This window comes from Myiozetetes cayanensis, unplaced genomic scaffold, assembly GCF_022539395.1.
Source record: "Myiozetetes cayanensis isolate MyiCay16 unplaced genomic scaffold, myiCay2020 scf1, whole genome shotgun sequence".
NCBI lineage: Eukaryota > Metazoa > Chordata > Aves > Passeriformes > Tyrannidae > Myiozetetes > Myiozetetes cayanensis.
The window spans coordinates 119,744,969-119,817,057 of record NW_026086604.1 but is presented as its reverse complement, the minus strand read 5'-3'; the positions used below and the strand labels follow the sequence as shown (position 1 = coordinate 119,817,057).

General features: G+C 39.1%; 1 protein-coding gene across 1 annotated transcript; it reads left to right on the top strand.

Annotated features, from left to right (window-relative positions):
- The first annotated feature begins 42,357 nt into the window (after positions 1-42,357).
- SP4 (Sp4 transcription factor) lies at positions 42,358-69,298 on the top strand. Its single transcript, XM_050329349.1, has 6 exons — positions 42,358-42,779; positions 43,453-43,553; positions 44,047-45,592; positions 63,918-64,146; positions 64,382-64,581; positions 65,668-69,298. The coding sequence occupies exons 1-6, from the start codon at positions 42,773-42,775 to the stop codon at positions 65,913-65,915; spliced, it is 2,331 nt and encodes a 776-aa protein (XP_050185306.1). The 5' UTR covers positions 42,358-42,772; the 3' UTR covers positions 65,916-69,298.
- Positions 69,299-72,089: the final 2,791 nt, after the last annotated feature.

The following is a 72,089-nucleotide window of genomic DNA, read 5'->3' as shown; positions in this document are numbered from 1 at the left end:
AGAATGATATTGGAGACCTCAAATGTTCATAGCTTATTAAAATATGACACTTTCACAGCTCCCACAGGGGTTGTACAGTTCATTGCACAAATGGAATAAAAGGTGTTAAGAAGTTGGAGATAATATAGTAATATCATAGTATGATACCTGTAATCAACCCAGTCATAAGAGATAAAGAACTAAAATCCTAGTGATGCAAACTGGAATGTAAAGAGATAGATTGTATTGCACTGATTCTTCTTCCCTCTGCTTAATAGCTGCAGTTTCTTGAAGTAAGTGAGACATAATCAAAGCAACAAGATATGCTTAATATAGCCCAGCTCAGAAACAGGTATGTTTTTCTGCATGGCTTGGACAGATGCCACTTTATTACCTCCATCCCCTGATCCTACTGCAAGTCTTTGCATCAGGCCACTATTGTGTAAAGCAGTTAGATGTTGATCACGTAATTGGCAAAATAAACTGTGGCATTCTTATCCCTCTGGATGGGGAGGAGAAAATGGATTACAGGTTTGGTTTGGTTTGAGGATGATTTAGAGGGGTAAACCTCTTTATAACATCATAGCTGCTAGAAAGTCAAATCATGTCAGGGGCTGCTGGATGCGACTAGATTCATCCAGGTGTTCCTCTCTATTTTGCTGTAATTATTTGTGGTCATACTCTACCCAGGAAATCAGCCATGACAGCAGATGACATCAGTCCAACGCCTCCATTGGCAGTAGCTGCAGAGATGAGGCCCTCCACCCTCTGTGCAAGTCAGCAACTGTGTGTTAGATTGACAGCTTTTCTTCAACCAGCTGCAGTCCTGGCCTGGTATATGTCTTCCTCTCATTTTCAAAACTGACTCTACTCTGAGTCACAGACAAAAAGAGCAACCTTCTTATGTATATTGAAATAGGAGGAGCTGCAGAAATAAACAGTACCAGTGCTTGGAGAGGAAATAGGGGATAATCTAATCTGTCAAATGGCCATATTCAAGCTTCAGTCTTCTTTCCTTCACCCCAACCATAGAAGATACAACTAGAAGTTTGATTTCCTTCATTGCAATGCTCATCACCAGCACTCTTTGAACAGAGCGGAATTTCCCCTGCTCTACTAGCACTTCATGTTTTTCTAGAATTGTGTATTGTTTGATAACAAAATTATCAGGAAAGGGTACACTTTCAGCAGCAGCCACTGCAGTGGTGGCAACTGCTGGAAGTATGCTGAATTAAATGGGCTGATCCGTTACTCTGGCAGATAAATCTTCTTTCTTGTTTGAAACTAGAAAACACACAGTCGAAAATTGCTCCTGGCTCTAAGTGATGAAAACACAATATATTCCCTTCATCCTGAATCCTGAGTATATTAAGACTCAAGTCAAATGACTTCCCAATTAGCCAGTCAGGTTTGTATCCATGAAAAATGCAAATTACAGATGAGTGATAAGATCTTGTATGTGTTACTATTTTGCAGTCTCAGACTTTTTAGCTGGAACAGTAGTAATAAATAATGTTTCTGAGTGTTCATGCTGTGAAATTGCTTGCTGTTGTGAATACATCTCTTCACTACCTGCAGGTGCAGCAGTGAAAGTACAAGCACTGTTAATCACCCTTAAAGCAATGAAAGGGAAAAAAAGGAAAGATCCTTCCTGGTAATGTCTTTCATGTAAACCCAATAAATCTAGACATTATGTTATGTTCAGGAACTCATCAGTGCACCTGAGGTGTCAGATATTCTTTCTACTGCTCTGATCTCCTGACTCGCCTCCTGCCTCTTAGAAAGGTCCTTATTTCACACGGGAAACAGCTCTGACCATTTTTAGAGTGAGAAAGTAGACACATTAAAACATAGCTGCCAATGATGGGACTAGCCCTGCCAGTTCTGGGTAATCCTTCCCAGCAACCAGCTGTTGCTACGTGGCTGAACAGTAACTCCTCTCCTCAAGGGTGCTAAAATGGCAACCTCGAAACGTAAGTTTGGCTCCGATCTACACACATCACTTCTAAGGGTAAAAAATTTGTTTTAGTTCTTGTATCCACTTAATACTTTGATCTCACCCTAACACTCACCCAGAGGTTCATCTAGTGCCAGCAGAACTCATACTCTGTAACATATATTTGTGTTCTTTTAAATTCCAGACAGCTCAAGGATGGTCACTGCCCACATTACTGCATGCTGAATGCATGTGAGCCACCGATTATATAATTGCATTTTAACACCATTGCTGGCAAATCTCTTAGTAAACCCTCCAGACAATATCAACATCTCTTGCTATTCTGTTTACTCTACCCTTGAGCATGAGGGTATCATGCAGAAGTTAGAGTCAGTATAATTTATGATGCAGGTATTTCTTGTGTGACACATAAAATAATGCAAATAGATCTAATGTGTTATGGAAAACAGTTTTACATAAAAAATTTCTGTCTTTAATCCCTTCAGTTGATGATCTGTCTCTGATTCTCCAACCAATTTCATACCATTGTCTAACCTATATCCTCTTACCTTGTGCCTGTTCTTACAGGTGTCAAAGGCAACATTGTACTTATGTCAGAATAATAAGGGCAAAAATGTTTGACAAAAAAAGTATGACACTTTTGTAAAGGGACAATACAATTTTAAAAACATCTGTGAGTGGCAACCTGATCATTTCCCTCCGTATTTTTCCAGTTTTGCAAGGAAAAGTTGTATATTCTTTGCACAACTGAGAAGACTGCCTGAAAAACAAAGGAGAGTTGGTAAAATGCACAAGGAAGTTGAAAGAAATTATGATTCTTCTGACTGTCATGGGTTCAACTCAGTAGCTTTATTCTATAGTTTCTCTAGCTGTAATATGGGAGTGACAATATTCCGAGCTTAACAGATTCTTCTGATGAGTTTTATTTCACTCAGAATTGCAAAGTGCTTTGAGAACCTTGCTAATGTCAGTGAAATACAAGAGGCTTTTTTTTCCTCTCTTTTATTTTAATTGCACCTGGAAATCATGTTTTTTAAAAAAAAATTATATTCATGTTTTCTTTGAAAATAAAGTAATGGAATATTTTGCAATTAAGATTGCTTTCCATTTGCAAAATTTGTCATCATTCATTCCTAATGCATAGAAAAAAAATCATGTGATATATCTGTAATAGTTACACAATAAAAAAAGTATTTAATTTATCTTGCCCACAGTTACTGTTCTTAATTTAAAACATTTCTGTCAGCTGTATGTGATAACATCTCATGTCTATGTATATATTTGATAGAAGAAAAACCAAACTAGAGCATCTACATTTCTATTACCTCAAGACCTGTTTGTTTCAGCTGTTCCATTACACAGAACAGGTCTCTTCTAGCTATGGGATTATAACACTTGTTGCTGCAGTAGCAAATGTTCTGTAGTACACTACATGCTCTTTCACCACTTACCGGTTTCAATTGCCTCTAGATGCAGTTTTCAGCTTTATGTCTGAGGAAATCTATGTGTGGACAGATTATTTCTGATCCATCCAGAAAAGCCAAATAACAAAAGCAAAGTCATTGTCATGAAATTAGTATTCGTTTTGCAGACATCTGCCTCTTCAGAGGAAAACACGGGTGTAAAGTGAAAAGAGTTGAAAATGGTTGCAACAGATGGATCTAATTTAACTAAGTATTGGATCCAATCTAACTCACACCTTTTACAGAACATCTTTACTACTTTCAGAGGTAAACAATGGAATGTGAGAGTACATCAGAAAAAAGTCCTGTAGGTCCACCTGATTAAACAATCACCATAATCAACACATGGCAATTGCACTTCAAAAATATCCCCATTTATTTAAGTGAGGATCATGCAAGCCTAGATCACAGCTTTCAAGATTAAGGTGCCATTTACAGCAAGAGTGTAATTTTACCACCTAACAATATTAAAATGGGATTTGGTCTTAATCTTTATATGTTAATTCTACTTATGAAACTGTATCGTCTATGTTGTTTGAAGTGAAGCTTGGTCATATCTGCTGGGAATTATAGAATCACAGAATAGCTTGATTTGGAAGAGACTTTAAGCATTATTCAGTTTCAACTGCCTGCCATGGGCAGGAACATCTCATCGGGTTGTTCAATGACCCATCCAACTTGACCTTGAACACTGCCAGCAATGGGGCATCCACAGCTTCTCTGGGCAACCTTAACCAGTGCCTCATCACCCTTACAAAAAAATTGTTTTCACACTTACAAAAAGGGTTTTGGAACAAGAGGAATATAGTACAGAAATCAGTAGATACTGTAAAAAAATCTTTTCTAAAGATAAGAAGAAATGAATAAGAAATAGTGATGTCTCCTGTCAGACCAGATTCTTTTTAATATTAATTAAAAATTTCACCAGCTGAAGAAGGTGGTGTAGCTGATTACCTACGTTTCAAAGGTAGCAGAAGTCTTAGGAGGACATGCAAATTGTAAGGGAGATGTGGAGGTTGAAAAGATATGTGTTGCAGGTGTGATTCTGCTCTTTTTGATACAAGAATCAAAGATATGTCTTTTACTCAGAGCTTTCCGAATTTCTTTTGTGGGTAAGGATATATTCATAGGAGAAACAGCAGGGGAAGGAGGAATGCTAGTGAAGACTGGTAATTATCAGCTGAAATCGCTCTTTTCTCATAGACTGTGTATAGGGCACATGGGTGTATTACTAGGGGAAAAGCAAATCCCTACAAAGTGTTGTCCCCATGAAAGGAGAACAACCTTACCTTTCCACTACCATATATGTAGCTGTATGAACACAAACAGATGGTGGGAAACACCTGACAGTAGGGTTTATACTTCTTCAGATGGCTGTCTTCTGGATCTCACCTGGTGTCTCACTACAAGTGCTAAGAAAATAAGTCTCAATCACCATTTGAATAAATTTTCTTAAAAAAAAATAATTAATCTTGCTTAAGACCTACCTACATAGCAAAGCTAAAAAGAAATATACATGGCTTTGTATTTGAACTGGAAGATATAGCCTACTTAGAGCAGCTCTCATTTGACTTTGATATTGTCTTTTTCACAGCATTAAAAAGTATATTTATTGGAATTAGGTCATGCTGAACTTTAAAAAATCAGTGAGGCTATATTAAAATTCTATCAAATGCAAGACACAAACCCTCACTGCTCACTCTAAACTGACCAAAAATAAGTTGCGACAAAGCAATGTCAGCTCAAAACAAATATAACCTCTTGCTCAGCTCCAAGCGGGGGTAAAATAGTAGGATTTTACAGTTAGACTCTGTATGATGTGAATGGAGTCAGTCAGTCTCATTATTTGAAGGCTCTTTGAAGGTTGTGAGTGGCTGTTGGACTAGATGATCATTGTAGGTCCCTCCCAACTGAAATATGCATTCTATTCTAGTCTAGTCTATCGTATTCTAGTCTATTCTATTCTGTTCTTTGGTGTCAGTAGGTAGATTACCTACAATGTACACCACACAGGATATTCCTCCTTATCTTTGGATCACTCATTTCTAAGATAGCAAACTTCTTTAGAATAACTGTTAAGTCTTTAAATATATAAAGCCATGAAAAAGCATTATTTTTTCAGAAACTGATGATACAAATTCAGGTGTACAGCAGAACCAATGGTGAATTTTTTGCATTTTAGGATTTCTCTCAGTGTGTTAAATAACTAAATGAACTGCAGTTATTAACAAGGAATTTTCATTTCACTGAAATACCTGTCAACATTTTCTACATGATTTAAAACACATGTTCAGTACCTTTCATGAAAGGTTAAGCATGATGAATTATTATGTCTTCTAAGTTCTTGCTTTCTGAAAAGAAATAAATTCAAAATATCTGGAGGTGAGAAACATGCAGCGAGCATAACATGTGGACCAATCTTGATTAATCTTGATAAAGAGCAAAGTTTGCCATCCAGATGTTGAAAAAAAAAAAAAAAGAAATATCCTTTTGTATTCTGAAAATTGAAACGTTAACTCATTAATCACTCATTGGAAAATCAAATAGTTGAGTCTTAATTTTCACCTGTCTTGCACCAATGTCTTCAGTTCATACTTTTCCCACTTAAGTCTAGGCCATGCACATCAACCTGAATAAATGGATTCTTTTAAAATCCACTTACACTACCAGTATTGCTCATGATATTAACTGTCAAAAACATGAAAAACTCCTGCTTAAACAGCCTGATCTTTTATGACAAGGTGACCCACTTAGTGGACAAATGAAAGGTTGTAGGTGTTTCTACCTGGACTTTAGTAACACCTTTGCCACCATTTCCCACATTATTCTCCTGGAGAAACTGGCTGCTCATGGCTTGGATGACAATATGCTTCACAGTAAAAAACTGGCTGGATGTCCAAGTCCAGAGAGTGGTGGTTAATGGAGTTATATTCAGCTGGTGTCCAGTCACAAAAAGGTGTTCCCCAAGGTTTGATACTGGGGCTGGCCCTGTTCAGTATCTTTATCAATGATCTGGATGAAGGGAACAAGTGAACCCTTAGTCCACTGGCAAATGGCACTGGGCCAGGTGGGAGTGTTGATATGCTGGAGGGTAGGAAGGCTCTGCAGAGGAATCTGGACAAGCTGGATCAATGGGCTGAGAACAATTATATGAGCTTTAAGCAAGCCAAGGGCTGAGCCCTGCAGTTGAGTCACAACAGCTCCAAGTAATGTTGGGGAAAGAGTGACTGGAAAGCTGCCTGGTGGAAAAGGACCTGGGAGTGCCCACAGACAGCAGCTGAACACGAGCCAGCAGTGTGCCCAGGTCAAGAAGACCAGTGGCATTCTATCTTGTATCAGCTACAGTGTGGCCAGCAGGACCAGGGCAGTGATTGTCCCCCCATACTTGGTACTGGTGAGGACACCTTGAATCTTGTTTTGGGCCCTTCACTACAAGAAAGACACTGAGGTGCTGGAGTGAGTCCAGAGAAGGGCAAATGGAGCTGGTGAAGGGTCTGGAGCACAAGTCTTATGGGGGACAGCTGAGGAAGCTGGGATTGTTTAGCCTGGAGAAAAGGAGGCTCAGGGGAAACCTTCTTGGTCTCTGTCTGATAGGAAGGTGTAGCCAGGTCAGGGTTGCTCTCTTCTCTCAAGTCACAAGTGATAGGATAATTGAAAGCATCCTCATGTTGTGCCAGGGGATGTTTAGATTGGATATTAGAAAAATGTCTTCACCAAAAGGGTCAACAAGCACTGGAACAGGCTGCCCAGGGAAGCGGTTGAGTCACCATCCCTGGAAGTGTTTAAAAGACATGTGGAAGTGGCACTAAGGAACACAGTTTAGTAGTGGACTTGGCAGTGCTGGATTAATGGTTGGACTATACAGCCTTAAAAGTATTTTTCAATCTTAACAATTTTATCATCCTATGAATAGTCAACAAAATTTCAACTTGTTTCCCTTACAGAACGTGTTTTTTGGTAGACAGTGATATCAGATACTGTATATACATTAATATTTATTAAAATTATCATAAATATAACATTTTAATTCATATTCTTAATTTTTTTTATTTTTGCCTCTTTACAGAATAAAGAATAACATAAATTTTAATACATCTTGGACCAACTATGCTTGAATGAAAATTAGGTTCCATTTAAAAATGACCCCAAATAGTTAGGGGTTATGAGATATTTAACTGAAGGCAGGCAGTATGCAAGAGGAGAGGAGAAAAAGTTCAGTACAACCCAGCATATTACTCTCTGATCAAATCAAGCGTCATGTAATTGAAAAGTCCCTTTTCCAGCATGTCCTTTGGGATTTCAAAATTAGTAAATTCTTTTTTTACTTTCTGTAGGTAAAAAGAGATCAATTGCTTTATCACTACTCACTCTGTCAGATTTTCAGTTTTGCGCAAACCAGCCATTAAATCGACCCAGTAGAATATTCCCTCTGTTTTCCTGGGAGAGTCCTATGGCTGTCCAAAGCTAGCTTGGTGTCTCAGCAAAGATGTAGGTCCATGTACTCACCCAGGGTTGTTACCAGTTCTGCACTTCGGATGATTTAGAAACTTTGGCACCAAATGCTCACTGCTGTCAGCTACTCAACAGCAGTTGAGAAGGACTCCAGCCAGACTTCAGACATGAGGTTTTCTAAGCTTGGTCACAGCACAGCCGGCACACTGCTCCCGTGGTCTGCTCCAGTATGGCACACTGGGTGCTGGCAGCTCTGCTGGACCAAGAGACTGAGCCCCTCCACCTGCATCCAACACCAGAGCCAGCCCAAACGCTTCAACACAGGAGCCTGGCTGAAGGCACATGCATTGAACACAGCACTGCAAGCACACGCATGGAGCCACTGCTCACCCTTAACAAACATTCCAGCAGAATGCACAGGCACCCACCAGCAGCTGTGTCAGGTCTGGACAAGTCTATGGCTTTGTCTTGCCATCGTCCTGCTGGATCTGAGCTGCCATAAGTAGCCTCATCACCACTACCTGACATATCCTAACCTCCATGGATCTCTCAGAGATTGTAAATCTTTGAAGTTTAATTTAGAACACTTCTATAGACAGTACCAAAAAAGTCATCCTGATTTGGAATTTAAACAACTGCATAAGTTTTTATTTTATATATTTTTTTATGTCATCACTTGTTAGGAATGGTTATTTAGTAAAAGGTTACTCCAACTATTCAAGTTTCTACATCTTTCTCCTCATTCTGACTACTGTATGCATCATTAAGATACAGAAGAGAAAGCCTCTGTGAGAAGCTCTTGTCATATAACTCTGGACTTCTACTGTCAGCCATGAAATGAATGACCTGAGAGACAAATGGAGTCATCACATACCTACACTTTCCCATTAGGAAATATTTTCTAGGAGCACAAATGTACATTGTCTTTAAACTGTTTCTGCAATACTCCCTGGAAGTGACTCACAGTCAGATCTTCCAGTAAATCGTAAAAGGATCCCAAAGATCATTTTCAGGCTGGGAATAGACTAAACACAAAGGATTCTAGGGGACCCAAATGAGATTTTATGATTTTAAAATCTCCCATACCCGTAGTTCTAGAGTCAAATATTTGATTTGTGATCTATACAAGACATAAAATACTTAATACATGCTCTGTTCTTTTTTTTTTTTTTTAAGCAGTTCATAAATTTATTGCAGTCTTATGGCATACCATTCAGATTGATTTATGGGGCACAGCTCAGACTTCTTATAGCTGAATTACCAAGTACAAACCAGGTACACCATCCCATTAAAAATGAATTTACTACAGGAACTGCACATTGAAATTTAAATAATGGCTTTATTTTCAAGCCGAAACTGAAATATTTGCTTTTCTGCCAACTAATCCAAAACAGTCTATGAATAATTGCATTACCTTTGCTTTCAAAATGTTGTTTATTTTCACTGAAGGTCATAGTCTTTGGGGAAAAATTTCAGAATAATGAGCGCTACTTTACATACTCTGACCTGTAGGATCACAACTGTCACACCTTTGCACTGAAGGGTATGTTTATTTTGGCAAAAGAACTTAGTTATGTTGTAGGGGTTTTTTTACAGATATGTTTATTTTATTTTAAGGGAAATTTTACACATGAATACATACACACGAATAGCTGAAATTCATTAGAACTAAAGTCATAAGTGAGTTCCAGGTCAACAAAATCTAGAACAAGATAGTTCTTAATCATAGAGAATATATCATCACAAGTTATGCTTAGCTCACATTTCATAGGAAGTACTATTTAAGCAAATGTCCTAAAGAATAAGGAAAAAAAAAAAAAGCAGTGTAAGGGGTTTTTTTTCATATTTTTTCTCCCATCAGTCTGATCATGACAGAGTGTACAATGTTATGAAAATGACCCAGTGTAGGTATTTCCCAATGTTTCCATTCTGCACTCTGCAAGAATAAAAGTAAGTTCTCCAGAACAGTGAAAATACAGGGTCCCAGCCTAATCTGCAGCCACAGTCCTCATTTTTATTTCTAAAATTTTCTGAATGTTAACTTTATTGTGTGCTTAGGATTGAAGAGGAGCCCCTGGTGGTCTAGGGGTAAAGGCGCCGCGCTATCACCGCGGAGACCCGGGTTCGATTCCCGGTCAGGGCCACTCCCGGGCAGGTGGGGCTCGTTAGCCCTTAAAGGCAACCCACCTACGTCCTAAGGACCTCGCTGCCACCGTCCAAGCTCGCTTGGCCCCGGCAGATGAACCTTAGGATTAAAGGGTGGGCTCAGTTCCGCGCACACTGTGTCTCACCAAAAAAAAAAAAAATCTAATGCGCAGGCTGGAAGGTGGAAAGACCTTCCCCGGATCTTCGCTCGCGAAGACTGGCCATTATTATAGGATTGAAGAGAAGAATCCCTCTGATTCTATAGAATCTTTCATCCGATGGTTTGGAAACCTTGCCTAACATACCAGAAAGGATGAAATAAGAAACCATCAGATTTTTTCATATAATGGCTCCCAAAATAAAATAGAATTTAAAAAAAAAAGATAATGAACTGAAAAGGTATCCCCAGTCTCCATCTAGAACTTCCTTTGTTCATGGTCACGAAGTCTTGGGATACCAGAGGAAGTCATTATGTGGTTATACATAAATGCATAGGTAGTACATATTTAGTCCATATTTGCCTTCCCAGTCAAGTGCAATAGAGCTGAACTAAAACTGTGCAGCACCCATAACCAGAGCAAGTGACATCTTTACTCTTGCTTGGAGCAAGTGCTTGCATGTCACAGTACTTGTTTGATCCCACTTTTTCCCTATCTGACATACATTCATACAAATCCCAAGTCAACTGTCTGGGTTAAAGGTATGATTTGTGTAGAGAATAACCAACATTTTATATGCAGAAAGAAAAATTAGTTTATGTGGGGTTTGCCTCACTTGTAAGAATCATAATGAAAAACTGTAGAGTCAGCATTGCCTGATCAAGATTTTCTTTCATCCAGGTTTTCCTTGCTTTAGTGTGTGGAGTGGTCCTGCTCAGCTGTGCATTTGGAAAGCATTCTGGATTACCCCATGCCTATGGTCAACGCTCTGCAGTCCCACTGCCAGGCACTGTATTGCCAGAAAGGAGTTCAGTCCAAACTTCCTAATGCAGGGCATGGAATATAATTTGTGTTAGGCAACCTGCATATTATACCGAAAGGAGATCATAAGAACAAGGGCAAAAAGCTGAAAGATTTTTGTGATAAAAGACTAGGGCCAAAGGAGCTACTAGAAAATGAACTGCATGAAGAGGCACATCTGTATTTATTTACAAATGCTACAGTGTACAAAAAACACTAATAAAAAGTGTGATGTGCATGCAGAGTACTGGGTGCTTCTAACACATTGATTTATTATACCTTTTGACAATAGTTTCCCAGTAATGGATCATAGCTGCTAATGATGATTTTAAAGTGCAATTGGAATGAAAACATGACTTCCTCTCTTTAATCTCTTCTGTGTGACACACTATGGTAGAAGTGATCCACCACTTGTGTTATGGTATACTATGATTGGCCAGTGGGACAATATGTGCTATACAAAGATGGCACAGAGCAAAGTTATTTCATACTTTCCTTTCCAGCTTTCCATCTGTCTTAACAAGTCTTACATTTATTTTTACATATTCTTTCCAGAGGTACTAATTGCTTGATTTTTATTTCCTGGGCAACTGATAACGTTAAATAAATGCAAAAAAACCCGCTTTACACAACGCAGAATATGTCAACGTTTATAATTTGTGTTAGTTTAGGCTTTAAAAATATTGCCTCACATTTTCATCTAGTTACAAAACACTTCACATAGACAGAAATTGTAAATGACTCTTTTATAATGCTTAAAAATAGACATCTGAATCATCTATTTAGTGAACGTGATGCAATTCTTGGGAAATTTGGCACTCTCAGAATCATGTGTACTGAAGAGACTGTCAGTCATTGGGCTCAAGCATGTGATGTCAGATAATCAGTGAGAAATATTGGGGACCACACCAACTGCCAAGCAAACAGAGGGTTAGTTCATACTTTATTTTCTCAATCTCCATCTCCAAGTCTTACACAAATGCTGAGAAGGAAATCACAGAATCCTAGACTCATTAGGAAAAAATCTTTAAGGTCATCAAGTCCAGCTGTTAACCCCCTTAACTGCGAAACCTACCACTAAATTACACCCCTACGCACCACATCCACACACATTTTTTAAATACCTTCAGGGATGGTGACTCCACCACTTCCCTGGGCAGCTTGTGCCAGTGCTTGACAGTCTTTCAGTCAAGAAGTTATTCCTAATATCCAATCTAAACCTCCTCCAGTGCAACTCCTCTCATCCTGTCTCTTGTTACTTGACAGAAGAGGCTGATCCCCACCTGGCTACAACCTCCTTTCAGGTAGTTGTAGAGAGTGATAAGGTCTCCCTTGAGCCTCCTTTTCTCCAGGCTGAACACTCCCAGCTACCTTATAAGACTTTTGCTCCAGACCCTTCACCAGCTCTCTTGCCCTAAACGTCTTTCCTATTAGTCAAGGGCCCAAACTGAACACAGGATTCCAGGTACAACCTTGAACATGCCTAGTACAGGACAACCAATTCCCTGCTCCTGCTGGCCACATTATTGCTGATGCAGGATGCCATTGACCTTCTTGCCCACATGGGCACACCTGGGACCTCATATTACTCAAAGGACCGCTGGTGGGAGAGAATAGAGGATAATGTCTTTAAGAAAACTGGATGTCATGTTTGAATTTCATCGGAATAACATTTTTTTGTATGTCCAAAGCTAGAAAGGGCTTTCAGGTGTTTCGTTTTGTCTTTCTACCATTGTTCTTACAAACACTAGCCTAGAAGAAGCTGTAGAACTCACCTTGTATAGTCAAAAAAGGTAGTAATGTCATTTCAGAATTATATGTATAAATATTCACCCCAAAACTCAGTCTCACATTCTATCTTCCATCACAAATCTATTACATTCATAATTTTTAAATTTTCCTTACCATGAAAACAAAAGGTCAGCCTAAGCAAAGTTGATGGCAGTAGAGATCAGTAGAAGCTGAGATGGAACACAGTATAAGAGACACAGAATTTTTATTTTGAGACTCCCTTTTGAGAACTAACATTGCAAACAATGAAATTGCATAAGAAGGAGAGTATTTCATCCTCTCGCTTCCTTTCCTGGTGTGATTTTGGTAGCTATTTTCCTAACTGGCTCTGACTTTCCTCTTATTTTTTTTTTTTAGATTTCAGCTAATTTTCAGAGAAGTAGCCAATTATTTCTCCAAAACTTAATTTTATGTGCACAGTCACCAGTCACATGAGAAAGAGCTCATCTGCCTTGAGATATGCGAAGTATTGGTTCTTCTAGTCATATTATTTTGTTGAATAAAGAAGAAATGCAGTGACAGTCTCCCATATGGTGGGCAGGGGAGAACATTAGTACCTTACTGCCCAAATCTCTGCTCACTTTCTCAGTCAGAGAGGGTGACTTTGTTTCACTTGCAAGGTTGTCCAATTGTAGTTTGAACTCCCATTTATGTATTTGCAGAGCAGGTCCACTATTTTATTTATTCTCATTTCTTACAGTCTAGTTTTTCGTTCTGCACAATTCATATCTCACAAAGCATTTTTTGTGGGGAGAGAACCTGTTTACAAGTGCTAATGTTCAACTGATTTGAAATTAGCCATATGTTCCCCTAAATTACTAATTCTTCTTACTCATGAGAAGAGCAGAAACCGTGTTGAGAACACTTAGGGTGAAAGCCTCTTACTTTCTGGTTTATTTAGAAGTCAGAGAGTGATCTTGTCACACTGTCCTGGCCCGGCCAGCAGCGCGGCTCGTGCCTTCTGTCCAGGACCCTGGAGAGTGCCTTTCCAGCTCCGCGAGGCCGCCCGCTGCTCCCAGCTCTTGGTGAGATAGATTTCAAGAAAAGATGTATTTTCGGAGCGGAAAAAAAATGTGTATGGTTATAGCTACCCATTCTGTCAAGTGGGAGACAAGGTGGATATGTGTGCTGGTGATTTATGTGAGAAATTTCCCTCAGGGCATGTTTTCTTTGTTCGCTATAAATTCCACACTTCCTGCCTGTTATTCCTTGCCTGCAATGAGAAAAATAGTCTGTTTAATGAAATTTTGATAGACAGTACTTTTTTTTTTTCCAAGTAGTATCCTGAAATAGGACTTTTAAATCTTTTGATAGCATAGAAAAGCTTCTGAGTCTTCCCTTCCTCCCACTGAGAACTGCATAGAGACACTTTACCTATCATCTACCTTTGCTGGCATTGCTTACATCCCTTGGTCACAGTAATATAACCTTCTTGTGGCAACAATAGCAACTGCACACATGGGCAGAGTTTTACAGAAGGGACGATGTGATTTTACCTAGCAGCTACATTGGAGAACCCTCCTCTCTGAGGATTGTTTGAAACACTCTGTAAATCACAGGGTGAAAAATTTTAAGTAGCAGTGAATATAATTGTCTCTGAAGATGGACTCTAGATTCTCTTCTGATTTTGGAGTTTCTTCCCACAAGCAGTTTTCCTGGTAAAAATCTCAGTATTGGAATGACTGGATCGAGTCCTAAAATTAGGTTAGTGAGTGTATGTTAGCATACATGTTTGGAAATGTGTATTCAGTTTTAAATTGAAAATTATCATACAGATCACTTTTTATCTCACAGTTTCATTGTGATTATCAGCTGGTAGAACTGACATGCCTCCTGCTATTTAATGACTCACAAGAATAAACTAAGCAGAGCCAAGAATGCACAATGGGTTTCCTTTTAATACTTAATCGGCAAACAAACCCACACTATTCCTTATCTGTCAGACAATTTATATTCCATCAGGTAAGAGTCCTAAAGAAAAAGGAACTCAGAGCAGAATATAACCACTTTACTAATTAGATGTCAAATGGCTGACTACTTATTCTTGCACATGGATAACATACAGTGCACATCAAAACACACCTATTATACATATCAATAACCATGTGGGTGGAGGATGGACCAGATGATCACTTTACATCAGTTCCAACATTCCTTCTCAGTGATTCTCTCTCTGTGAGAGTGCACACATCCATGAATAAAACTTCCTTTTCAATGAGGGACAGGGATTTAGTTACCAGTTATTAGTGATTTCAAAGAGTAGGTGTAAAACGCGACTTTGAGGACAGCTGCAGAAAAGATTTTTTATTTTTGTAGAGAAAAAAGAGAACACTTCAGAGCACTAAAAAACAACAGATTTGGAAGGGCTCCAAATGAATATCTGAAATTCCAGATCGTTTTCTAAGATCTTGAGAAAAACCTCTTTGTGGTTGCTGGCATTAAAGAAATGCTATTCAGTTTGAGTGAACCTAATGCTTCTATTCAAGACTGTCTCAAAGGAATGAAACCAACTAAAAGATTAGATGGAATCTGAGTTTTAGACCAGAGGTTCATTTGTAACAGGATTCCCTTTAATAGTAAATGCTATTTAATATTATTGATGTGGGCGTTACGGTGCCCAAAAGCATGTCATCTCCTCGAAGAGCTCTGTAATTCCTTTGGTAAGACAACTGTACAGAAGTCCCCTTCCCCTTTGATAACTGACCCACAGGGCATTCACTGAGTTCAAAGAGAAGGCACAGATATAATTTTTTCCCTTGTAAAGGCAATCTACATAGAAGGGAGAGCACAAAGAATCACACTTTTTCCCTCCTATAGACACTTGATTTATTATGTATATTAATGAATAATGTTTCCTTTTCCAAATGTTGACTCATCTTTACTTAGGTGCATGTTGTCATACATCCTTCTGAACAAGTGATGGCATAACTTTTTATGCTATATAGCCTTATCCCAAAAACATTCTTTTTGAGTCAACCGCCCCAGAGAACAAATATAATTACATATTAAAGGCTGCAGAAGATGTTGGTGCTGACTTGTAGGGGTAAAAATAAGTGTACAACTCAATACAACAATGCACTGAACTCAGTATAGATGTTTATTGTCAGTATAGGTATTTATTTATAGCCACATTTTATTCTGTTATTTTAACCCTAATAAAAACACAGGACTAAGCCCTTCAAAAATCAGAATGAATCTGTGAATTTTCTTTTTTGATTCCTAAATATTATTAAAGTCTATGACGTGTTCAGATGGGATAAAGTCAATTTTCTTTCTCGTAGCTGGTACAGTGCTGTGTTTTGGATTTAGTAGGACAATAACGTTGATAACGCACTGATGTTTAGCTGTTTTCAGCCGTGCTTATGCTAAGTCAAGGACTTCTCAGTTTCCCATGCTCTGCCAGTGAGGAGGTGCACAAGAAGCTGGGAGGCAGCATAGCCAGGACAGCTGGCCCAAAATGGCCAAAGAGATATTCCATACCATGCCCATTTTATAAACTGGGGGGGAGTTGGGCTGGAGGGCCTGATCAATGTTTAGGGCTGGGCTGGGCATTGGTCAGCAAAGTGGTGAGCAATCATATTGTGCATCACTTGTCTTCCTTGAGTTTTATTTCTGTCTCTCTTTTTTTGTCTTTCATTTTTAAAATTTATTTTATTAATTATTGTTATTATATTTTACTTTATTTCCACTATTACAGCATTTAACCTTATTTAATCTTTTAAAAGTAATTTTAAAATTCATTAAAAATATTTTATGATTATTTCTTTTTAAAGGAAACCTAAGCTTTACCCCTTAATTAGAATCCTCCTATATCTGAAGTTTTTACAGTAAAACTAATACTGTATGCCTGGAACTGCAGTGTGTGTTAATCCATTTATTTTTTCTTAATACTCTCCTGTGGCACATTCATAATTTATGTATGTGGAATTTAAATTAAGTTAATTACATTTAAAGATAACAAAATTTCTGCTTACAATTCAACAACAGTACACAATTTCAGGTTATTAATCTAATATTTCAGGTTTTCATGTTGAAATTTCTATGGATCTCATTCCAGATTTATGACAGAGATTAACTGCAAAAAGACAGCATAAGTAATTTTCATTTACTTATTAATGTATCTCAGTTCCTATCCTCATTGTAAATACTATATTCAACATATGTAACTGAAGGCACAGAGCCAGTAAATTTTCCTATGGCAAAGTGAATTAAAACTCTTTCTGTATACCTTTCTTTTACAGGCATATTAATAAGACTTTTTACTACTACATTGTCAATTAGTACCACCAGGACTACAATCATTTTAGGAAAGAAGACATTATTTCAAAAGGGCATATTTGCAGTTTCTCTAAGTACTACAGATTATATGGACATTATGTTTCAATTTACTGTTCATCTACTTTAAGAGGGACAATTCTCAGCTGAGTGATCTCAGCTGCCACTGTAGTCAGTATCAGATTTAATGGGAACTGGTGATGCTTCTCACCGTGCTGGGGTGAGATTTGAAGGGAACAAAACACAAACCACTGTATTTCACTATAAAGTCTGTAATCTGGCTGGGTTTTGGATCAGATCCCATATAATTTCAGATGCCATATAATTTCAGATCCCATATAATTTAATCCCATAAATTTATAATTTAAATCTCTAAATTACCTTTAAAAAGTAACTTCTAAACAAACAAACAAGCAAGCAAAAAGCCAAAAAGCCCACAGTGGTCTGTTTTGCTAAAAGGAGTCTACCACTATCCTGGTCCTGTTTCCCACCCACCCTGTGAATTTTCTTGGGGGGAAAAAAAACCTAAACCAAAAACCCACCAGATTTGCATCATATCCTTTTCGTGTCATCTTCATCTTTGCAAGCCTTTCTAGTTTTCCCAGCCTTAATTCATTCTCCCACCTCTTTTCTGCTGCCCTACACAGTCAGAGGTTCAGAGGTCACCTTGACATCAGGGGATTATTTTTCAGCAAGATGATGATATTTACATCAGTATTGGAAGTAAATGCTTTAATAACAAATTAAGCAATCAGAGTAAAGTTAAAGTCTAAAATGCAGGCTAAAGACCCAGACGAATTCAGATGACTAAACTGAAGCTAATGCATATGGGCTGTTAATCAGTAACATGACCTCTAAGTCTATGAGGGACAGTTGCTGGAAAGAGCTGTCAGTCTCTCCTGCTAGAGCCTGAAGGGAGCAGGCTCATTCATTTACCTTTAGAGCTTGATAATGACTGATAGGTTCAGAAAAAGGAAGGAGTCTGGGGATCAGTGAAGAAACTAATAGGTTTTATTTGCTTCCTACAATCTGGAACACTTAATTCAATATCCTTGTCCTAACATTCCACTATTATCAGTCCTTCTTCGTGTACAGTTGAACTGCTTCATGATCTCACTATGCTAATTCTGACTAACTGGTTAGTTTGCATAATACAGGGTCTGAAAAGGCCAATCACCACAATTTGAGAAGACAAATGGTTAAAAAGTATTCATGTCCTCACCACAGATCCAACATAGTAACTGCACATACTTGTAGCTCCCAAACTAGAATAGTAATTCAAAGATGGAGAACCACAGAGGGAACAAGTGTAAATGATTTTAGCAGAAAATTGAGGAATTTTTTCCATGATAGGTAAAACATATCCTTCCACTATTTGTGCTGGAATGGTGGTCTGCTGTGACTATCTTAGTAGGTGGGATGTCTGCTGATGGGTATATGTTAGAGCAAGTACAATCTTTGTTTAGAGCCAAGGTTAGGAAACAAATCCAGAAGCCCTAAATTATGTTTACTGCTCATTCTCTTCTACCAAGTCACTGCTGCAGATGTACTAGAAAAGGATTTCTAGACACTACAATATCATCTTTTTTGCAGAACTGCCTTCCTTTCTCCCTGAATTTTCCTCTCCAGACTGACTCACTTTCCTCACTTAGTGTCTGTACACAGAAGATATTTTCACTCTAGTTTTGGCTGGTCTCCATTTCTGCAATTTTTTTCCAGGAGCCATTTTTTCCTGAAGTCACGTGTGTGGGGGGTTCTGTCACAAAACCAACCTATGTGAAACCACTAGAACCAATAATAAGCACTAAAATTAGAATGGGGAGGAGGACTGGATCTAAATGTGTGGTCCATTTTAGGTAATGGATCAATGTTTCTATTTTGAAATAAATTATGTCCCAAATGGGATTCTGTTTGTCACCAAAAGAACAGAATAGCACATTGAGTAGATTATTTTTCAGCAAAGGAAAGGATATACTTGTGAGTTTTGGTGACTGTCTTTCCCAATTTTACAGTCAAATGTAGACTCTTTGATCTAGGCTGCTAGAAGATAGCAACTCTTTGAAGAAAACATTAGAAATTTATAAAGTATTTCAGAGACTTGATGTAAATAACAGATAACATTTGTGCAGCAATTGTAAGACAAATAGTCTTCCATTTTCTTACAAAATTCCTATAGAAATTAACCACATTGCTACTAAACTTTTTTAAAGTGCATTTGAGTAACTTGTGTAAGTTAAATCAATCAATCACAGCTATATGATTAACATCCTGGTGCATCTATTTTTTCACATGTTAATCAGGAACTTATCCCAAATATTTATCACATAGTAAATACTAAAAAGACAAAAAAGGCCCAAATATCTAAACCTTTTAGCTTTTTATACAGTTGTGCTATACAAAGGTATACCTGAGGTTGATAAAAATATCATCTTTACATTACTTTTAGCCAATTTTTCTCTACTTGCATGAAAACAGGGATGGCAATTGTTCAGCTCTTGCAAGAAAAAGCATTTTTTCTCTTACCTGAATAAACAGAAAATTCACAGGAAATTTCTGAAAACTCATAGGTGGGTAAAAATTGAGATAAAACCTAGTGAAATTTATGCAAAAGTGTCTGCAGAAGGTTGTCAAGCATAAGACAGCATGCAAACTGAGGCACTTAATAACAATAATTCTATTAATATTAGAATAAAATTCTTGCAATATTTATGCTGCTAACACGTGTAAAAATACAAAAAACGACAAGATGGCTTCTGCAGAGGAAAAAAATGTTTGTTATCCATCATCTTTCATATATACATCATCTGTTTGTGACATATATTTTTCCAGATTGCACCCATGCTAAAATGTTACATTTATATAAACCAAATGCTTTGTGTTTTGCCATCAGCTTATTAGTTCTTTTTCAACTGAGACGATGCTGTTGCAAAAGTTGGTTGGAAAGGATCTGTTTTCATCTGTGGACACATGTTGCCTCTGAATATCTCCAGTGAGGGAGACTCCAAAACCTCTCAGGGCAATCTTTTCCAGCGTGTGGTCACCTGCACAGTAAAGAAGTTCTTTCTCATATTCTGGTGGAACTTCCTGTGCTTCGGTTTCTGCCCATTGCTTCCTGTCCTATTGCTTGGCACCAAAAAGAGTGTGGCTCCATCCTCTTGGCACCTGCCCTTCAGAATCTCATAGATATTGATGAGATCCCCTCTCAGTTCTCTTCTTGGGGCTGAACAGGACCAGCTCCCTCAGTCTTGCCTTGTAAGGAAGATGCTCCAGTCCCTTAATCACCTTTGTTGCCCTCCCCTGGACCTGCTTCAGGAGCCCCATGTCTCTCTTGTACTGCAGAGCTCAGAACTGGACACGGTACTACAGATGCAGCCTCACTAGGGTTTTGTAGAGAGGCAAGATTACCTCCCTTGACGTGCTGGCAGTGTTCTTCCTAATGCATCTCTTGGCCACCAGGGCACACTGATGTCCTTACGGTGATAACAAATACAGAGCTATGGCTAAGAAGAGGCTGGATAGACCACCTTGTTGGGGGAAAGCTGAAGAGCCCAAGGGTAGACCACAATTACTAAGAGTCCTGTGGTGCATTTGCATTATTGGGAGTTTTGCAGAGCCACGTCACCACAGCCCTTCTGTGCCTCATTGTCTGCTGACCACTTCCTTGTCTTTTAGCTTCTGCCACCTCCATCTCCCTACTCAAAACTACAATTACAACAAGTGACTGCTGTTCCTGCTTTATATTTGACTTGACTGTTATATACAGGCTACAAGAAAGCTATACATGCCTACTGACTCTGAATAAATTGTTACTTATGCAGTAAACCAGAGCCTATCCCGATATCTGGGCTGTGATCAGAACTTGAGACTAGTCTAAGCCTAGGGTACTTTACAGAGTATGTCCTAGCTCGAGTAAAAGAAAGAAGCACTAAAAAAATTATAACATTTTATAATACACGAATTACTTTAAATTAACTAAAAATCTTCACATTTGCCTTCTGCAAATAGCGCAACCTGAAACTAAATGCAGCTCAAGGAACTGGGTTTGAGTTTCTTTAACGTGTTTAGCTCAATCTGTCTATGATTAGATGTTGCTTTTATATAGCCACTGAAGAAGTAGCTGAAAGGGGATTTGATATTCTCTGGAAGCATCTGCCTCATAAAATGAAAACATAATGTTTCCAGAAAACATTGGTAAGTTGACTTCACTATCTGTCATTAGAAAATAATCTTTAGTGTTGTTTGCAATTTAATATACTTGTAACTTATCTCTTCTTCATCATAACTTCTTCTTTTTTCCACCTCAGTAAGCTTACAGAAGGATCTGGGTTTTGAGCTTGTCATTCTCAGAAAAATAACTCTTGTTCAATGCCAAAGTACTGGATCCTATCTTTTCAGTCCTGAAAAGAAAAGCCACTGACTTTTTTAATTTAAAAACCACACTTGTCATTCTTCCAGTTCAAGCATCACACATATTTAAGGTGTCTGACAGCTTCAAGTGACAGTGCTTACAGTCTCTTGAAACATGCACTTCTTGCTGGCTTTAATATCCTTTTAAATAACTGTTACTTGTTGCTTTCCTTTAAAAGAGAAAACTGCTAATTTTTCAACAGTGTTTCATCAATGTGAAATTAATCCTTTTGGATCTGAAAGAGGTGTCTATTTATAAACCTAGACCCTTCTTGTGCCTTCTGTGCAGTTGGCAGGGGCAGAGGAGCTGACCAGAGAAGGTCCCCTTTACACAGCCCGTTGTGCAAGAGCCCAGACAGGAAGAGAGGACTCAGATGATCTGCTGCTCTAAACTGTTGCTTTGTTTTATTTATTTTCTACTTCAATTGGAAAGGACCTACAATGATCATCCAGTCCAACTGCCTGACCAAAACTTAAAGTATATCATTAAAGTCACTGTCCAAATGCCTCCTAAACACTGAGGGGAATGGGGGATCTACCACCTTCCTAGAAAACCATAGAGTAGAACAGAATAGAATAGAATAGAATAGAATAGAATAGAATAGAATAGAATAGAATAGAATAGAATAGAATAGAATAGAATAGAATAGAATAGAATAGTTTATGTTGGAAGAGATCTTAAAGATCATCTAGTTCCAGCCTCATTCCATGGGCCAGGACAGCTTTCTCTATACCAGGTTGCTCAGAGTTCCATCCAACCAGGCCTTAAACTCTTCCAGAGATGCGGCCTCCACAATTTCTCTGGGCAACCTGTTCCAGTGCCTCAGCACCCTCACAGTAAATCATTTTTTTCCAGTATCTAATCTAAACCTACTCTCTTTCCATTGAATCCATTCTCTCTTATGTTGTCTTTACATACTCTTGTTTCTCTCCATCTCTCTTATAGAACTCCCTTCAGATACTGGAAGACTGCAATTAGGTCACCCCAAAACCTTCTCTTTTCCAATCTGAACTAAGTAACTCTTTGGCTCTGCTTAGCTTGCTTTCTTGTTTTCACTGATGTATACCTGACCATTATTACTGTCTGCAGTTACACAGGTCTTCGTCCTGAGCATTGATGAGAGTCTAGTTTGGGAGCAGATAAAGAAGCTGCAGTTTCTAGCATGCTTGGTGGAAGAAACAACCTATGTCATTTTATGTGAAATAGAAGCTAGAGACACTGAAAAACAGCTCTTCTATCTTTCTATTTCAATTTCATAGTTGCTTTGAACACCAGGTATGTAATTGGCTCAGTATTATCCAGGGATTAGATATACAGCCTAGTAGGTGCTTACTGTACCTCAATAGGTAGTGAGACTGCTGGGAGGTGACTTGCTTAGCCCTCAAAAGCCTTTTAGGCTGCTGTGAAGAGATGATGCTGTTGGCGGGTGCATTGAAAGAATCTCAGAGAGCTAAAAATCACCTCTGTTAGGAAATGCGGGAGACCTTCATTAAAAAAACCAAACAAACCCTCAAACCAATCAACCAGAAACAAACAAAACCAAAAACTACAAACAAACAAAACCACAAAAAAAATTTAATAAAAGAGAAAAAAAGACTTTACTTGTTTTAATAAGTCTTTATTAGAGTACCTCCAGATAAATAATTTCAAGATAAAGCTGATCAAAGAATTTCTGAAACTTCTTATTGGTTTAGAACAGTATTAAATATCATATCAAAACAAGGCCTACATGATTGTTTAATCACAGTCAGCATTCTGTTGGGAGCCACCCAGGCTACAGTCCCCCTGGGAGCTCCCTTTCTATGAATCTTCACTCTAATTGACCTAGCAAAAAAAAAGCCCTTTCCTTTTTCACTAAACCAACTTGGCAGGTGAAGTTACATTAAGCAGAGCGAGCTGATGAAACCAATCCTCACCACTGAAAAGGGAAAACACTCCCTGTCTTTCCCTTCCTCCCTGTTCCCTAGCACCTGCTCCCACCATTTAGGTAGCACCGGGGACCCCTCTGTGACCTCTTCTGCTCAGCAACACAGCACACAAGGCCAGAAAAGAGGAATATTCTCTTCTTGAGTAGTGAGTTCAGTTGGCTTGTGGAGGGGACTGATGAGCACTAAAGTAAGAAGGGAAAGGGAAAGAGAAAGGACTGTGTGGGGGCCAACAGCGCAATGAGGCCCTGTGAGCACAGGAGGAGTAAGATCTCCCCGTCTCAGGGGACAGGGAGATGTTAGAAAAGGGGCTTATGGAAATAAGCCCTGGAAAAATTCACCCTCTGGAGGTTATTTATTCAAATGTGTCAGTGTTTACTTATGTGAGCATTACCAGGAATATTGCTAGGGGAAAAGAAGAAAGATGAGATGCAGTGAAAACAGATTGTTATTTGTAAAACTACTGGAACAGTATTAACCTGGACAAGTATAAGAACAAAAAAAGCACTGCATATGTTCAACACATGTTTTTCTTTTGTCTAAAATATAATGCTGCTTTTCTAACAATTTGCATGTATTTAATATTTTTGTTGTCTCAAGAATATCTATCTTCAGTTCTGCCATTTAAAACTAGTTTTCATTTATTAAATTAGATACTCTGAATGTCCTGAAAAGAAAAATTTACTATTAAAAAGTCATAATAAAAATTAAAACAAAATAAAATGATTATTACATTATGAAAATATAAATAGGTTTATTGAGCTAAACTATAAGATTAGTATGCATTATCTATTTTGTCCATCTATAACACTTAGATAAAAATAGTATCAGAGATCTAAAGGATTTTGAAGATCAAAGAGCAGCCATCCACATACCAGTCTGAAAGTGGTTTCCTACAGGCTGTAAATCTGTTGTTCTTCAACTCTTTGTACCTTGCTGTGCATGAAGCTGGTGAACAGTCTTGGGAATCCAGAGAGGTCCCAGATGACTGGAAGCTGGTGAACGTGTTTCGGATTTCTAAGAAGGGCAAGAAGGAGAAGCCTGGAAACTGCAGGCCAGTGAATCTCATTTCAGTGCCTGGTAAAGTTATGCAGAAGATTATTCTGGGAAGTATTGAAACACACGTGAAAGACAATGCTGTCAATGCTCACAGCCAGCAGGGCTTCATGGAAGGAAAGTCCTGCTTATCAAACCTGATGTCCTTTTATGACAAGGTAACCCACCTAGTTGATCAAGGGAAGCCAGTTGATGTCATCTTTTTGGATTTCAGTAAAGCTATCGATACTGTCTCTCACATGATCCTTCTGGACAAAATATCCATACCACAGCTGGATAAACACATCATGTGGTGGGTGAGCAATTGGCTCACAGGTCGAGTGCAGAGGGTAACAGCGAATGGGATAACACCAGACTTGAGACCTGTCACTAGAAGGATTCCACAGGGCTCCATCTTGAGCCCGTTTCTCTTCAACATCTTCATAAATGACTTGGACACAGGACAGGAAGGGATACTGAGAAAGTTTGCAGATGACACAGAACTCACTACAGCATCACCAGCCAGCTGAGGGAGGGGATGTCCCGCTCTGCTCTACACTGGGGTGGCCTCACCTTGGATATTGTGTGCAGTTTTGGGCTTCACAATATAAGAAAGATATTAAGCTATTAGAGAGAATCCCAATGAGGGCAACAAAGATGGTGAAGGGCCTTGAGGGGAAGCTGTATGAATAGCGATGGAGGTCACTTGGTCTGTTCAGCCTAGAGAAGAGGAGACTGAGGGGAGACCTCATTGCAGTTACAACTTCCTCGTGAGGGGAAGAGGAGGGGCAGACCCTGGTCTCTTCTCTGTGGTGATCAGTGACAGAACCTGAGAGAATGGCCTAAAGTTGTGTTAGGGAAGGTTTAGGATGGATATTAGATAAAGGTTCTTTCCCCAGAGGGTGGTTGGGCACTGGAACAGGCTCCCCAGGGAAGTCACATCATCAAGCCTGACAGAGTTCAAGAAGTGTCTGGATGATACTGTCAGGCACATGGTGTGAATCTTGAGGATGGTCCTGTGCAGAGCTAAGGGTTGGAGTCAATGATCCTTGTGAGTCCCTTCCAACTCCACATATTCTGCAATTCTGATGACTTCTGTGGGCTACCAATGGACAGCATTTCTGAGCATCCTGAGAGGGAACCCTGAAGTCAACCTTCAGACCATTCTCAAAAAGCAATGTCTACATATCCATTTGTGTTTCTGCACACCACAGAAGACCCTGGGGAAGATCATGCACAGATCTAAAGTCTTAAGTACCAACGATACTTTAAACTCCCAGAACAAGGCATATCTGAACAAAGCATATTCTGTCTGTGTCACCTATCAGGAATTCACCTTTTTTTTCCCTTAGGCTGGTCTCCTACAGCAAGCATAGGACATTAGAGGTGCCACCAAGAATTTCTTTCATGTTAGAGCAAATTCCTTTGGAAAATATTTGTTCCTCACTTTACACACTTCCATTTAAATGTTGCTTTCTTAGCCACAAAAAAGGTATGCAGGTCCCTTGTAAATATCTCCACCAAATTGATTTCATATAAAATAGACCTACAAAACTTAGAGTCATGATTAGATTCATAACTTATCTACATTTCATACTTAACCTTAAAATGGATATTATTTTTCCATATCATACATTTCAAATAAGTGCACAGACTGGCACCATAATGGCTTTCTAAGTAACAGCAACAACTTGTTCTAGAGCAATGATAAACTAATCCATGGAGTACCTCCTTTATCTTTCCAGAGGAATGCCTATTCTTTCCTGACATAATTCAAACTTATTTTTGATTTCAAGGATAATATTTTTTTTCCAAAACATTATAGCTTTTATTTTCCTCAGCCATAAAAGCTATCATGTGCATCAGCAGCTATTTAATATTCTTTCTGCCCTCCTGTGACCTACATTCAAAACTCCCCTTCCATGAAAATCTTTCCCCACACCCAACAAAGCACTCTAAACCCAGAAATGAAAGAAGTATTTATTGCAATCTTAATGAGACAACAAAGTCTAGTAGTTAGGAAGATCCTCTTGGATTTGGCAGATGTAAGTTCAGTGCTTGTTCCACAAAGGCTTTTCTTAGCACTCTAGGCAAGTTCAGCATGCTCTTAAATATGTTTTTTGAATAAAGACTTCAACATCTCTGTGCTTTGATATCCCAGCTGTAGTCAGAGAAATAAAACTTCATGTTTTACTGTAGTGTTGTAAAAATAACAGTGTAAAAAATTAGAGGGTTCTTACACATCCTGGAATAAACATTTAGTGATAAGACCCCCTTTATGAGTCTCACAGGGATCTTATAGATTACAATGTGTAGAATCTCAAGCAATTTTTCAGAATGTTGTATACAGGTATGTATGTATTTTTTATGAACAACAAGAAGATCTTGATTAAATTCTGGTGCAAAATGAGAATTAGGGGAAGAAAGTGCTATACAAAACCACACTCTTGCATTATTAATTAAGAAAGAAAAGTAATAATTAAATTACATAGAAAAATGAATACTACTACAATCAGTGCACTTTGTACTATTAAATTATTAAATACTATAAATAGATCAAGCTTTCCTTAGTGTTCCAATTATGTTTCAACTGCATATTACTCTATTATCAGTGGTATATCTGCAGTGAAGAAAGACTTGAATAACATTACCTTCCAGTTTTTGCCTACATTAGTAATTGCAGCAACAGCGTTAACCACAGTTTATAGAACCTTACTGATTAGTATTTTCACTGCCTTTGTTTGCAAGACAGACTGTTGAGCTTTGAAGGATGGTTTCACAGCTCCAGGCAGCTAAATTAACACTCCACCACAACTGATAAACATGCTGCTCCCTGCTTTTCCTTTCTGCCCCAGCACTAACCAGGCACTCCGATGCACCATGCCAGCCCCAGAGCTAATGAGGTCTTTCTGGGAGCCACTTTTAATCAGTAGTGGGTCACATCAACCCACAGTAAAGCCTGTTATAATTGGAACAAGGAAGGATGGGTGCTGGAGGAGACAGGAACACATGGATAAGGAAAAGAGGGAGCAACGGCATGAGGAGTAAGGCTTTCTTGGCCAGTGAGATCACTTGCATTCACTGCTGACTCTATTGTGTTCCTTCACTAAGAGTAAATATGAGCTAAAAAAAAAATCTGTAGGTAGGGCAGGTTTGTTCATGCTAAAGAGATACTTCCAGTGGTACTTTTCTGGAGTGCATTTGGTATCTGCTAAGTCACATCATAGGCACATTCTTCAGATTTTTGGGTCTTCTTCTGGGGAATTAGAAGATCAGACACCTGATGAAGAAGATCAGCAAGATACATCTTGCAGCACAGATATTAGCACAGGAGCCAAATAGCAGGACTGGCAAATAATGGTTAAACTGTGTTTGTGGTTGGGAGGTACTGGGCTGATCAGAAACCTTTTTTCTTGAAAACAAGTAAAAAAAACTCTACAGGAAAAAATTATTAAAAACAAACAAAAAACCAAACCAAAACAAAACAAAACACACACACACAAAAAACCAAAACCAACAACCCCCCCAAGCAACAACAACAACAAAAAGCTGACATACTTTAGACCTGAAATTCTTGTACAATATGAAATATTCAGCCAAGAAGCTTCTCCAAATTATAAAACACCGTGAGACTTGTAAAACCACTGAAATGGTAGGGCTTGATCTCTCAGTTCAGCTTTTGGCATAAGAGAAATGGCTAGGAGCAGGGCCAAAGAGGACACTAGACCAGCTATTCTCACATTCCATAGTAGCTCTCGAGGGAGTGTTACTGTGTTGTACCAGTTAAAGCAGCATTAGCCTCTCTTTGTTAATATCTGCATCAGCAATGTGGTAGACAGAGGATCAACTTTTAAAAATGTTTTGTGAATGGTGTTTCATCGTTATTGCTTATTTTTAGGCTCATCCACATATTCTATGAAAATTCCATTATATGCTTTAAAATCCCTACTGAGGCCACCACATGTCCTGATGTTGTTTGTATATTACGTTTCACGCAGAGTCCTTGAGACACATTCCCCATTCTAGGCTTATTTGCTCATTATGTATAACTTAAGCCAACTCTGCCCCATGTGCCCTAAGGCCAGACTTTTCTCCTGTCTGCTTCCTGTCTCCTTCCTATTTAAGTTTCCCCTCCTAGCACATCATTCAACTTGTCCCTATACACAAGCTGAAGTTGAAAACCTGTGTGGATAAGAGTGGAGTCTGGGCTTGAAACCTGAGCTGAAGTAACAGCTATAAGGTGCTTATGTGGGTCATGCTGCCAAGCAAAGGCAGCCCAGGGGTCCCAACACAACATTTTCCGCTATTTTCAGCTATTTTCATCCCTTTCCAGTTATGATACAAACAATCTCACAGCACAGCTGAAAATATTATAAAGGAGGTAGAGAAGAAAAGGCCTCATGATAGCAAGGAGAATTGGTGTAGAGGTATTCTGCTAACCCCATGGCAAAGGAATAGTGTCACACTGATCTCCACTGCTGCTGAAAGATGAAATTCTAGTCTCTGCCTGGCCACAACTTCTCACCTTCCCTTTGTGTTGGCGCTGTGCTGCTTCGTCAGCGCAGGAAGCTGAAACAGCTTGCTGACCTAGCTGAGCAAACACCTTTTTTGTGACTGTTTTTTCTATTTGGGTTAAGTGAGTTTCTCTTGAGTCGTTGCATGGCCTCACAAGCGCTGGCACAACCACAAGGGAGTCAATGGTGACACACAAGTTGGTGAGAAGGAGAATCAATCTTTTTGGAAGAGCACCTCCCCAAACTGGCTAAACACAGTTATGAAGCCACAGAGCTGAATACAAACCTGGCACAGGTAAGCACAGGCTGTGAATCAGCACATAAAACTAAAAACCAAAGCCAGAAGATTTTTATTAGTTAGTGTAGCACTGTGGTTGCTAATGACTGGCTCTGCAATAACCCGTGAGATCAGCACAGACCTCTGTGATTTGAAAGATCATGGCTTTTCTAACTATGAGAGGAGTACTGCCAGGAACAAGCAATTGCCAGGAACTGAGAGAAAGTATGTTAAATGTTTCTGAAGTCTTTCTGTTGCTAACAATGGGAAATTACAGACTCAGGCAAAACAAGAATAATTTTTAAATAAGAGTTGAAAATAAGGAATCCACAATATCTCCCCTGATACAGGACAGCAGAAGGGATCAAACTGGCATAAGCTCCAGTGTGGTAGTTTTCTGCTTCTAGAGATGCTTCCTGCTTTGCTGTGCCCGTAGCTGGCCATCTCAGCTTTACAGAGAGACTATGCAGGAACCTTGCACAAAGTATATGCTGATCATCTGAAACAGAAGATATCAGGTTTGACTTTGCTTATTTCTGTCACTCCCCTTCTCACTCTCTGTTTGAACCAGGAAAAATAGGTAGTGTCAGAATAAGGATGGGGACAGTAAAATTTGTTGTCAAACTGACAAAATAGTTTAGTTGCTCAGAGTCAAATGTTCCATCTGCACCACTGTGTAGTTTCAGCAGTCACTGCCCAGCTGTTTTCTGCCCCTACCTCTCTCTAGTGATTGAATGCATATATTCCCACAGAGGGAAACTTAATAGTACTCAAAGAGTTTGGCTCTCCATGCACTCAGTTTAGTCACCTCAGCTAAGCACCAGAGAAGTGTATACTCCAGAGCTGTGAGGTTCCTTTGTGAAACTTCAGGGCAGATGTCACTCCACTGAGAATATCTTCCATTTTTAATATGTAAAATATACACATCAAACCAGAAAGCTTACCTATCTCTCTCTTAATTATATTTTTATTATTATTTTTTTAGGTAGGTAGAGAGAGAAACAGTATACATACTATATTTTATGTTGAGTTTAGTCACTTTTTTGTAAGTTTAATGTTTCATTGTAGAACTTAAAAAAAAAATAAAAAAAAAGACATCTTTCATTATTTAGCAACTGAATTTAGCAGTGCTCATACATTTGTCAATGCAAATATGTATTTCAGCAGGAAACCACATGAGATGAATTAGATTTCCTGTTCAGCTTAGAGAGTAGCAGAAGGCTATTGATGCATATAGCCAGTTCAGAGTTGTTATCCACTGTTACAGGAGACATTAACACTAAAACTCTTCAGTAGTTCTTCGTCTGAAGACTAATGTGAATGGGCTGCATGGTGTCAGACTGGTTCTGTACACTTCTGCGAGCTGCTTATTGCACCATGCAGCTACTGAGATAGCAAAGTACAATAAATTTGCAGACTAGAAAGGCTGCCTTTGATGCCAGGTAACTATGCCTGTGCTCTAAAATAAAAATTTAAACATACAGCTACAAATTAAGGTGCTCTTCTAAGGCAGATGGAGAGCTGTTCATGGCCACATTCTTTTGCCAAGAATAAAAGCTTGAACTCTCCAATTTCTTAGCAATAGCTGCTTTGAGCACCACATAATTCCAAGGAGTATCCAAAAGCAATTTCCTTTTTTCTCTCACATAATAACTAAAACTTGATGAAAAGAGAAGACTTTTGTTATGATTTAGAATGTGACTTTTAACACTTTGGAGGTGTCTTGGCAATCTACATGAAGCTCTTTACAAAAAAAGAAACGACTTCTTAGTTTTCCATCATAATTTAACTCAAAAACAAGATAAAAAAAATAAATCACTAAAGCAAAATATGACCAATGTAAAATGGCACACTTTCTTCACTGGTTTTTTGACATTGCTTCCTTAAAAGAGAAGAAATAACAGATTCCAGTAATCATTGAACTCCTCCAATACATAACATCAAACGGAGATACCTGTACTTACAAGGCCAATAGCAAATGAGTGCTTTCCTCCAGAGAGGTTTTAATTTCACCAACAAAAATCAGTTACATTTGAAAGGTTAAAACTAATGGCGGGGGAGGGAGGGTCCTTTTTTTCCCCCTTACTATCTGGAGTGCCATCTGTAGCAGAAGAGCTATTCTGTGCTCAGTTGTGTGATAAAGGTCACCTGCACACCCAGAGGGACAGTGGGAGGAGGAGGAACCCAGATTATAGCCTGTCAAGCTACCCTTAGGCCCATCACAGAGCCTGTCAGCCCACCAAAGAGCCATCTCCACAAGCCCAGAGGAGCACAGGGATGCTGAGTGGCAGGCAGGAACCTAGAATCGTAGAATCAAATAATCATTTAGGCTGAAAAAGACCTGTAAAATCATTGAGTACAACCATTAATCCAGTACTGCCAAGTCCACCACTAAACCATGTCCTTAAGTGCCACAGCTACATATCTTTTAAATATCTCCAGGGATTGTGACTCAACCACTTCCTTGGGCAGATTGTTTAAAGGCTTGGCAACATTTTCAGCAAAGAAATTTTTCTTAATATCCAACCTAAACCTTCCCTGGTACAACATGAGGCCATTTTCTCATGTCCTATTCCTTCTCAGCTGGGAAAAGAGGCTGAACCCCACCTGGCTACACCCTCCTTTCAGGCAGTTATAGACAGCAATAAGATCACCCCTGAGCCTCCTTTTCTACAGGTTAAACACCCCCAGCTCCCTCTGCCACTCCTTATAAAACTTGTGCTGCAGACCCTTCACCAGCTCTGTTGACCTTCTCAGGACTTCTCCAGCACTTCAGTGCCTTTCTTGTAGTGAGGGGCTCAAAACTGAACAGAGGATTCAAGGTGTGGCCTCACCAGTGCCGAGTACAAGGGGAGGATCACTGCCTTGGTCCTGCTGGTCACAGCACAACTTGAACCAAGGACCACCAAGGAACAAACATTTTTTCCAGGCCACTCCCTGGACTGTTCCACCAGTGTCCAGATGAAAAACCTATCATGACAAGGTGCTGCGAACAAGCAGCTCCCTGGATCCTCTTTCAGAACAAGCAGGGATGCTGCCCAGAGATGGGATATATCATTTGATACAGGAGAAAAGCAGTTTCAGATTGCACAGGATTTACTACCTTATGTTTAGGAGAGGAACCAAAGGCAGGAAAAGGGAGATGTTTAGGTGATTTGGGGAGGAACAAGAGTGGGTAAGGGGAAAAAGGGCTGGATGTGTGTAAATACTGTATATTTCAGTATTTCTGTATCTCACTACCTCTATTCTAACATTTTTTCACCTCTTTAACTCCTTTTGCTACTGACTTATTTCAAGGAAGCAATTTAGCAACCAATAATTTATTATAATGTAGTTTTGATAGAGAAAATTAGTAAGTCTCTAGTTAGCTTCTTCTAATAACCTTTGGCAATATTTAGAAGGAAAAGTCTTTTAAGGTTACAAAGAATACTAATAAACTGGTCATACGATTTTCCTTCTGTTAAGTTATTTTACTGTATCATTTTCTCTCTTGCAAATTTTGTCTTTAAAAGTGTTTACCAATTTGCCTCTTCTTAAACCATACGTCGAATACTAATTTTGAGCACAGAGACACAATTTTTACCTTCACTCGGTATCTAAATATTTGCCTCAGAAATTTTCTGTGGAGTGGTTCTAGAATTAAAACATTTATAACACCACTTTGTCATCACTGTTTTCAAGAATTCTTGAACGACGGGTAGCCTGAATAGAGGAGAATAAAATATCATCTTCAGAAAGAATGGAGAAATCAGCAGTCAAAAAAATTTCAATATCAAGAACAATATTCTAATAAATTAAATTGCCACTTTAAAAGCACCTGGAGGGTCAGTGAAAAAGAAACAGACAGGAAAGATTTGTTGCTAACAAAAGTTTGTTAAACTGCTGTGTTTTCTTTCTTTAACAGACTATCTGGCCTGTAGCAAAAATCGACAGTAGAAGTGATGTGTATTGACTTCAGGGAATCTTTGGCCACTATCTTACATGACATTCTCATAGACAGCATACAGAAATATTTTATTCTGGGCTAACTTGCTACACAGTAGGTGTACAACAGCTTGTAGAAAATACTCCTAGGCTTATATGTATTTTATTTACAAACTAAAAGGATAGATAATATAGAATTCTGCCAAGTTCTGGCCAAAACCTGATACAGTGCAACATTTCCACTTATGACTTGGTTGACAGAATGGAGAGCACACTCAAAAAGATGCAAAAGGGTCTGCAAGGGAACTGATGGGTAAGACTGATAAATGGGAGAAGTGGTCTGTAATCAATAAGGTGAACCTCAATAAATACAAGGACCAAGTATTGCACCGAGGCAAGGAAAAAAACAAATGCACAAATACAAAATTGAGAACCAACAGCACTGTAGAAAGAGAACTGGGTGTTACAATAAACCACATATTGAATGTGAGTCAACAATATGATGATGATGAAAAAATGGCAAAACTCGTCCTGGGACATTTTAATAGATGTGTCATATGTAAGGCAGGGTTAATAATTGCTTTTCTTAGTCCACCTTTCAGAAGTCTTAGTTTGGTGTAGTTTACTACAATAGTACAGAAAGAAGAGTACTTTATTTAAAAAAAAAAAATGTTTAAAATATGGAGAGCGATTGAAAAAGGGAGAGGTAATATTTGCTCTAAAAAATAAATGCTGATGGCATACGTGGAGGAAATATTACAACAACCTTCCAATATGTAGAAAATTCTCATAGCAGGCATGCCAGTGATTGTGCTTCATGATGTTGAGGGCAAGACAAAACCTTTGCTGGCTTTAATTGCAGCTGGAATGGTTTAGGCTAAAACAGGAAAACCTTCTGACTTTAAGGAGAGCTACAGACAGAAATAGGTCACCAAAAGCTGGGGTATAATCTCCACCATTCAGCTTTCTAAGAAGAGGTTAGAAAAATACTCATCAGGGATTCTCCATTCCTTGGAGGAAGAGGCAAACACTGTGAGTTCCTCCTGGATTTTCATTTTAGCTAATTTTGTTACAGTCTCAAAGAAACAGAAACTTGTAACTTAAATTAGCTTTTTTATTTTAATACTAAATATTTTCATGCCAGTTCTGACAGTGACTTGCCTTTCAGAAATTCATGCCCTGGTGGTCTGCTCCTTTTAAGCAGTAACATCTGCAGAGAGGTTAGATCTGTTGCTGACTTTGATCCATTCTCTCAAGACAGCTTAGTGTATCTTTTGATGCATGCAGGTCTTTAATTCCAAATATTTATCTTCTTTTGGATTTATTTCTGACCATTTGAATTTTACATTTCCTTACAGAGCCCCTCTGACATATTCATCAGCTACAGAAATCAGATACCACTGTTCTTGATGCTTCCTCATGGCATCACCAGGGCTGCTTTTAACTCATGATAGGTTTATTTATTACTCAAATAAACTATCTAATGCAATATGTTTATTCTTTTAAGCATTCTACTGTGGTGTGCTTAAATATTTACCAGGTTCATTTTAAGGATTTTCTTTTCTTAAACATTGTGCCTTTTCTTTCATGGTTTTATGCCTTTTGACACCCATTCTGCAGTTAAGATCACTACACTAATCTTCACTATCTTGCAGCTATTGTGACAGAGAGAGTCATCTGTAATTACTTCTTAAATCAGATCTCGTTTGTTACTTAGGACTAAATCTCTTGTGCACCAGCAAAGCCCCTACTTCTTAAAGCTGTCATTTGTGGTAACAAGAATTTGCTACTCTTAGCTAGATCCTGGTGTTCGAGCCACTAATCCTGGGTACTTGAAATGATCTATTACTACAAGTTTGCTTCTATTTGGACCTTTCTTTGTGCACTTCTTTTGAAAGGGTAAGTTTTCTATAACAAAATGCACTGAGACTTGGAGCTAGATAAAAATTAAGCCTATGGCTCATGTTCTCAGTTCTCCTCAGAAACTTCATTAAACTATTGTATTGAAGAATGAAGATTAGAAAATACATTTGAGATTATGGAATGTGCTTGTTTGGTACCATGTACAAAATTTGGATCACAAATTGCAAATTATGCAGAGTATAGGACATCCTGTTTATGACTACGCATATTACAGGAAGGTTAAGGAGTATCCTAGTTGAACTTCATGTCACTTTCCCATCTTCTGATACTTTGTAAACTGCTAGCCTGGTTTCACAGGAAATAGGTGAGACAGATCATGGGTCCAGGAGCTGGATTCAATGAACCTGATGGGTCCCTTCTAACTCAGCATATTCTCTGAGTCTATGATTCTGAATTGGATCTATTTAATTTGAGCGACTTAAATAAACCTCATACAAAATGCCCTGGATCTATCAGCACACCTGCCATCAGAGTCTCTCCATTTTTGGAAGACGAACTGAACAAGAAGCATGTATCTGGGCAGGGCAGCAGTGCTTTCAGTAGCAGTGCAGATGCACACAGACTTCCTGAACCAGAAGTGTTGTTTCCTGCACAATGAGCCACACAAAACGAGGCTGCAAAGCTGGTTACAACAGACACAACTTTCTGTGTAGTCACATATTGTCACTGATGACAAAGACAGGATCCTTTATAGCATCATGTCTGTCTCTATGAGAAGAGTTCTGCAAATGCAGGTGGGGCAACTCAGAAGCAAAAAGACATTTCTAGAATGGGAAGTACAATATTAACGATGACAAGTTCAGCCCTTATTTGGTGAGATGACTAGTATAAGCATGTTGTTGAACAAGTAGAGGAGAATAACTAGTCATGCAGGGACCCAAAGCATAATTCCCCTGTCTCAGTGCTCTGACAGCATGTTGGGAATGGAAAATCAACAGCAAGCCACGTTATTTAAGAAATTAAAACAACTATTTTCATAGGAAGTGGCAGTAGACTTTTTTGGGGTACTTCCTCAGCTACATCATGGACACTGAAGGTGAAAAAACATTCTGCTCTTCTGGTTTCAGCTGGAACAGAGTTAATTTTTTTCCTAATAGTTGGTACAGTGTTGTGGGTTTTGCATTTATTATGAGAACAATGTTAATAACACATGGATGTTTTAGTTCCTGCTGAGTAGTGCTTACTCTAAATCAAGGACTTCCTAGTTTCCCAAGCTTTGCTAGCAAGAAGGTGCACAAGAAGCCAGGAGGTAGCATAACCAGAACAGTTGGCCCAAACTAGCCAGAGGGATATTCCATACCAAGAATGTCATGCCCAATATATAAACTGGGGGGAGTTGACGAGAGGGGACAATTGCTGCTTAGGGCTGGACTGAATATTGGTCATCAGGTGGTGTGTATTGTATTGTATTGTGCATTATTTATATTTCTTGGGATTTATTTCTCTCTCTCTTTGTTACCAGCCTTTTCATTACAATTATTATTATTAATAATATTATTATGGATATTACTATTATATTTTAATTATTAAAGTGTTCTTTTCTCAACACATATTTTTTTTATCTTTTTCAAATTCTCCTCCCCATCCCACTGGGGTCAGGGGGAAGTGAGCAAATGGTTGTGTGCTACTTAGGTGTTGATTGGGGTTAAATCATAATATCCACATATTCAGATCTCCATACTCCAGATCAAATGGAAGGAATAATTGTGTTGCAAGCTATTGCAACTAACCATGGAAACCAAAGCCAGTTTCAGGTGATATAGCAAGGTGCATGATATCTGGGTATCCCAAAACTATCTTGGCCATGCTGAGCAAAGCAGACTATGATCCCTCAAGTGTCCAGCACACTGAGATCAACAGACTGAGCCATTGGCCACTGGAGGCTGCACCTGCACCCTGACAGCCAAGTGAACTCATCCACAGGCAATCTCCACTAAGACCTTTTCAGTTACTGCTAAAGTTACTGTCAAGTGGCAGCTGGATGTGTGTGCTTTTCCAGCTCAAAGAAAAATTATTGATTTTCTGTCAAACTTGATTTTACTCATACCTTTCATACATTTTTTTACATATTTAAGAGTAGCTATGTTGTAATCATGAGGAACTACATCCCAATATTTTCCCCTCCCTACTTAATCTAGCACTGATGATAGTAGGTTATGTCACATCCTTGGCAACAGGGGCTCTCTGGTCTGGGAGAAAGGAGAAGGAAAGACGTCTACAGAGACTTAGATCTGTCAGAAGTTAGGGACAGGAGAAGAGAAGCCAAAGATACTTCATAACAATGACGAGTAGAGTCAAGCACACTTTGGGCAAGACTTGATTTTAGTTTTGAAATGTGATAGATTGGGCATAGAAAAGTGTACAGAAGAGAATGATCGCTCTCTTAAGGTATGCACATCACTTTTGTGCTGGATGATATGATTCTGGGGGCTGAAAAAGCACATTTTTTACTAAACAGGGGAAGCCCATCAATAAATGCCCTGAACTCAATGTCCACATTGTGTCCTTGGATATGCTTAAGTCCTGAATTGCAGTTGTTACTGTGACGAGGAATAAAGACTGATGTCTTGAGTAATGTCAGGTGGATTTCACTTTCCTATCCTCAGCTAAAAGCTCACTTTTACAATGTCATCCAATAATCAGAGCTGATATGGTAGGAGAGTGTGGAGTGCATGAGCCGTTGTCTTGTTACATTATTGCATAAATTCTGTTCAGAATTAATAAGTGTTTGGTTCAGTGCCTGAGACATACCTGCTTTTTCACAGTAACTGCCGCACAGTTATGACAAGAGAAAATTCCAAGGGAACATCAGGTGAGTGAGAAGCAGGTGCATTAGGTATAGCTGCAGTAGAAGGGAAGGGAAGTTTTGTGTTTCAGGCTTGGACAAGTTAGGGCCAGGGCAGGCAGAACTGAAGCATTCATTTTAACCACTGGTCTTCCTGAAGGCAGGATTCTTAATCCAGTCCTGTGCTGTCTGAGGTCCCCCAGGCTGATGCATTTGCAAAGAGAAGATACTATAGAAGGCATCATGCCTTGAGCAACCATGGTGTTGTCGGTAGATGTTTTCCACAGAATCCAAGTAGGTCAAATACCCCTGACTTGGTCCACTTGGGATCATGTGGAACAATGCCGAAGAGGCACACTTGCCAAGTACACGCTTTCCACTGTGGCTCTGGTTCAGACTCTAGCTGATCAATAACACTATGCCATCATGAAATTCTTCAAAGCTGCAGTTGATGGAGTTGAGACAGTTTACAACAAAACCACCAGAATAAAAGAGGAAAAATATGCACCCAAACCTACATATATTTCTTGGAAACATTTGGGTTCCATAACAAAGCTGCATCAAGAGCACAAAGAGAGCATGAAAGAATTGGCAAAAGAAGCTTTGGTCTGGCGAAGAAATACTTCATTCAGAAATATGGCTATCTGGTACTTTACCTTACACAATCCTGCCAGATAAAAATTACTCCTTCATACGTTTATTTAAATATTCTCATCACCACCCCAGTTTCAGTCAAACAGTGTGGTCTTATTCAAGTTCAGCACCTTGTGTCTAAGGGCTGCAGCATTTTTAATTTATTACAAGGTACTCTACAACTGGACTTATAGTTTTGTGAAACCACTGTCTCATCACTGTCTCTGCTTTTTGCAGCTGCCAGCCTCTTGTCTCTCTGTGTCCAAAGGCAACCTATGTAATTGCTGGCAGAGAGTAGAGAGAGTAACCAATGAAACTAGAGTATGCAGACAGCTGTCTCTCCCTCCCCCTTTGTAGAGGTATTTGGGTGTTGTTCGTTCAGCCTTACAAGCCTCACTGTGCTTTAGAGAGCCATGCTCTAAATAGGTCCAAAAATATCAGTCAGTGTGTTAGGTGAAAAATCAGTGAATGCTAAGGGCAGCTTAGAGAGCAAGCCAGAAGCAACACAGAAGAAGATAAACAGGGGAAAAAATAAGAATACAAAATACAGGTGGGGAACTTGGGTGAGAGAATATTTTTGTGGTGAAGAAAAGAGTAAGTATTAGAACCAGGAAAGAAAGTAGAAAAAAATAACAGGAAAAGCAATTACATTCACACAGGAAAGAGTTGGAGAAAATAAAGAAAATGAGAAGACTAGGAAAACAGAAACAAAATGTTGAACTGATAAGCAAGAGAGACAGAAAATTCACATATGGATACAGAGAAAGGATAATTAAAATATCAAAAACAATGAGCTAAGCTGTTTTATTTAAACAAAATATATGCACATTGTGAGAGATGCCAAGCAGCAGAGACTCAGCACTAAGTGGATTTTCCTAGTTTGGGCTGTTGTGCAAACCAGCCACCCTCATGTGATACTACGACAGAGTTACATCTTGCCAGGAACCTCCTATTTCAGTGGGTCTCTGCTCACCCACACATTTCCATGCTGTGCTCTCTTCCTGAGTGACAACACACTTTTAACATTCTGAGCCTGAAAGAAAGCAGTGACAAAAGTTTTTGCTTAATTTTTTCCTTTTTTGATATTTTTCTTTCATATATTCCCATAGCAGTTGGGACTCCTGTGCCAACACAGATCCATTCTCAGATCTGATTCTATTTCCATATAACTCAACAGGTGACTACTGCTCACTTCTATCAAAAGCCCACCAGTGTCAGAGTGCAGAGGGAAAGTACTGGTTCATGTGGGAACAATACTGAAAGAAGCAGACTTAGAAAGCTTAAGCTGGCAGAAAGAATTTGAACAAGAGTGACATTTAGGAAAGAGTAGGTGGTATACGAGTAACTGTGGATGGTAAAAATAAAAAATTAAAACCATGATGCCCCCACTGAAACCACCTACACCACCACCATCCTTTATCTGTTGCTTCAATCACTTGCTGAGCTGAGACAGTTTTTACCCCTTGCACCCTGGAGTATCTACAGCCTCAGATGGAAATCCAGTAGAAGTTTAAAAGCTGCCATAGGACTGTCTCTTGATAAAAAGAGTGACCTTGCTAGTACCTTTGCCCATTCTTCACACAACCTCTCATTCAGGAAGTGCTCTGTACTCTGCTTCAAGAACCCTGAGGGCACAGGCAGGCTGTGATGCCCTGAACACCCTCACCCAGGAGCCCCACCCACTGCACAGTGGTTGGAGGGGCTCAGCCCTGGGCCCAGACCTGGCCCTGTGGGAGAGGTGGTTCCCTCTCCTGCTCATCTGAACCACTGGACCATCTGCAGGTCCTGCCACAACCTTAGCCCTGCTTGGGTGTGGGGGATTGCACCCTGACCACAAGGGCACTGGTCTGCCTTGGCAATCTACTCTTACTGGGGCAGCCCTGCTGTTCCTGCTCCTCGGCACTAAGAGGCAGCGAGATTTGGCTGAGCTGTAAACTGTTAGATACTACCACTTGCTTATCTGAACACAGTTTATTCAGCATGTTTAGGGTCCTTTTCTGCTTGTGACCTGTGTGTTCTGGCTGTGACATCTGGAAATAGCCTGTGCCATGCTTATTTCTGATTTTCTTACTCTACAATGGTAATTCTATATTTCCTCCTTTCCAGAAGGTGTGCTGGAGGCCTGGAGTGGAGACTGAGGGTGGCCTCATCCCTTTGAAGAGTGAAATTGTTGAACAGCTGGTAAAGAAGTGTCACTTTAGTCACTGACATCACAGAACCATAGAATGGCCTGGGTTGGGAGGGACCTTAAAGATCATCCAGTTCCAAACCCTTTACCATGGGGCACACCTTCCACTAGACCAGGCTGCTTAGAATTCCATACAGCCTGGCCTTGAACAGTTCCAGGGATGGGGCATCCACCACTTCTCTGGGCAATATGTTCCACTGCATCACCACCCTCACAGTAAAGATTCTTTCCTAATATCTAATCTAAACCTACTCTCTGACAGATTGACGCCATTCCCCCTTGTCCTGTCGCTAAATGCTCTTGTGAAAAGTCCCTCTCCATCTTTCTTATAGACTCCCATCAGGTACTGGAAGGCCACAAATAGGTTAACCCTTAAGCTGTTTCTTTTCCTGGTTGAACAAACCCAATTCTCTCAGCCTTCCCTTGTAGGAGAGGTGATCTCCCTAATAATCTTGGAGACTGGTGATCTTGTGATTAGTAGGTGCTCTGTGTTCACTTGACAAAGCATTTGGGTACATGGAATAGAAAATTTAAACTGACAAGAGCTGCACACGTGCACCACTTCTACCAGTTTTCTTCCAAATCTGAGTAGAGCTAACAGGCTTTGCCATGGGGAGTTGGGTATTACTGATCCACCATTTCTTGCACCACACCACAACCGTGACCAGCTTCGTTTTGCACAGCCGCCGCTCCCAACCAGTCGGGCACAGCGGGGCCTGATCCGCGTGGAACGGCGGCGCGAGCATCGGAGACCAACAGCACAACCGCAATTCATCTTGTTTTAATCCAACCGCGGACAGCCTGGACCGCCACAGGCTGCTGAGGACTGATTCCGCTCTGTAGATCTGCAGCGAGGCAAGGCTGAGGGCTGCGAGTTGACCCGGGATGACCTGCCCTGCCCTGACCCGGCCCTGCCCGGCCCCGCCCGGCCCCTCTCCCTGAGCCCGGTCCAGCCCTGCCCGGCCCGGCTCTCTCCGGCAGCACCTGCCGGACACGGTGCCCGCGCGGCCCCGCTGCGCATGCGCCACCGGCATCGCCCGCGCCAGAACTACGTATCCCGGCGCGCCGCGCGCGCCGGCCTCCGCCGCCACGCCAATGGGGAGGGAAGAGGCAGCTCCCGCCCACACACAGCAGGTGTGGAAGCGCTCCTCGGGCCGCTCCTCTCCCTCCCGCCGCTGGGCCAGCGCGCGGGCAGAGGGCTGGCACGGGAGTCTGTTACAAAGGAGTAGCGCGGCGGGGGAGGGAATAGGCCCCGGCTTCCACATGGAAGCGTCCCTTCCCCGCTCCCTGGGCGGCCGGAGGGAGTGGCGGGGGAAGGGCGGCCGCGCCTCAGGGGGAGCGGCGGTTCGGGGGCTTCCCGCGCGCTGTCAGTTATGAGCGCGCGAGGCGGGCGCGCACCCCCGGGTTGGCCAGCGGCCGCGCGCAGCCCCGCCCGCCTCCTCGCCGGATTCGCTGGCGGCCGCGGCGCGCGCACCGTCAATCACCGGCTCGATCCGCGGCGGGACCCGGGGCCGAGGGCCCGGTGTGGCCCCGCCCCCCGCGGTCCGGGCCCCGCCCCCTTCCCGCCCCTCCCTCCGCCCGGCGCTGTCAAGCGAGCGGCGCGAGGGCGGGAGCTGCGGCCGCCCCCGCGGAACGCGCGCGCCCCGGCGGCCACGCCCCTCCCGCGCGGCGCGGACGGCACAGCACCGGGAGGAGGAGGAGAAGGAGGAGGAGGAGAAGGAGGAGGAGGCGGCCGCCGAGGGCTCTGGGCCGCGTTCCGCCCCCGCCCCGCCCCTCGTGCCTGCGGCGTGGGGAGCCGGGCTGAGGAGGAGCGGGGTGGCCGAGGGGCCGGCGGCTGGGCTCGGTTTTCTGCTCAGTGGGCGTCGTTGGGGCCCCGGCGGGCCCCGCCCCCGCCCGCCCCCCACGGCCCGCGACTGTCACTCAAGGCGGCGGGCTGAGGCCGGCGGCGGCGGCGGGCGGAGAGAAAGGCAGCTACGCCACAGCCCAGCGGCGGCCATTCGTGGAAAAATAGGCCGTCCCGCTCCTCCCAGCTCCCGGCTGCGACCGGCCTTCTCCCCGCTACCCCCACCCCACCCTCCGCCTCCTCCTCCTCCTTCTCCTCCCCCCTAGAGCGGCGCCTCAGCGGGGCATTAATGCGGGATGAGCGGTATGTAACCCCCTCCCTCTCTCCCTCCTGTGCACACCCCTCCCTCCCTCCGCTCCTCCCTCCACCCTTCATCGCCCCTCTATCCCGCCCTCCCGGGTTCCCCCTTTTTTTCCCTGCTTCTCCCCCTTCTTACCCCGCTCTTCTCTCACTGCCCCTCCACCCATCCGTGCTGCTTCCCCTTATGCCCCCTTTCTTCTCTTCCTCTCCTGCCTACCCCTCCGGCTTGCCTCCTCCGTACCTCCCTCCTCCATTCCCCCTTTCTTCGCGAACCCTCCCTCCTGTGCACATCCCTCCCTCCTTCATTCCTCTTTTCCTCCCTCTTTCCCTCCCATGCACAACCCTCCTCCTGCCCCCTAAAGCATCGGCGGCCACTCAGTGGCCGTCGATGCTTTAGGGGGCAGGAGGAGGAGGAGGGTTGTGGGTGGTTTTTTCCTGCTGTCTCTGGGAGAGGAAACCAAACCTCCCCTTTTTGGGTGTTAACTCTCCAGCCCCCATGGGTTGGGTTTCAAACCACGTTTCTTAGGACTCGTTCTTTTGTAATAATGATTTGTACTGTTGTTTTTATGAAGAAGCAAAGGCGACGAGTTGGGAACTAAAAAGGATGTGCTCGTAGCTTTTGTTATTGTATAAATGAAGGTGAATAATTAACCTGTTACACTTGATATTTTTGCAGATCAAAAGAAGGAGGAAACTATGCCCACAGAGGGAGAGAAATCTCCCGAGGCAGAGAATAACAACAATAATAATAAAAAAGGGAAAACTGGAGGCTCACAGGTAAAGAACACACACCCGAAGAGGGAAGTGCCCAAACTATTAGCATTTAAAATGAAATATTCAGCTAAAAGCATTTCCTGCTCAGGGCATCTTTCTCTGGTTTGGATGAAACACAGTTGGTTGGGTGCAATGTTTTTACTGCCTGGACATGTTTATTTGATTGCATTTTGCCGCGATCAGCTGCTTTACATGTAATAGGAACATTTTTTAATTTTTGGGCTATTTTAGAGGGGAAAAAAGACTGAATTGAGGATGCAGTTGATGTCCTGGCTGTCACATATTCATTGATAATTAAGGACTTTTAAGGACTATGTTTAAATATTACTTACAGCAGTTCATACTTCCTTGTTCAGAGCTGTGTTGTTGGTCTCCATGCAGAAGCACTTTTTTTTTTTTTTTTTTTGCTTCCTGTGCAAACCTTAGTGCTCACTTCTTCTGATGGTTCATACTCAAGCTCTTCTGAATCTATTCTGTTTTCTCTCTTTATGGACAGGATTCTCAGCCTTCACCTCTCGCTTTGCTAGCAGCCACTTGCAGCAAAATAGGAACTCCTGGTGAGAATCAAGGAACTGGACAGCAGCAGATTATTATAGACCCAAATCAAGGTTTGGTGCAGCTTCAGAATCAGCCACAGCAGTTGGAATTGGTAACAACTCAGCTTGCTGGAAACGCTTGGCAGCTTGTTGCTGCTGCACCTTCTGCTTCAAAAGAAAATAATACTCAACAAGGATCTTCTGTTGCCTCAAGTGCAGCAAGTCCCTCCAGCAGTAACAATGGAAGTGCATCTCCTTCAAAAACTAAATCAGGCAATTCTTCTTCAACAACCCCTGGACAATTCCAAGTCATTCAAGTACAAAATCCAAGCGGTAGTGTCCAATACCAAGTGATCCCACAGATTCAGGCAACAGAAGGTCAAATCAATCCATCTAATGCTACTAGTCTACAAGACATACAGGGTCAAATTCAGCTTATTCCTGCAGGGAATAATCAAGCTATCCTCACAACTGCAAACAGGACAGCTTCGGGGAATGTTATTGCTCAAAACCTAGCAAATCAGACAGTTCCAGTCCAAATTAGGCCTGGTGTTTCCATACCACTGCAACTGCAAACTATTCCTGGTACTCAGGCGCAAGTTGTAACAACCTTACCTATAAACATTGGTGGAGTAACCCTGGCGTTGCCTGTGATTAACAATATTGCCACTGGAGGAAGTTCAGGGCAAGTTGGCCAGTCTACTGAGGGCGGAGTTTCCAATGGAAATCAGCTAGCATCTACACCTGTCACTTCTGCCTCTGGTACTACCATGCCAGAGTCTCCTTCCTCATCTTCCACTGCTACGACCACTGCCTCAACATCTCTGACTAGCAGTGACACGCTGGTAAGCTCTGCAGAAACAGGTCAATACACAAGCACAGCAGGCAGCAGCTCAGAGCAGGCGACTGAAGAACCTCAAACCACTGCTACAGACTCCGAAGCCCAGAGCTCCAGTCAGCTTCAGTCCAATGGACTGCAGAGCGTGCAGGATCAGTCAGGTTCTCTTCAGCAGGTCCAAATTGTCGGTCAGCCTATTCTGCAGCAGATACAGATCCAGCAGCCTCAACAGCAGATTATTCAGGCCATTCCTCCACAGTCATTTCAGCTCCAGTCAGGGCAGACTATACAGACCATCCAGCAGCAGCCGTTGCAGAATGTTCAGTTGCAGGCAGTGAGCCCAACTCAGGTGCTCATCAGGGCTCCAACTTTAACGCCATCAGGACAGATCAGCTGGCAAACTGTGCAGGTTCAGAATCTGCAAAGCCTTTCAAATCTTCAAGTTCAAAATGCTGGGTTACCCCAACAACTAACCATTACCCCTGTGTCTTCAAGCGGTGGCACAACCATTGCCCAGATTGCTCCGGTGGCTGTTGCTGGTACCCCCATCACTCTGAACGCTGCACAGCTTGCTTCAGTACCTAATCTTCAAACAGTAAGTGTTGCCAACCTGAGTGCTGCAGGTGTTCAAGTTCAAGGAGTTCCTGTTACCATTACCAGTGTTGCGGGTGAGTGGTCTGACAAAGTTTTGGGTTTGTTTTGGGTGTTTTGTTTTGTTTGTGATGGGTGGTTGTGTTTTTGTGGGGTATTTTTACTATTGCAAGAATGGTTTTAAATTAACGCTTTTTTCCAGAATTTTTTGTAATAAACATTAAACCCTTAACTGTGAAGAAATACCTTGTACTTACCGCTAAAATTCAAATTTTGAAATAGCTGACATTTTTGCTAAACATTGAGCTATTATTACCAGTTGTGTGAATTGAAATGGAACTGTTTGCATTTAATAAACTATGCTTAAATGATTCTATCCTCCATCTTACTAAAGACATGTAGACTCCAAAGGTAAACATGAGGCTTTACTGTTAGAGCTTTGATATGTTTGAAAAACAATAAGAAAAAGCTTTTTTTAACCAGGCAGTATTCCTAATCTCTGTATGAGAGATTTAGAATGAGAAAAACGACAATATGCAAACTGGGATACCTTGTGTCCTGGCATGCATTTGTATGGAACTACTCATTGCATTCTGCACTAGCTCATAAAGTTGTTCCTTTAAAAGTTTGAATTCTGCAAAGAGATTGAGTGGAATAAGTGTGCTCATGCACAGCATAGTTTGTGTGACTTGTCTTTAAATAAAAATAAAAACAGCTGATAACTGTACCTCGTTACTTGCTGATGAACTTTTGATAAGTATTATGAGATGCCTGTTTGGTTATGCTGGTCTAATAGCTGGGGAAGGAGCTCTTAAAAGGCCCTAGGATGGATAACCGAGCTTAGTTCTATGGTAAGTTCTGTGCAAGGTCTCTTCAGTGTCCCACAAGGGCAACTCTGTGTAAAATTTGCCAACTTTGAATGTTTCAGATAAAACTTGATTTAGGTAGAGGTTCTCTTTGCCAGCTTGATAAGTGCTTGCATAAGCTTGGATTTGTCATACAAGTAAAAGTCTTCTATTGTAGTAGTTACAGTAAACTGTTGTCTTACCAACAGCCTGACTACAGTCACAGCTTTTTAGTATAAAACTGTAAGAAAAAAACTCATGTTTAACTATTGTCCAGTCTGCATAAGCAAACGTTAGTATCATATTGACTCTTAAACTGTTTGGTTTTTTATAACCATATGTTAAGGTGAGAAATGTTTAACTGGGCAAAGGATGGTGTTCTTTAATTGAAATATTTTTGAGGAGACTGTACATTGTTTGATAATAAGAAATTTACCACTGGGAGAATTTCATCTGCTATAGTATTTTTGGCACTCGATGGCATGTTGAAATACTAAAAGCTGAGTTGGATGCACTAAACCTGGCTTATTTAAGGAGTGTCACAGAAATGTTAATCTGGGTAACCAGAATTAAAATCTTGACCTTGTGTTTAGTAGTGGTTCAAAGAGAAGTTCTGGTTACCAGCTGCTATATCTTGCAGTCTTATGTGCGTTGGAACATTTTTTTTCCTTGATGAGAAGGTGCTGGTTGACCACTGTTATTAGCCAATAGGCTCTAGTTTGGTTGGGGAATCTTCATAGGAAGCCTGCTTTGGGAACAACCTGGATTTGGGGGTGCAGAAAGAACCTTTCCACATGCAGGTTATTTCCCTGCTTTCTAATTGTGTACAACTGTTTAGTACACACTAGCAGGTATTAGTGCAAGATATTCTGATTCTCATCCCTCTTGGTTATATGGACCTCACCTCTGCTAACGTATGATGTCTTTTGGAAAATAAAGGGATTGAGGATGAAAGAGGGGGAGTGAGTCACGAATATGGTCCTGGACAAGCCAAGCCTTAGTCATATATGTTAACTAGACTTAAGCTTTGTGACCATCAAATTCCTCTCCACCCTCTGCCCCCTTGCTCCAGGTAGGGCTTATGGCTGTTTCTGTAGAACTTCTAATTTTATGCTGGCAGTAGTGAATCATAAAATGGTTTGGATTGAAATGGACCTTTAAAGGTCATGTAGTTCAACCCCTCTGCAGTGATCGCAGACATTTTCAACTAGATCAGGTTGCTCAGAGCCCCATCCAACCTGACCTTGAATGTTTTCCAGGACTGGGGCATCCACCACCTCTCCGGGCAACCTGTTCTAGTATTTTGCTACCCTCACTGTAGAAAACCCTACATGCCCATGTAAAAAGTTCCTCTCCAACTCTCTTGTAGCCTCTTTAGGTGCTAGAAGGTGCTCTAAGGCCTCCCTGAAGCCTTCTTTTCTCTAGACTGAACAAGTCCATTTCTGTCAGCCTTTTTTCATAGGAGAGGTGCTTCGCCCTTACAATCATCTTCTAACCTTTTCTCCTTTATCTAGTCAATAAGGTATCATTTCTCCCCCCAAGACGTGAGGTTTTGGAGAAAGAACAAATGCAAGAGATTAGTTATAATTGCCTTCTCTTATTTGCCTCTGCTTCCGTCTTGTGTAACTTCCTAGATGCTACACTCTGGGAATGAGAAACATAGTATCATGGAAAGGAAAGTGAAGCGCATGATTTGCTCTTAATGCTATATTAAGATTTCAATGAAACAATGGCTATGAAATAGAAAATTACAAATATGCTAAGATATAAACTTTGCTTATCACTTAAAAAGAGTAAGCTGACTTGGTCAGTGCTATTAACTTCCTCAGATTTGCTGGGTTTTATTTGAAATGCTTTTTGTTATTATTGTTACAGGAAACCTTTTGAAAAAATAAACAGCTCAGTTACCTCAGTATCTGCAGACTGGTATTTCCATTCTTTTCTACAGTACCTGAGCTTGCCAGTATGAAGTGTTTTGAAAATAAGTTGAAGTCTCCAGAAGTAGATCATTCACTACAAATGAGCAGTAGGTTTTAGAAATGGGCCATATGGAGGATGTCCAGCAAATGTTAGGAAGAAGACTGAGTGAAGGAAAAAAGTTACTTTGTCCTTCAGTGAAACCCCTTTGATCAAGCCAGTTGAGTTTCTAGGAAAAAAACTAAAAATTTTTTCTTGTATTTTTGTCATATTTCTATTCCATAATAGTGGTTTTCCTAGTTATTTCCACACTGATGTAATTTAGGTACCTTTTTTATATATGTAGTTTTTCAGTAGTAAATTAAATAGTAAAGCAAAAAAATTCTTAATTTGAAATTATAATAGAAAATGTTAAACTATAGAACAATTTTGAAAAAGGATGAGGGAGTTGTTGTGGTTTTTGTTTTGTCTGTTTGGTTTTTCATTTTGTCAAATGGTTTCTAAATTCAAAACCAGACAAATTTCACATTGGTAAGAAAAATATTAAAATCTTCTAGTAAATATTATGTTTTGGTCTGCTTTTATAATCTTTGTTACTCAAAGTCTACTGTAAGCCAAGCAAGATATCTGTGTGTTGGGGGGGGCAGTTTGTGTTTTGCAGGTAAAAGTTCAAACACTGATCTTGGTAAGTATCATATTTTGGGTTATATGTTCCACGTGATCAAAAAGCAGGGCAAAGCAGAGAAGTTCTGGCATCCTTTCATTTTCTGACCTAAGGGAGAACTCCTTCAATATCAGTGTTGCAGAGGAAAGTGGCTTTTTTGCTGTGAGAATGACTGAACACTGACATGGGTTACCCAGAGAAGTTGTGGACTCTTCATCTTTGGAGATACTCAGAAGCAGTCTGGACATGGTCCTGGACAACTTTCTGTAGGTGGCCCTGGTTGAGCAGGGTGGTGTGACCAGATGCCTTCCAGAGGTCCCTCACAGTCTACAGCATTCTGTGATTCTTTGAATTTTTTTTTAAGATGTACAAAGTGTCAGTCAAATGAGTAATTAAACGTACAGAAGAAATCTGGACAAGAAGACAAAAACTAAGTTTATGAGTCTTAAAACCAGATATTTAAAACATTATTTAATTAAGAGCTAATCAAACAAAAGACTACATAAAAGCAACTGTGTTTACTTGAACCTGCAGGGATCTACAAATACCTGCCTTGCTGTGAGATCAGTACCTGTCATGGCCTTTTAGTAAGCTAGTTCTGTACAAAGTAAGCTTCATTTCTTCTGTATTGTGTGAATTGTTGATGTTTTATACTTGGTTCCCTGTGGAAGGTAGGAATGGTATAGGTGGTGGCCTTCTGAATTTAGCCTCTATGAGCCTGGAGACAAGCAAGTACTGCACAGTATCTTTGCCCTTTTTGAAAGCTCCTGCTGTGAGAATTGCAGATGCAAGTGCAAAGGATTCCTATCCCCAGCCCCCTCTTAATATAAGGTATCTTTTGCCTTTTTAAAGTTTATTTTCAGGACCTTCCAATTGCCCAGATGTGTAAATTAACAGTATAAGTGACTGTGTAAAAAGAACTTATTTTAGTATTAGATGATTCTAAGAAAAATATACAGTTCCTAACGTTGTTTCCTTTTGGTGGGCTAAATTATTTTGGTTGATTTGTTGGTTTTGAGGGTTTTTGTCCCTCAGAATAATTCCCTGTTTCTTATGAGGGAAAAAGTAATAGGTCAAACTCCTATATACATACCTTAATTATACATCTTAAAGTAATTTTGTTACATGGTAATGGAGGTACTTGTGCCATACAAAAGTGAATGAGATGCTTTTGTTTTAAAATAGTGAAGAATATTTGTATTTTATGTATATTCGCTCCAAACTTTTTTACTTGCTTTAGGCAACAGTCACCAGATTCCATCATCTTGCAACACAAGTTCAAGATATTTTCTTTAAGATGAATGGTGACATGGCCTGAGTTATGGGGAGTTTGGAGTTTGTTGGCCAAAATAACCTGAAGCAAATGAGTTCTGTTCAGTGGAACAGTCTGTTGCCTGGCACTACTACAACTGGCTAGTTTTAAGTCTTTTGCAAGGATGTGCTGTGAACTCCGAAACAGTTATTAATGACAATGAAATCCAAGGCCAAGTGTTCTTACTGGAGTGCTTTAAAAATGTAATGAGGCTTGCCCTTCTGTTTCATACTCTATAGTAGTGTGAGTTACTAAGGCATTTCTCTCTTTGACCATTTACTTTCACTTCACTGCATTTAGTAGTTATGCAATTTGTCAGTACCTTGAGGTCTCCTGATTTCTTGTACCTTTTCCCACTTGTCTGCATCCAGCTTCAGCCTGTCTTCAAGGCTTTCTCTTCCCTTTCTGTCTTTATTCACTCTTCTTGTGTGACAATCACTAGTTTTAGGACTTGCTGTTCAAAGACTGAAGACACTGTTTAAATATTACTATCATTCTGGGTCAAAGTTTGCAGAGGAAATTCTTTAAATAGGAATAAAATGCATAAGATGAAATGTACGTCACTCAAGAATAGTGATTGGGAAAAGGGAAACATCGCGCTTATTTTTAAAAAGGTAAAAAGGAGACCCCTGAAAACTACTAACCAGTAAGCCTCATATGTGTCTGGTAAGGTCATGGAACACACCTGCAAAGTATGTCAAGGCATAACAGAGGAGAATTAGACACAACCAATATGTTGTCCCAAATCTTCATCAGACATGTCTTTGCAAAGGGTAAATCACACCTGACTAATCTGGTGGCCTTCTGTGACAGAGTGACTGCATTGGTAGTAAAGGAAAAGCAGCTGATTATCACCTACTTCATCTATGATGACTTATGTAGGGACTTTGACATAGTCCCTCACAGCAGCCTTGATAGATATGGGTTTTATGGATGAACTATTTAATGGATAAGGAAATGGCTGGATGGCCACATTCAAGAATTGCCATCAATGGTTCCATCTCCAAATGGAGATCGGTAGTCAGTGATGTCCCTCAGGGGACCAATACTGGTCAATAGCTCTGTTAATAACAAAGTCAAGTGCACCCTCAGCAAGTTGGCAGATCACACCAAAATGAGTGGTGCAGTTGATGCCCTTGAGGGAAGGGATACCATACAGAGGGACCTTGATAGGGTTGAGAAGTGGGTCAACGTGAACCTCATGTACTTCAGCAAGGCTGAATGAAAGGTTCTGCACCTGGGATGGGGCAATCCCCAATATCAGTGTAGTTTGGGTGATGGACTAATGGATTGAGAGCACCTCTGAGGAGAAAGACTTGGGCATATTGGCAGATGAAAATTTGTATGTGTGTTGGCAATGTACATTTGCAGCCCAGAAAGCTAATTGTATCCTGGGCTGCATAAAAAGAAATAAGATCAGCAGTTCAAGGAATGTGATTCTCCCACTCTTTGCCAGTCTTTTGAGAACCTATCTGTAATACTGTGTCTGGGAATGGGATCCCCAGAAGAAGACAGACATGGATCTGTTAGAGGAGGTCCAGGGGGAGCCATGAAAATGAAGAGATCTGGTACATATCTTGCACAAAGACAGACTGAGAGAGTTGGGGTTGTTCAAACTGGTGAAGAGAAGACTCTGGGGAGACCTTATTGCAGCCCTTCAATATAAAAAGGGAGCTTGTAAGGAAGACAGACTTTTTACCAAGGCCTGCCTGTAGTCACAGCACAAGGGGCAGCTGTTTTAAACTGAAGAAGGGTACGTTTAGATTGAATGTAAGGAGAAGAAATTTTTTTCCATGAGGATGGTGAGACACTGGAGCAGATTTCCTAGAGAGGTTGTGGATTCCCCATCCCTAGAAGTGTTCAAGGTGAGGTTAGCTCCATCTTTGAGCAACCTGATCTAGTTGAGATGTCCTTGCCTATGGCATAGGAGATTGGAACTGAGTGATCTTTAAAGGGCCCTTGTGACTCAAACCGTTCTATGATTCTATGAATGTAAGAATCAAAGGTGTTTCTGACCCTGCCTGATGCTGACTGCAGGTAATGCATACAAGAACAGTGCTCAGATACCTTCCCACCATTCAGTGATCTGCAGCTCAAGCCTTCCTGAGCCAGAAGTGGGATATTTTCTTTTAAATATATTTAATAGTCCTTGATGGATTTATTTTCTCTGAATTGGTCTTTTTTGAGTCTGCCTAATATTTTTAAGCACTCAGTACTTGTCTGCAATATATTCTGTTTTAGTTGTTGCATAAGACACATTTCTATTTAATGTTCTTAAACTCCTGTATTATGAAAACTTAAAATATCTTATCCACCTTCCTACCATCACAGTCTATTATTCTCTATCACATATGCTAGATTTTGAGGGAGGGGAAGGTGTTTAGTCTGAAGTTAGAATATTACACTTACGTTGTTGAATGAAAGAAAATGCATTTTTGTGAGATGTATCCTGTGGGTCTCCTTGCTCATGTTAATGTTATAGTGAATATGTATGGAAACAAAGTTAGTGAGTGGTGTAGCTAAGCAAGGAGGGATGTCTGTAGGTGGTAAGAAGGTGAAAAGGGTTTAAAATAGTCACGTGATATGCAAGTAAACTGGCAAATATGAACAACAAACATGGAAGTCAAAAGTGCTTAAGGATAGGGGTTGGGAGGAGTATAGAAATGTATCATACTTTTTCCAAAGTCGTGAAAGCTCACAACTGTTCTCAAGCCGCCTTGAGCTGAGAATTGTTGCAGAACCACAGTGTTCTAAATATTATAGTACTGGCATCCTTTTCAAATGCTTGAGAGTAATTACAGGAGAAGCGTTTAGTCTTCTAATGATAAAATTGCCTTGGTTAGGAGATTTTCTTAAACTGGAATTAAAAATAGTGGCAGAAATAGTTTAACAACAAACTATGCTGGTGAAAACAAACATTTCGTTTGGTGATGGTAGCACAAAAGGAAGTGTCAGTATACAGGTCCTGAACTTGATGCCTAAAGAACGCTGTTCAGCTAAATTGACAACAAGAATAAACTGGTAAAAACACCATGGTAAAACAAGTCTCTTCTGCCTGACCAGTGAGTAGCAAGGCATAACTTCACCATTATTTCTAAAATAAAGTGGGAAGAGGAAGCATTTCAAGTATGAAGTTTGCTCATAATTGCCAGGTAAAATAGGTTCATAATGAGCTATTTCTATGCTATAAACTTCAAGCATAAAATGTAAGTTTTAAATTCTTCAGAGAAGATTGTTACTAAAGTTGTATTTCCACGTTAGATTATGTGGTCTTATAAGAATATTTCCTCAATACAGACACGCTGTCTGAGAACACTGGGTTTTAGCATTCCCACTCTCACTCCCTATTGTCAGAAATCTGAGCATATAGAGCAGGAAATTAATTGGCTGAGCTTCTTTGTTCATAAAATTTCGAACAAGTAAACCGGGTGATATGGCACATCTTCATCAGCCTGTTAGTACTTTTTTCCTTTATTAAACTGTGCTTAGATCTGCTCTAAGCCAACCTTCTTGTGCTTCCATTACCACCTGGCATGAGGAAAAGACAAGAAGCATGTTCCAAATCTGATTTCAATAGCTTCCTCACTGTAACTTAAATTATGGAGTACTAAGCTTTATATGATTTTGGTGCTAGTAGATGAAAAAAATAACTTCTTACTGGATTAATAAATTAATAACCCTTTAATGGCAATGGTGATTAAATTGGAAAAAAATGATTAAATTGAAACAATCTAACTATATATGGAATGGCATATTTTGTTCTAAGGAGAATATTAATTTCAAGTATAAATAGTGTTGTTATTGGGAGTTACCCTGTGCAGAGCCAGGAAATGGGCTCAGTGATGCTTGTGGGTCCTTTCCAACTCAGGATATTCTATGATGATTGAAGAACAACTATGTTTTTCAATGGTCAATGATTTTTAATGAATAATTTAGTTAATAAATGTTTCTTGAATTATATGCTATAGCATAGAACCTTTGGAAGTAGTCGAGACTGCATAACAAAATGTAATTTTTATAATGAATGTTTTGCTCTCATCATGACACTTTCACCAAAACAGTAGTTCTGGACATCTGCAGTCTCTTGAGAAATGTAGCTTCTGAGCACATGCTTAGTTTAGTTTGGAGTATGGTTATATGGCTATATTGACTTCTGTATGTATCAGTTCTTAAGAATGGAGTTTCCACTGATGTTTAATACTACTGAGAGTCGATAACAGTCATATACCTTGATCAGCTGGTCATCGGAAAAACATTTTACTCCAACATGCATGTTTAGTCTTCGTAGATCGGCAGTCTAGTATGAAGTAGTTGTAAAGAGAAAATTATCAATTAATATCCTCCTGCCAAAAAAAACTTGGGATACATGTTAGGTCCAAGTCTGACTTTCCTTAATTATAGTTTGAAGTGATGATGTGACCACTTTTCCCTTGAGAAAAATATTGACGTTTAAGAAATATGGGCCTTTATTGTCTTATTTCTTTGTTCATCGGAAAGTAATTGACAAAAACATGAAGCTTTTAAGTTTCTTCTGAACCAGAAAAGATGACTAGGTATACAGTTTTATAGGGTTAACAGCATTACAGAAGATGTCAGAACTTCTAAGGGTTTGAATCTTAGAGATTTACATGACCCTTCTTTTGTGATTCTATAATATATGGTTTTGTTGGTCCTTGCCTGATGAAGGCTGTAACAAAGTGTCAGTTTTTACATCTCAGTAATGGTTAACCTATCTACCCATAGGCTGTTAATAAAACCAAGGTTTGTGTCTTGTATTTAGTCTTCCTGTATAAGGTCTTTGAAAACGTTTTATGAATCTTGTTTTATTCCTGATAATAATTTCTAATAATTTTGCCATTATTTTTGTTCTGAATAAATTATCAACTACTGTACAATTTAAACTAATTTCGAAGTCATCAATCTTCCTTTCTCTTGAAAGGATTTTCTGTTTTCCATGTATGGATGTACCTGTTAACTAATCCCTCCTGTACACAGAGACAGATTTACTCTAATCTTGATCAACATAACATTTCATATAGCCAAAATGTTTATTTCAAGGACATTCATGAACCTTCTAGCCAAGTGTAAAATATGTAAGCTAGCTACACCAAGTCAAAAATCCTATAAAACCTAACCAAAAAATCCTCATCACAACCTCCCAAAAATCAAAGAGAGTACTGGCAACTTGGCGCTTTTTTTTTTTTTTTTTTTTTTAATGTCAATCTACTTCTTTTGTTTCATGATTTGGCTATTACTGTTTCATCGTAATACTCAGAAATTGAATGGAGATGCAAAAAACCACACTTTCTGAGACCAGTATGTATTTTTCCATATGGCAGAAGTGTGTAAGATAGGCTTTTTTGGGGGGGAATGTTGTTCTGTTTCAGTTTTTCAGGTTTTGAGCTCCTCTAGTCAGACTGTGGAGACTGACAGTCAGCAAGTTTCTTTCTAGTCCTAGCCCAGTTTAAGAGTTAGGGGGAAGAGTTGAAGGAAAGAAGCGGGCTGCGTTCTGTTGTGGCTATAAGCCGTAGAATAATCTGAGAGCTGGGGCAAGGTGATGGGGTAGAGGGAGATGTTCCATAAAAGTAAACCTAAAAACCTCAATTTCTTAAATCTGCCATTAGTTTCCATGCAACGTCTCCAACACTTTGCAGCTCAGTTGATGCTTGGATTTTCAGTTATCTGTTGTTGTAAGATTCAGTACAAAAGGAACTACGTGTGGTCATCTGCAGAGAAGTGTTCTTGAATATTTATCCTAAATATGGTTCTTTTTGACTATTTACTCGATGATAAAAATCATGGGGTTTTTTGGAAGAGTCTCTTGCCTTTAGTATAACAAGTTATTCTTCTAATTCCACCTCCTTCTTTAGAATACCTAATAAATTGACCATATTTTCTTTACATTTGAAGTCACAGTATCCAGAACAACCAGAGATATTGCCTTCTTTAACTGAAACCACCACTAGGTTATTCAAGACTAAATTTTGCGAAACTGTAGCTCTGTGGTTGATTTTTATGTTGGTTTTGTATAGGTCTTTCTGTGTTGTGTTTGTGGTAGCTCTTTCCTGTGTTTAATAAAGTAATAAAAAGGAAACTTTCTATTAGTTTAATGGAAGATACTACCTGAAAACTTCTTTTCTGTCTCAAAGTACTGAAGTCACCTCAGGTTGTCCTACAGCACTTTGGTAAAGCCTTACATTTTTGAAAAGTCTTTAAAGTAACTTTGTGAAATTTTTGGGGCATTGGTTTGATTATTGGTAACACAAAAGATTATCACACTAAAGGAAACAGACTTTATTTTTTTTTAAGATGCTTAAACCCCTCAAAGTTTTTATTGCCTTAAATTTCATGCTTTTAAGTGGTATTTTTAACAGAAGTTAAGCTCAATTATGATACTGTTCAGTAATTTTTTAACACATTTTTTTGAAGAAGGAGATAACAAGTTCTTAAAAGTCTTGTCCAAGTTGGCCACAGGAAAAGATAGAAACTTCTGCAGTGCCCCGTAGGAGTAGAAAAGACAGATGTAGAGTTGACACTGCACTGGAAACTTCCTGCTTGTAGTAGCATCTAGGCACAATGCTGTGATTTGCAATGACCTTAATTTCTTGTAGTAGTTGGGTGAATCCAATTCCTGTCACTGCTACAAACTGATCTTCTCTACAGAACGTATGGGTCCCTTGCATCAATGCTTGCACAGTTTCTGTTTTGGGAAATTCTTCTTTTATCACGTATTGTTTCTTCATAAATCATTAGAAACCACTGATCTAGAAGAGAGAGAAAAATTGTTGCATACTGCATCATCTTCTGTGTAAATACTGAAACTCACTGTTGTCTTCACATATATTTAATTTTAAAATATGAATTGCACTTCTTTTTTCAGCATGAAACCGCCTTCCTAGTAGTTGCGGGTTTTTTCTAAAAATTGATCTCTAACTATAAACTATGGCCACAGACTTTTAAAAAATGTTAGAATCTTGGTTATATCTTAATAAAAGTGTAATTATAAACTATTTATTTATAAATTATTTATATAAAATATAAATATATTTTACTACAAATAAATATATAAAATATATATTTATTATCTGTATGTCTTTGTGTAAAAAGAATATTAGAATAAAAGCTGACTGTATCTGGTGTATGCAGGGCAAGGGGAGATAAGAAACGTCTTTTTCCCCATTGCTTTGCATCAGTAAGTTGTTAATGGGTGAGTTGCCACATCAGCTCTGATGCTGGTAGAGATTTGGAACTCTGCAGACCATCATTAACTTTAGTTAGCTGTCCTGCAGTAATAGGCATTGAATTATGAACATTGCCTGCAACCTTCTCTTTGCTTTTTAGAATATGCAGTTGAACAAATTTTCTTTTTTGCAACATTTACCACTGTGGCTCTAGGTACACTTTGCAAAGTGTTTCTCAGATTTTGCAGTAAGGTGCACTCTACTTAGATAAGCCTGTCATTAATGCTGTCCTCTTTTGGACTGCTGAATGTTGGTTGCACAACAAAACCAGGAAATCTATCAAATTGTTCTGAGGAACTATGTAGCAGAACCTCGAAGTGTCCTTTTCTTAGTCTTGAGTTTCACTTATTTCCAAGATCCATTTTTCTAATGCTTGACTTGCATGATTTCTGTAGATCATTAAAGTTAAGTCCTTTTCTTCCCATTCTGCCCTGTTTGCCTCAGAGAGTAGTTTTTCATGTTTGCTACTTCAGGTGAGCAAGAATAGGGGTGCAGATGCAGTGTGTAGTAATGGGAAACTTGACTTAGGATGGATGGCTGAGCCTAATTACCATGGTCATCATCCATCAATCACTCTGTGGGAAAGTACTTCTTAGGTACCATGCATTAGCTTTCTTTCATCATCCAGGTGCTGTTATGGGAGTTACTATTTTGAAAATCAGTTTTTAACTCAAAATGTGATTGAGATATATGTGTGTGTGTGTGTGTGTATTGTTTGATTTCATAGCAGTTACTTAAAGTTGTTCTATTTTCTTGTATGAATGTGTTACAAAGTCGTCTATGGGAAAGTACATTTGAGCTGTAGCTGCTAAGATGCAGTTTTACTGCAAAATTGGAAAGCTGAGTAGGTGATGCTGAAAATTAAGGATGTGTAATCCTTTATCTTGATAATCCTGTATCTTGCATTAATAAGTAATGCATTTACTTAATGGCTTAAATGGGAAAGGCTGGTGACTGAAGTTATGCAGGTTCTTCTGTTTGAGAAGCTTAAAAATTTCTAGAACATTAATTACATTCAATCATAATCATATATGTAATACTGCAAAAAGTGAGAGTCTTATTGCACTGGATTTGCAAAGTAAATACCATATCAGGTTTCCTTGCTGTTTGCATTTTGTCCTGTGGTCAAATAAATGGTTACTATCCAAAAGAAAGCGAGAACTTAGACCTGAGAGAAAATGAAATGCAGTGGAGTAGTTGGTGTCTGTGCTATTTTGTATCAATGTTATTTTATAACATTTTGTTGTAACTTTATATCCCTACAGAATATACAGTAAGTACATAAGTACAATGTTGTAACTTTATATCCCTACAGAATGTCAGTCATACACAAGTTCAGTGATGATTTTGTTAATCAAAAATATTGCACAGTTTCAGAAAATCTTTTACCTTCCAAAAGCAGGTGTAAATGTACGGTGACTGCTTTGACAACTCACATAGAATAACAGAGATGAACTGAAGTGTGACTTGGTTCCTTCATACAGTGAGTTGTTTAGACCTCCTTCTGAAACCTGTGCTGAAACTTGAGAGCTCTTGTTACTGAAAGGTTTGATTATAAATGGTGAAGTGTAGTCATATCAGGTCTTGTGGTATGGAGTATATCAGGAAGAAGCAATGTCAAGTAATCTCATGATTGTGGTAGAATTTCTGGAAGGCTTTAAATGGTATTTTAATGCCACTAGTAAGAAGTTAAATGGAATATTTTTGATAGGTCTTTTTTCTCTATTTAGAAAGTGTCAGGAGATCGTTCTCTTCCTATGTGGATAACATTATCTCAACCACCTTTTTTTAGAATCAGCAGGCTTGTTTATTGGGGATTTTTTTCCAAATAAAAAGCTAATTTATATCTAGATCCTCTCAACTGAGAAATCCTCATTTTTATAAACATTTAGAAGTTGTCCAGATTTAATTTAGTAGGCTGCTGACAAACTCATATCAGCAGTTAAGTTTTCTCAATATCTTCCTCTGGTAGGCTTGATTCAAGAAATAATGAAATGCTTTCATCTTCCTCTAATAAGTACAAATTATGTAAAAGTTAAAGGCCTTAGAGATCCATAGTGGATAGTACATGTTTTTAAAAAAATCAAAATTCCATACAACTCAAGACTACGCAGGTTTACTTTGAGATTTAGGGCATGTTCTGTCAGTTGTTTTGTGAAATTTTTCTGATTTTTCTTTAGAAAAAAAGGTGTTTTCAAGTGGTCTAAAATACATTGGTTTTATTTTCAAGATTCTTTGTGCTTGTTTTTTAGTTTTTTGTGTTTAACAGCTTTAAAATGAGAATAGATAAATTTCTATCCTGTAGATCACTAGTGTGCTAGCTTGTTAAAATGCTCCCTCAGAAGTTCAAAACAAAAATTAGGTCCAGGAATTACATTATTGAGCTTCCCAGTGTTTTCTGGTAACTCTGTAAATCTCTGACAAAAAATAATTGTCATATATGTGTGCTGCCTTCAGTTACTCTTTTACCTCAAAAATAGGTTTGCTTATTGAATATTGTGGTGTAGTTCTTTAAATAAGGCAATTTGTAGGATATTTTCAGAGTTTCAGAATGTTCTGTTCTGAATTTAGTAAGTGGAATCCAAGGGAAGGGATTTTAAAATAGCAGCTCTGTGAGAATAATTTAAAGAAGAAAAATCAACATTTGCATTAAAAAATGCTGTAGCTAGGTAATCCCATCTAAAGAACAGTCAATTAATTACTGTTTAACTGAAAACATATGGATAATATAATTTTCTGCCTGAGCAACCTTATTTGGCATCTTCTCTTTCATATTTTTATTGCCATCTTTACAGTTACTGTGAAGAATTTCTACTCAGATGTATCACTATATTATGCTTAATAAATAGATTAAGGTTGTAGCTCAGTAGTGTGTATCCTGTACTCCAAGATACACCTGGTCCTGCATGGGGGAAGGAAAGTTCAGAACTGATAAAGTATGTGACAGCAGTGGTACTTGGTATTCTGAAGAAGTATCAGAAGACCCTTCTGTGGTTGGTCATTTCATGACTTAGAGAGTGGAAGTTGGCTTGTATCTGTCAGCACAGTATGTTGGGTTTTTTAGAAATGCTGAAAAGGCTTCCCTATAAATGTGGATTATTCAGATCCAGCAAGTGTTATGGACATTCATCACTAGTCATAGGGTGAGAAAAGGAGTCATCCTTCTTAGGGTTCGAGTGCCTCGATTCACACCTTACTTCAAAAGCCTTGATCTGGTAGCCCAGGGAAAAGTTGCATTGAAACTTTAATATCAATTCAAGAAAATCAAAGAGAAAGAGAAAATGAAGAAACAATTATCCTTTTCAACTGAGTTCTGACCACAGACTAGTTAGGTTACAGGACTTTTTTGCTCAAAGAGGACTTTGTGATGTAGATGAAGTCATCGCTCTAACAGACTGTAACAATAAAAGATAGTTCTTAATAATGTACTTGAAAATGTGACTGATAGTGAAAACAGAATAAAAGGCTGCAGTAGGTATGGCCATAATATCTGTTATATCTTTAACTTTTGTCATGACCATTCACAGACTCATCATTTATAGTGGTCCTGTGTGAATTTGCATCTTGGGTATGTTTAGCGGCAAGCAGATTGTATTCTGGGAAAGATTACAAGCCGAGCAAGTTCTTCCTATTCAGTTACCTTTGGCTCACCGAAAAGTGCAACTATTTTTCAACACAAGCAATCAGATTATCATATAAGATAAGCATTAGATATAAGAAAAATAAATTAATGGCCTTTTTATTACTCTGGTTATTTATAACACATGGTCAGCATTTCAACAGCTTAACAGCCTGACAGGGAGTTGCCCCTAAACCTCACACTTTCTTTGGAAGCTCTTGTGTCCTTTTCTACCAGTGTTAGACTAAAGTGCTAGATATTACTATTTGCATTTATATTATGAGGTTCTCCTTACCCTATCATATGCTCCCTGAAGGATTCTCAAGAGTGCTTTTCTTTCCCATTAGAGTTGGAAAATAAACTTATTTCCAGTACACTGCTATTCTGAAAAGAGTTTGTTCTGCTGTAGACATATGGGGACTCTGAACTCAAGATTAGACCTGTAATTATTTTTCCTCTGCTGTGAATACCAGACTTTTTTTAGAACTATTTTTTGTTTTACTACCTATCTGTCCTACAGATAGTGGGATTCAAACATTATCTTTTGTAGGTTTGTCCTTGTTCCTTTCAGAGAACTCAAAACACTCACCATCTGTCAGTATTTGCAGCCTGCTTAAGGGAACAAGGGGTTCATGTGTATTCATATCTAGGTATATCAAATGCAACTTCCAGGTATAAACCAAGGGAGATAACTGGGAAAATTTGGTCAGTATTTCTGGTGAAAATAGTCAGGCAAAAGATAGATTTATTCTATTTCTTGTAGCCAACAGTGGCCTGTTAGAGGACAAGTCAGGTCACTTTGGGAGGTTCTCCGTATATCGTGTTCTTCAGTCCTAAACCACCTGCATGTGAGTGGTGGTGGTAGGTGGTTGTGTTGCCTTTCGTCTATGGCTGTTAGCACCATGTTACACAAGATAGCCTGTCCAGCCATCTATTGCTCCTGAGCAATCATGTGAACGAAGTAGTCATTGTCCTGTCCTGGGTTGTATCTGAACTCACTCAGTATCTGGGTAGTTTAGACTTCAGAGAGATTGTTCTTCCCAGTCCCCAGTGATGGTGTCTATTATGGATGCTTGAGAAGTAAGTCAGAGTAACCATTACAATCTCTCTGAATCACGTTCCCTCCAAGGGATTTCTGAGTTTTAAATGAATGCTTCAATACTGAGGACTTCCAAGACTTAAAATATTGTAGTCTGTCCTAAGGAATTCTGGTTGCCCGTTACACTCTCTCAGTAAGAAGGTATTATTTCCTTTAATTTGCCATTTGAATGAAGGCACTGAATTTTTAAAAATGGCAGCATCTAATTATATTTTGTCCCATTCCTGTTACTGGCAGGACTGGCACTCTGTTGTCATATTGCAGCTGGAAGTCATATCTCTGTGTCAGATTTATTTTATCCTGTTATTTTCTTAGACTGTATAGTACTTTTTAAAGCTGTATAGTAATTTTTAAAGCAAACATAATATTATTCTGCTGCTCAAGAAACTACATTTCTTACCTGTATTGGAATACTCTATTTTGGTTTAATATCAAGACAGTAATCTTGATTTCCTTTGATCAAGAAAGCCAATGAGATAAATGGACTTAAGCAATGAAGCTGAATTCTTCATTCATCAAGTTAATCTTAGAATTCCATTTGATCACTTCCCTGGGAAGCCTGTTCCAGTGACCATCCACCCTCTCAGTGAAGAACCTTTTCTTAATGTCCAAACTGAACTTCCCCTGGTGCAGCTTCAAGCCATTCCCTCGTGTCCTATCGCTGGTCACCAGAGAGAGGAGATCAGCACCTGCCCCTCCACTGCCCCCCTTGAGGAAGGTGCAGACTGTGTGGATGTCACCCCTCAGCCTTCACTTCTTCAAGCTGAACAAACCAAGAGACTTCAGGCGCTCCTTGTAAGTCACCCTCGAGGCCTTTCACCATCCTGGTCACCCTCCTCTGGACACACTCGAATAGTTTGATGTTCTTCTTATGTTAAGGCACCCAAAACAGCACAAAGTGCTCAAGGTGGGGCCACATCAGTGCAGTGCAGAGCGGACAGTCACTTCCCTCGTGTCAGCTCGCTACGCTGTGCTGGATGCACTCCTGGATACAGCTGGCCATTTTGCCTGCCGGGGCACACTGCTGGCTCATATACAGCTTGCCATCAACCCAAACACCAGATCTCTTTCTGTGGGGCTGCTCTCCAGCTTCTTGTCCCCCCATTTGTACACATAACCAGAATTACCCTCCCAGGTGGAGAATCCTGCAAAACAGCAATCCCAAGAAAGCTCTGGTGTGTGTTAGCTTGTTCAGGTCTAGTCCTACAACGTTTCTTTTTCTTTGGGAAAGTTCCTTTATGGCTCAATGTTTATTCAGGACAGATTGTAAGAGAAGTGACAATTCTGCCATTACCATAAAGCAACTCTTAAAATTAGCTAATTGTAGTTTTCTGAGTGCAGATATGTTTTCAAAGGTTATTAGAGAGACATGAATTGGCAACTGATGGAACAATATTTCTTCATAAGATTTTGTTTAGTTTATTTCAGCTTTTGAGAAAAAGAACTCTTGTTAAACTAGTTAACATTTCTCAGTCAGTAATTTACAGTGTTGTGCTGTTCTAATAACAAATTACATTAAAGAGGGTTATCCAAGCTAGCAGATAGGTACTCTGGTAGTGCTTCAGGAAAATGGCTGGATTTAATACTTGGTTTATGGCTTCCTTTAACATTAGGTGGATTTTTGTTCTACAAAATGCATGATGTTCATTGGTGCATTTTATTTATCAAAATGACTTACAAAAGGTGCAAACACTTTATTTTACAGGTCAACAGCAAGGACAGGATGGAGTGAAAGTACAGCAAGCCACAATAGCTCCTGTTACCGTAGCAGTAGGTGGCATTGCTAATGCAGCAATTGGTGCTGTTAGTCCTGATCAGATAACACAAGTGCAGCTGCAACAAGCTCAGCAAGCTTCTGACCAGGAAGTGCAGCCTGGCAAGAGACTGAGAAGAGTTGCCTGTTCATGTCCTAATTGCAGAGAGGGAGAAGGAAGGTAAATGTAAATTTTATCAGTATGTATTTTAGCATCTTATCACAGCTTGCCTCATTTGGGCATGAGATTGTCTTGTATCACCTAGATTTTTAATGCTTTCTATTAGAAAGTACATTTGTGGGGAGCTTTTTTAGACAGGGGATTATAATTGTCTCTATTAGCATGAAATGTTTTTCGCAATAGCTCATAATATTCTAGAGTATAACTACTTACCTGTTTAAATATGATCTTTTAGAGGCAGCAATGAACCAGGAAAAAAGAAACAACATATCTGCCATATTGAAGGATGTGGAAAAGTTTATGGCAAGACATCTCATCTTCGAGCACATCTGCGCTGGCATACCGGTGAAAGACCATTTATATGCAACTGGATTTTTTGTGGCAAGCGATTTACAAGGAGTGATGAGTTACAAAGACATAGAAGAACCCACACAGGTTGGTCAACCCTTTCTTGGACGCATAGTACAGCAAGTCTGAATCACAGTGGCCATGGTTAAACAGTGGTATCAAAGTTCTCGCTTGTTAGGTTATCTGAAAACTACTCTTAAATGTAAGTAAAGTAACTTTAAAATGAGGAAGTGGTAGATTTCAGTTTTCATCAATTCAAGCTGACTATGAAATCATACAAATTAAATGGGATCTGTTTCAACTGTTCTTCTGTATTTGGGCTAGAGAAAGATGACCACTTCATCACAGATAGCTGACATACATTAACTAGTGCCTGATCTAAATTTAACAAATTTAGGTTGGGCATGTAGGACGGGCTATGGACTAGGGTCATTATTTCCTCACTTGGGCTAGCTCAGTCTTTAAGAAATTTGTTAACCTAGTGCATACATTAGATTTGGTCTTCTTGGGAAGTTTCTTGAAGTTTCAAGTGGGAGCTGATAAAGCAAGTTCTCTTAACAGTTCAGATTGGAAAAGTGGACCTTTTAGAAGCTGAGAATTTTGTCAGCTTTAATATTTCTAGCTCCAGGAGGGCACCCCCTCTGTGTCTCTCCTTCACCAGCTTACAGCACCAAAGTCTAAGCGCTAATTTCATCTAAGCACTGATAGGACCTTCGGGTATGTTGAATTTGTCTCTCTTGCTGTATTTCATACATCCTCATGGAGCATTGGGATTCATGTTTCCAAATTCCCTTTCCATCCCTGTAATTTAAGTAACAGAAGTATTCTTAAAAAGTGTTACTAAGTCATTCTTTAAAGGGCTTTTACCTGCCTCACTCTGTTAGGTTTATGGAAGTTTATGAAAATTCTCTGGTGACCTGAGATTCAAACTCCTCACCAAATAATCACAGCATAGCATATAATTGTTGAGAACATTTTAGTAGTGAAGAGTAGATTGCCAGAAGCCTGTGACTAAACAGAACACACCTGGAAATGAGTCAGGTAGAAAAGAAAATGTTGTATCCTTTTAAAGACACTTCAAATGTTGTATAGGATAGGGTCAGATTCAAATGATCAAGCAGCGTTCAGTGCTCTCATTCAGTAACATTTTGGTTTTGTTCTTCTTTTAAAAAGGTGAAAAGAGATTTGAGTGTCCGGAATGTTCTAAAAGGTTTATGCGAAGTGACCATCTCTCGAAACATGTCAAAACTCATCAGAACAAGAAGGGTGGTGGAACAGCCCTTGCTATTGTTACCTCAGGAGAACTGGACTCTTCAGTTACTGAGGTTCTTGGATCTCCAAGAATTGTCACTGTTGCTGCCATTTCTCAAGATTCAAACCCAGCAACCCCTAATGTTTCAACAAACATGGAAGAATTCTGAAAGGATCATTTATATGGACACCTAGTGCTGCACTTAAGTTTACATACCTTTCAGGATATGGAAGTGGGCTGGTAAAGTGGATTACAGAGCAGGAAATCATTTTTTCAGTCATGACTTCTGTAAGTGTTCCAGGTTGAAGGGTCAGCATGGGAAGTGTACACCGGTGCAACAAGACAAAAATTTCAAAGATACAAACACCGCAAATTGATGACTGGATAACCAGATCGAGGAATAATATTTCCATACTGTACTTTTTTAGTTATATGTCTGTATATTCTGTAACAATTTTAAGTGAACTTTACCCCCCTATTTTAGCATTGTATGTTAATATGTTTATAAAATCAGATAGTATCAATGTAAAACAGGGTGGACCTTGACTAGGATTAATACCATTTGATGAAGGTACTTTATTTTTAACATAAATTTGTAATATTTTCATGACAGCATCCTTTTCCCTTAAGGCACAGCAAAACTGAGTATAGGATGAACAATAGTGGATGTATTTTAGGATTTTGTTAGGCTTTTGCTCAGTCCATACAACACATCAGTTAATTTTGGCCATCTTTTCTCAAGTTTTGGAACTACTCTAGATGCAGTTGGACGATGCATGCTGTGAAGTGGTTCTGAGGTGGACCTCAGACTAATTTTAACCACTACATTATAGTAGTGTGCATAAATGACAATCAGTGTTTTCATTACTCTCTTTGTGTAGAGAGCTAAGGTTATGTAGAATTAGTGTATACAGTAGGAAAGATAAAACCATAGAAAGATATTAAAATAAGATTTTACAAAAGTAATGTTAACTTTATGTAGGATGAAAAAAATTGTGTCAGTTTTTGGTAATTCATTTCATTATGTATGTCCCTGCCCATGACAAGGAGGTTGGAACTAGATGATCTTTAAAGTCCCTTCCAACCCAAATCACTTTATAATTCTATGATTCTGTATTTTAAAACATCTGTGGCCCATCTCTAACTCGTAGGTAACCTGAATCTTAAAACACAATTTTAGCTATTTAAATGTTTTAATTTTGTTAGAATTCATGGAAATTAATCAGACAATTGAGTGTTATAGCTCATTCTCCAGCAACTCATCTCTGTAAATACTAGTTTAATATGTTGTGGTTAATGTGCTGAGTTCTTTGTGCTTTGACTTAATAGCCAAAGAAAAAAATTGTCACATTTTAACAACAACAACAACAAAAAAGTAAGTAAACATGTTCTCTCTTTTCCCCTAAATATTACTATTTTCTTTTCAAGGATAATATGTGGGCTGATAATAAATATCTGTTACCTATCAACTCTTATATTGAGCCTCCAATTACAAAACAAACTGGGAAAAGAGAAATATTTTGCAACATGAATTTTGGTTTCAAAGGCTTGGTTGCATTTTCAAATGTGACAGTGAATACAGAGGTATTGGAAAAAACCAGTTACAACAAAACCTGCATTTTCTATGTGAAAATTGCAGTACGTGCAAAGAGTAAAGATGGCCAAATATTTCATACTCAAGATTTTTAATTAATTCCCATGGCATAAATGTAACCTTTTACATCTAAAGTCATTTGTTAATAAATTCTCATAACCAGTTTTAAAAGAAATTTATATACCAAAATATTTTTTACTTAACTAAAGGAAGTACAGTGCAAGAGGGATAAGATGGGGGTTTTTTCCCGTGCAAATTATGGAAGGAAGAATGTGTGTGGTAGCTGTTGGTTTGCAAGACATAACAGATACCCTGTGCATTCCCTCAAAAACGTATACTTCTCATCTGAACACTTTATCAGTCTTGTGGTGTTTTCTGTATTTTTGAAGCAAAAGAAAAACCAATCATTGTTTACACTGTGTACACTTTAGGCCAGCCCTTTGTAGCAAAATACTAAGCTGAGGGTATTTTATACTTTCAGTTTACATAAAAAGCTTTGAGATAAAAGAAAAGCAATTTTACACTGTGGTTATAAATTTCAAGTTTCTTAAAGCTTTTTTAGACTTGTAACAGAGTCTTTAAATTTTAGTTGGGTTTTGTACATTATTTTGTATATTTTATTTAAAGTACTCTTAACTGATGTATCTGGATTTAAAACATCAGAATCAATTAGGTGTTACATTTAATACAGATGAACATTAGGTAGTATTAACTGTTAATTTTATTATATAGGAAATAAAACATCAAATATATATTTTATCATTATACTTCACAATCAGTGCTCTACATTTCTTTATGCAAAGAACTTTCCTAATATAAATACCATGTTTCCTAAAAGTTAACAGTTTTTGTAAACTAAAGTTACAAGCATTCTGCACAACCATTTCATATGTAATTTTTTCCATGCATACTTATGTATGCATACAGGAAACTGAAGTAATTTTTAATCTGCAATGAATCCCTATTATAGATGTATCCAAATCTAAATCTGGTTGGTTTCATAGCATCCCGAGTACATTAACTTGTGTTAGCAGGTGCACATTTTACCGCTGGAATTAGAAACATTTTGACAGTCTGTTCTGCATACCATTCTGAATCCACTTTTCTGTCTTAAAAGGATCGTAAATTTCAATGTCCTTTATTTGACTCAGTGGGATATAGCTGTTGTAAGTAATAGGGCACAGATGTGCAGTAGTATCTTGTTTAATGGCATTTCACTGTTCATTCCCTTTGCCACCATTAAAAATTTTGCTTTATTGTAATTATCAGTGCAAAGTGTATTTACCATGGTAGAACTCCAGTGTTAGAATAGTTTTTTTCTTACAATATACTTTCTTTGGTTAGGTTTGTGTATGTGTTGCCGATTACATTAGCAATTGGTGTTAAGTCATTATTTATCACCTTCTTTCATGAGAGCAGTAATAAAAGTGTGTAATCTAGGAGAAAAAGTTAATTTGTCAAAGTTAAGTAAGCATGATGTTTAGGTCCTATTTTTCAATTTTATAACTGTTTTATTGTAACAATATTTGTATTTAAGTCTTCATTTTAATGCCTTGTGGTGTTTTTTTATGCATGTCACTGAATTGTCATCCCGCAAGAATTGATGTGCAGCATAGGGTATTAAATCTACATAATGATTTTGAAACAGAAAAATAGTTGATGGTAAAAATGTAAATGTTTTGCAAAAATTCCTTATAAAAAAAAGTTTTGTAGTAATATTTCACTTGTAAATTTTTCTAAAAAAAATGGAAAAGGAAAAAAATGAGAGTAATGTTTCCCCACATCTAGAATTTAGAAATTAATTCTGCCAGCAAAGCCTGTAAGGCATTAATCTGACACTTTTACAATGCTGATTTGTATAATTTTTTGGTGGGTTTGGAACTAAAATCAAGTTGTACAAGTTGTTGCCTGCAATAACGTTTTGCAAGTAACCTATTAAAATTCCCTTGAGTTTAAAAGGTTTCTTCATTTAATTGCTTACAATATAAAGCAGCAATAAATTATGTTTGTGTGATAATCTGTTCATCAAGAAGAACACTAGAAAACAAATGCTTCTCAATGGGGAAAGGTTGGCAGCAGCTTCTGGATTTGTGTAATTAAGACCTGTACTTGCTGGTCAGCATTTCCCAACTGGCAGACTCCCAGCAGGGAATTAAACCAGCAGATTCTAGCTCAGCATGAATTCTATGGGGTTTGTTCAGCTCTTGCGAATGGAAGCTACGGTTATTCCTGAACATACCAAAGGAATAACCAAAGGAAAAAATTTTCTGAGGTAAGGAATATACACACACACACAGTTGAAAGATAAAAATTTAAAAAACAAGATAATTCAGTTTGAGAGAGAAGTCGTTGTATTGCACACAGTGAATATAACAAATATATGGAAACCTGAAAGTGCTGACTTCAACTCATAGAAAATATATTGAGCTTTTCTTAATGAAGTGTCAGCAGGCTTCTGCATTGTGCTATACTGAAATAATTCTTATGATATACTAAATTACTAATTATAATGGTATGTAATTTTTTTTTAATATTAAAAGAATTTTTAATAAAACTTTACCATACTTTTTGCAGTGAACAAGTAATAGTATTTCACAAAGGAAGAAATAAATACAGAATCACTGAATTATTTATTTGGAAAGGACCTTTAAAATTGTCAAGACCAACTGTAAAGCTAACACTGCAAATCCCACCACTCTGTTCCTAAGCACCACATCTACACAGAAGAAAGCCACTTTCTTGTTCCATCCCCCAAAAGAAGATGGAATTTAAAATTTGGGACTTCTAGCCTTGTATTGCAAGACAGAATCATCTTTCCTTTTGAGATATAAAATATATTACTGTATGTCTGATGAAATATTTGTTAAAGTCTCAGTAACCTCTATTTTAATGTCAGACAAACTTATTAACTAAAATCAAACTATGTCATAATTCAAAGTAAATGCATCTGACCAACTAATCTGTCTTTATTGGCCAATTATTTAGTATAGTGGCACTGGCATGTGTTGAAGCAAATTCCACATTGTTAGTAAGAGACTAGTCCTCCACTTACACCATTTCAGTTATACAATATCAGAAAATATAACAAATTCTTAGATAAGGACATTAGGGATGAATGGCCTTCAAGTGTGATCGTTCTACTCTGTGAAGCATGAAGTGTAATACCAAATTGAGTAGTTTTCACTACTGTTGCTAGAATTATCTGAAATTACGTTTTGCATTTATTCCATTATCTTAATTTTATGTCCAGTGAGATAAGAAATACCACGATGAGGTTTTATCTATGTGTAATATTAACATTTAATTCATATTGAACTTCCTGTTATCACCTTCATTTCTTCATGCCTTCCATACCCCAGCTTCCCATTCTTTTCCCTTTCCCCAGAGCTACTTGCATCATTTCCTGATATCCTGAGATCTGTCAGTGCATAAGGAAATGGTGTGGGGACCTAGAGCTAGTATGTGCTACCTTTGCTTGCTAGAATAATTTCCATGGAGAGAGGGACAGTAAGACACCTTTTCTAGCAGAACAGCTTTGCTCTAAAAATGACCAGATGTTATCACAGGCAGCTGGATCAGTGTTATCTGTGATCAACTGATGTGGATGTCATGATAGGCACTTTCTTCAACTGAGATAGCAAATGACTGTGAGTGGGGATCTGATTTTATGTGCCCACACAAGCTGTTTACCATTAACAGAAATATTTAAATGTTTTGGCATGGAATTATCTGCCACTTCTCCAGAAGCGCTTGGGTCAGATTTATAGCTTTCAAAAGATTTTTAACAGGCACCAATATTTGTGAATTGTTAAAGTAAAATGTTTCTTCAACTCATTCCACTGTTATTACTGAGGTACTTTTCTGTCCAGTTTATTTTAGGTTTTTTGGGTGGTTTTCATAGCAAGTATCAAAAATTACCTCCTTCTAAATTGCCAGATCAAGGAACATGGGCATTTCTTTGACTTACGTGAGCAGCAATGTGCAATACAAGAATCATAACATACAAATTAAAAGCTTTGCCTATCATTTCTACTTTTATGTATGGAAAATGCCTAGTCTTGAAGCATTTAATAAATTCTTATAATAATATTTTAGCACAACTTTTTAAAAAATAAAAAATATTTCAGCCTTTATAGTTTCCGCCAGGAAGGAGAAACTGTTCTAAACTGAAGTGTATTTGAGACTTTGAATATTCAGAATCTTCTTTACCAGATATACATTTTACAGCATTTCTAGAATTTTTTGCTTTCTCCCTTTCATCTGTCCCCTGTGCTGTATCCTAGCCTACATTGCCATTAAGACCTCTCTCACTGCATTTTCAAATGTTATAGCCTTTTATTTAAACAGTATCTTGCTTCTTGCTAAAACCATTGCAGAAACACATAGATCAGACAAAAGAAGTACTCTCTCAAATATATATACTGGAAAACTCTTTTGGAAAGTAATTGAGTTGAATGAGTTCTGTGTTCCATCCCCACATATTATGGAAGCATAGTCCAAGGCAGAATGGAAAATAAGAGTATGTTTGTAGGGCAGGGGGTGCTTCTCAAAAAAGGTTTGTACAGCTGGTCTGAAATTCTGTTAAGTGTTATTTTTTTTAAGCTGTTTTAAGTTCAATACATAGCTTTGTTTCACTTGAGTGTATTTTAAAGGAAAGTCTTAGGACAAATTCCAGGAAGAACCCCATGTCAAAGCCTTCTGGTGTTGACATATTTGTCCAAGTTTTGAGAGATTTTTAAAACAACTGAG

Bases quoted from the DNA above. Each gene is read 5' to 3' on its own strand.
- SP4 (XM_050329349.1), top strand. The intron at 43,554-44,046 runs GTAAAGAACACA...CTTTATGGACAG, and splicing joins GGAAAACTGGAGGCTCACAG to GATTCTCAGCCTTCACCTCT. The intron at 45,593-63,917 runs GTGAGTGGTCTG...TTTATTTTACAG, and splicing joins TACCATTACCAGTGTTGCGG to GTCAACAGCAAGGACAGGAT.